This window comes from Macrotis lagotis, chromosome 7 (assembly GCF_037893015.1).
Source record: "Macrotis lagotis isolate mMagLag1 chromosome 7, bilby.v1.9.chrom.fasta, whole genome shotgun sequence".
Lineage (NCBI taxonomy): Eukaryota > Metazoa > Chordata > Mammalia > Peramelemorphia > Peramelidae > Macrotis > Macrotis lagotis.
The window spans coordinates 220,475,320-220,547,408 of NC_133664.1; the positions used below are offsets into that span (position 1 = coordinate 220,475,320).

The 72,089-nt window shown below is 38.8% G+C and overlaps 2 protein-coding genes and 1 pseudogene across 2 annotated transcripts; 2 read left to right on the forward strand and 1 right to left on the reverse strand.

Moving 5' to 3' along the window:
- Nucleotides 1-241: 241 nt before the first annotated feature.
- Nucleotides 242-1,624, reverse strand: LOC141493998 (adenosylhomocysteinase pseudogene; annotated as a pseudogene).
- Nucleotides 1,625-14,596: 12,972 nt separating this feature from the next.
- Nucleotides 14,597-38,871, forward strand: HDHD5 (haloacid dehalogenase like hydrolase domain containing 5). The gene is made up of 8 exons (XM_074194964.1): nt 14,597-14,764; nt 27,632-27,835; nt 29,325-29,437; nt 34,148-34,241; nt 35,001-35,034; nt 35,682-35,856; nt 37,631-37,819; nt 38,015-38,871. The coding sequence occupies exons 1-8, from the start codon at nt 14,636-14,638 to the stop codon at nt 38,325-38,327; spliced, it is 1,251 nt and encodes a 416-aa protein (XP_074051065.1). The 5' UTR covers nt 14,597-14,635; the 3' UTR covers nt 38,328-38,871.
- A 25,293-nt stretch (nt 38,872-64,164) lies between these two features.
- Nucleotides 64,165-68,304, forward strand: TMEM121B (transmembrane protein 121B). The gene has a single exon (XM_074195200.1). It carries the CDS (start codon nt 64,165-64,167, stop codon nt 65,902-65,904), a length of 1,740 nt encoding a protein of 579 aa, XP_074051301.1. The 3' UTR covers nt 65,905-68,304.
- The last annotated feature ends 3,785 nt before the right edge of the window (nt 68,305-72,089 follow it).

Sequence of the window (72,089 nt, forward strand, 5' to 3'; positions counted from 1 at the left end):
GCAGGTCTCCAATAATAGGGAGTTAAGAGTATTTTTTTCATATGGCTATAGTTAGCTTTGTTTACTGCATTTGAAAACTGTTAATATCTTTTGATTATTTATCAGTTGGGGAATGGCTCTTACTTTTATAAATTTGACTCAGTTCTCTATATCTTTGAAATTGAAGTCTTAAAGACTTCTGTTTAATTAGATGTCTTTTCCTCCTGAAGGATATGATTCCTTTTTTTTTTTCAAACTTGGATACCATTTATTTATTCTGTGCAGGAGAGGCTGAAGAGGCAAGAAAACATGGTTGGTCACTGGGAATCTTTGCGCCGATGCTCAGTACCCATAGTGGTCAGGTTTGAAGGGGCCCTCTCGGGGCAGGCCCAGGTACTGGGACTGTTTCTCCATCAGTTTAGTTAGCTTCACATTCAATTTGCCAAGGTGGGCTACAGCCACAGCTTCATCCAATTTCTTGGGGAGGAAGTACACTCCCACAGGATATTTGTCCGGGTGGGTCCACAGCTCAATCTGGGCCAGCACCTGGTTGCTGAAGGAATTGCTCATAACAAAACTGGGATGACCCATTGAACAGCCCAGGTTGACAAGATGACTCTCTGCCAGCAGGATGATCTGCCGTCCATTCTTCAACTTGTCATGGTCCACCTGAGGCTTCACATTCACCTTATCCACAGCATTTTGATTCAGCCACTTCACATCTATTTCCATGTCAAAGTGGCCAATGTTACGTACTATGGCATCATCCTTCATTTGCTCAAAATGCTTGCCCAAGATGATGCCTACGCATCCTGTAGTGGTGATAAAGATGTATCCCTCTTTGCTGTCCTCATCCATGGTAGTCACTTCAAAGCCCTCCATGGAGGCCTGCAGTTCATTGATGGGGTCTATCTCTGTGATGATGACTCGGGCACCAAAGCCCTGAAGGGCCCGAGTACAACCCTTGCCCACATCACCATAACCTGCCACCACAGCCACCTTGCCTGCAATCATCACATCTGTGGCTCATTTGATGCCATCAATGAGAGACTCACAGCAGCCATACAGGTTGTCAAACTTGCTCTTGGTAATAGAATCATTCACATTGATGGCTGGCACTTTCAGAACTCCATTGGCCTTTATCTTGTATAGATTGTGGATGCCTGTGGTGGTTTCCTCTGAGATTCCTCTAACACCCTTCAGGAGATCAGGGTATTTGGTGTGCATGAGGTTGGTGAGGTCCCCACCATCATCCAGGATCATGTTGAGGGGCTGCCCATTTTTGAAAAAGAGGGTCTGCTCAATGCACCAGAGATATTCCTCATCAGTCTCTCCCTTCCAAGCATACACAGGAATGCCAGTTTTGGCAATAGCAGCTGCTGCATGGTCCTGAGTAGAGAAAATGTTGCAACTGGACCACTGTACCTTGGCTCCCAGGGCCACCAGTGTCTCAATAAGAAACAGCTGTCTCCATGGTCATGTGGAGGCAGCCAGCAATCCGGGCACCCTTCAGGGGTTTGGTGGTGGAATACATCTCTCGAAGTTTCATCAGACCAGGCATCTCATTCTCTGCTATGTCCAGGGCCTTGTGTTCCCAGGTGGTTAGGCTAATGTCAGCGACTTTGTAGGGAAGTTTGTCAGCCATGTTACGGCCTCCTCTGTAATCCCTTAATGTGATCACTTAGCAAAGACCATGGCACGGGCAGAGACTTTGGGGATGGGGGTGCCAAGGCTGCAGGGAGGCCAAGGCCGGCGGCGGGCAGCAGTCGGAGGGAGATATGATTCCTTTTTGCTGGTGATTCTTGGTTATAATCCTAACTCCTTTACTCTCTGGAATATCATATTCCAAGTCCTATGATCCTTTAATATAGAAGCTGCTAAATCTTATGGCTCTTCTGTGACTCCATGATACTTGTATTATTTCTTTCTGGTTGCAATATTTTTCTCCCTGAGCTAGAATCTTTGGAATTTTGTTATAATATTCCTGGGAATTTACATTTTGGAATCTCTTTCAGGAGGTAATCGGTAGATTCTTTCAATTTTATTTTACCATTTGGTTTTTAATATCAGAGCAATTTTCCTTGATTTTCTTGAAAGATGATGTCTAGGCTCTTTTTTTTTAAAATCATGATTTTCAAGTAGTTTAATAATTTTTAAAGTTAATTCTCTTGGATCTATTTTCCAGGTCAGTTATTTTTCCAATTATTATACATTGTCTTTTTTTCATTCTTTTGTTTTTGGTTTTGTTTTATTATTTCTTGATTTCTAATAAAGTCATTAGCTCCCATTTGCTCCATTCTAATTTGGTTTTTTTTGGATTTTGCAAGGGAAATGGGGTTAAGTGGCTTGCCCAAGGCCACACAGCTAGGTAATTATTAAGTGTCTGAGGCCAGATTTGAACTCAGGTACTCCTGACTCCAGGACTGGTGCTCTACCCACTGTGCCACCTAGCCACCCCTCCATTCTAATTTTTAAGGAATTATTTTCTTCAGTGAGTTTTTGTACCTCTTTTTTTCCATTTGTCCAATTCTGTTTTTTAAGGCATTCTCTTCTCTTTTTTGGTACCTCTTTTACGATTTGGCCTAGTCTGTTTTTAAGATGTTACTTTCTTTTTTTTTCTTTTTAAAAAAAAATATTTATTGGGTGTCTAGGTGGTGCAGTGAATAGAGCACCAGCCCTGGAGTCAGGAGTACCTGAATTCAAATCCAGCTGCAAATACATAATAATTAACCTAGCTGTGTGACCTTGGGCAAGTCATTTAACCCCATTGCCTTGTAAAAAAAACCCCAAAATTAGTATTTTATTTTTCCTCAGTTACATGAACAAACAATTATTAACATTGATTTTTTTTTTGGCAAGACAATGGGGTTAAATGACTTGCCCAAGATCTTATAGCTAGGTAATTATTAAGTATCTGGAGCTGGATTTGAACTCAGGTCCTCCTGACTCTATGGCCCGTGCTCTATCCACTACACCACCTTGCTGCTGCCCCCCCCCTTTTTTACCATTCATTTTTAAAACTCTAAATTCTCTCCCTTCCTCCCCTCCAGGTGTTATATTCTTCCAACTTTTTTGTGTGTGTGTCTTCTTTACCAAGCTGTTGACTCCTTTTTAATGATTTTCTTGTATTACTTTCATTTCTCTTCCCAATTTTTCCTCCATTTCTCTTTCTTGATTTTCAAAATCCTTTGTGAGCTCTTCCATGGCCTAAGACCAATTCATATTTTTCTTGGAGTCTTTGAATGTAAGAGCCTTAATTTTCTTATCTTCTTCAGTGTGTGTTTTGATCTTCCTTGTCACCAGAATCTTTCTATAGTCAGATTTTTTTTTCTAATTTAGCTCATCTTCCCAGCCTACTTTCTTGACTTTTAACTCTTTGTTAAAGCAGAGCTTCAGGGATTTTATGCAATTATTTTCAGAGACACTTCTAAGGACCTATTAACTTTCAGTTCTTTAGAGGTGTATGATCTAAGGGGAGGTGTGTTTATTACTCTCCTGGCCTCTCAAGCATTCTTTTCTGACCTGGAACTGTGGTAAATGTCCCTGCTCTGGTGTGCTAGGTGCTCCTCCTCACCCTGGGACTGCTACCCAAGACTTCAGTCTAGATTGGATTATGGGCAACAGAGTCTTGCCTCTTTTAGCAAAGAGACCCCTGTCTTTTCCTTCTAACCAGTTGTTGGACTCTCACCGTTTGTGGGATGGGAGTTCCAGAAGTAGTAGCTGCTGCTGATTCAACTCACAAGGACTGGTTTGCTGGGGAGGGTCTCTCCTAGCCTGTGTTGGACCATGTTCCACAAGGGAGACAGACCTTTCCTGCTGACCTTCTAAGTTGTCCTTGACTGGAAAATTATTTCATGCCTTCCTTTTGTATGTTCTGCTCCAGGAATTATTTTATGGTATTCTTTAAAAGTATTTGGTGAGGTTTTGCGGGGGGAGCTCAGGTGAGTTGCTGCCTTTCCTCTGCCATCTTGCCCCACCTTTTCCAATTGAGCCTTCTTGAACAAATGCCTCATGTGTCTATTTTTTGGCTCACATCCTGATCTTTGGGAAAGAAAAGCAATAAACTGGCCTTGTCACCTCTCTGCAAATACATGAATCTATGGGATTCTTCAGAACTATGGGGCATATGGCCTCTATAGCCAGACAGTGACAAATTCCAAATTCCTTAGAAGTCTCAGGCAAACTTGTGCCAATCATCTTGAGTACTGACTGGTAACCCTTTCTCTTTTAGTTTATGCCCTTTGGGTGGGTTTTTGCCCGAATAAAGCCTGCCACTGGAAGTAGCACATAGTGTAGTAAAAAGAGTATTGGACTTGGAGTCGGGACACTTATTTATGTTTGAGAGACGATTAGCTGTGTAGCCATGGAAAATTCACTTAACCATTCTCAATGTTTGTTTTTTCAGATATAAGATGGGATAATAAATCCACACTATCTACTGCACAGGGTTATAGAAATGTGAGCTATTATCATACTTACCAGAAATTCTCTAGCAGAGACTATCAGGTGTGGGGAAGTTATTACTACTCTGAATGATAGGTTTGATTGGATGATGTCTAAGTTATCTCCAACTGAAGGATCTGGTTGCTCTCTGACTGATAACCCTTACCAATGCTCAGGACAGTATCCAAATTAATAAATAATAATTGTGGTTTTAAAAGAGTGAAAAATGGGATTTTCCCAATGGGACACAAAAAATTGCTGTGGCAGTGAATGGCAATATAACCAGTAGACTTGTTACCCTGGTAAAATGAGATAGTTGATGCTGGTGAAGTTGTAAACTGGTCCAACAAATGATTCTGGAGAATAATATGGGAACTATCCCCAAAGAGCTTTAAAACCCTTTGACCTGGCACTATTGCCACTAGGTCTGTAAGTCAGAGATTTAAAAAAAATATGACCTATAAATACAGACATATTTTAAGCCACTCTTTCTGGTTTGGCTTGAGTTGGAAATTGAGGAGCTGGCTGAACAAGTTGTGGCATATTATTGAGATGTAGAATTAAAAGATATGGCAAAGTTCATGCTTTTAGGAAAAATATGGCAGGGTCTCCATAAAATGATGCAACTTCCATTGTCTAACTCAGCCATTCTTCAGCTTATGAACAACTCAGACATTTAGCACAGTGTCTGGCAGGCAATGAGTACTTAATAAAATGTTTTATTCATTCATATTATTTTCATATATATATGTATATATATATATATATATATACACCCACCTGATATTTTCATTCTCATCACATGACCAATCCATCATTACTGTTTTACCATTTTGATGGCATCCCTTTAATAATAATAATGATTAGCATCTACTTAGAAAGAACTTTACATTCAAATCTGGCCTTGGGCAAGTCACTTAACCCCATTGCCCTGCAAAAAAACCAAACAAACCCCCAAAGCAGAACTTTACAAATATCTCATTTTATCTTCACAACAATCCTATTATTATCCCCAATTTTTCAGAGGAAGAAACTGAGGCAGACAAAGTCAATTGACTTGTCCAGGGGTCACACAGCTAGTAAATTTCTGCAATGGAATTTGAACTCACGTCTTCCTGATTCCAGGCCCAGCCCTTAATCTATGAACCACTTTACACCTGTTGTACAAAGTTCTCTGTTACGTTTGGTTAGCAGCCTGCTCACACCCATCAGGCACTTTTCCATTGCCCATTCATTTTAAGTTATTCAAATGCAGTGGTGTTCCAGGTGTGTATGCCCTACAGACCCCCTTAAAATGTTTGTATAGAAAAGATGGGACCTTGTTGCTACGCTATGCTTACATCAGCAAAGATGCTCTTTAAGTTCCCAAAGCAACCCGGACCACTCTTGTCTTTCATTTCCGTCATCCCTCTGTATCATGTCTCAGATATAAAGCTGTAGGATGTGCTCTAAATGAGTCCATTTGGATGCATGTTGAAATCTGGGCAACAGACAGGAGCCTACATCATTGAAAATGCCTCCGTGCATACATCCCTGTTGGAGAGAGAACACATAGCTTGAACAACTCACACTCTAAAGACCACATTCCCCATGAAATATTGCGGTCTCTAAAGCAGCTGCTTTCTGCCTCTGCCTCCCCCTAAGCTGCTGAAGCCTTCTCCTGGCCTTCTTCCTCTCTTACACTGCCATCTGCTGTTCCGCAGATGAACAGCTTTCTTCAGCCGTTTTTGCAGTTTCTAATTTCTCTTTTCCAGTTGGAAAAAGTCTCAACTTGTTTGTGAAATAGTCCATAACCTCAGGGATGCTTCAGTTCTTTTGTGAACCCACCCAACCAGCAAAGCCAAACCTGTTGTTTTGACTACTCTTGCTTTCACCCGCTGCCTTGGTAAGGTCATGGTAATCACTTAATACATGTTTGTTGAATGGATTGAGAGTAGGGAAGCAAAGTTTATTGGCGTATATTTTTCAACTTCCATTGTCTAACTCAGCCATTCATCAGGACAGCAATGACTGTCCATTAAAGGTAACTTGCTCCCAGGCCTATTGCCTACTTCATTCCAACAGAAACTGAGTGAAATGAGAAAAACTAGGGGAACAATTTATATAATAACAACATCGTTATTAAGAATTATTTGGGGGGGGGTGGATAGGTGGTGTAGTGGATAAAGCACCAGCCTTGGAGTCAGGAGTACCTGGGTTCAAATCTGGTCTCAGACACTTAATAATTACCTAGCTGTGTGGCCTTGGGCAAGTCACTTAACCCCATTTGCCTTGCAAAAACCTAAAAAAAAAAGAATTATTTTGAAAGATTTTCAGAACCTTGATCAATACAATACACCAATATTATGATGAAGTCCAAAGAACTGAAGCAGACACATGCTGTCTACTTCTTGTTATTGAGAAGAAAGACTGAATGTAAAATATGATTTTTGATATATATATTTTTAAAGTTTTATACTCTTTATTCTCCAGGGTAGGCTATTATTTCTGAATAGGTTTTCTTTTCCTCCTTCTCAAATGACTGCCTCAATTAAAGCTTCCTTTTTTGATTAGCACTACATAATGTGTTAAATTTCTCAAGGTCAGGGACAGACTCAGACTCATTGTACATGATATCTGACATATGTTAAGCATTTAAAAAAATATATTGAATAGAGGCATGCAGATTACCCTAGCAAAACATGAGGAGAGAGAATGAAGATGTTTGCTCTATTTTCCTACCACTATTCCCTCTTTTATTTTTTTAAGGTTTTTGCAAGGCAAATGGGGTTAAGTGGCTTGCCCAAGGCCACACAGCTAGGTAACCATTAAGTCGGATTTGAACTCAGGTACTCCTGACTCCAGGGCTGGTGCTCTATCCATTGTGCCACCTAGCTGCCCCACCTACCACTATTCCCAAGTCATCATTTTTCCTATTTTTCTTTCTATTTATTTTGATGATGAATGTCTTCAAAACGATGTTCCATGTTCCCTTCCTCATAATGCTAGCAAAAATTAGAAAGAATTTAAGTATTCCTGATTTAAGTATGAAACACAGTGAAATATAGGTTGTATGGGATGGACAGGTGAATAATTATGTGAGTAGGACTGTTCTAATCACTGTAGAATAGAAATTCTATTTGGGGTGGTTGGGTGGTTGGTACGAATTCTTGGGGTTAGTATTCTTTTTTAAATTTAATTAGATTTAATTAATTTATTTTAAAAATATATTTTTTGTTTTTCTAACACCATGCAACAATAGTTTTCAGCAATCATTTTTGCAAAGTTTCACATTTTCTCCCTGCCTCCTTTTACTCCCCCTCCCCTGACATAAAGCAATTGAATTTAGCTTCTACATGTGTTATTATGCTAAACATAGATCCATATTAATCATGTTGTAAAAGAAGAATCAAATCCAAATGGAAGAAAAAATTAGAGAAAAAATGACAATACATTAGACAACTTTTAAAAATTGAAGACAATAAGCTCTAGTCTTTATTTAAACCACAGTTCCTTATTCAGAGAAGACATTTTTCATGGCAAGCCTTTTTTGGTCTTTGATTATTGTACAGCTCAAATGAACAAGTCCATCAAAGTTGATCATCACCCAATTTTGAAGTAGTGTAAGTGACTTGGCCACAATTATATAGGTAGTAAATAGCACAATTATCGATAACATTTCCAGATTGAGAACAGGACAGGAGAAAGTTCAGTGACTGGCTAGTGCTTTTCTCCTTTGTAACAATCTAGATAATCTGGACAAAAGCCACTTCCATCACCACATAGATAATCTTGGAATGGATACTGCCATCCAGAGGGTCTTTGCAGAGCAACTGTCTAAAGCCCAGCCTAGACTAGCTGAACCTGACTCAGTTCAGATTTGCACTGCCAAGACCTTTCTCATTTTTGACTATCAGGATTCTGGGTCCAAAAGTGCTTATGGTTTGCCCAGTGTAATAGTGGCACAACCACACAATTCCCCTTTCTCTCAGTTTAGTCAACCCTCTATCACATCATTTTGCTTCCCTCCATGTTCCTATTTGTCTAAAGCATAATCTGAGGGTGATTGCATTGAAGTTGTGTGTGGGCAGGGTTATTCTCTTCACCGGCTATAGAATTCAACTCCAACCCCACAGAACTCTCAGAGGACTCTTGCACTTCCTTAGTTTCTTCTTTCACATGAATCTACCGATCTCTCTTTTTCCCTCCTGTTCTAGTATGCCTGATCTTTTGACTTTCTTCCATTGCTCATCTTTATTTAAAATGAACCCCATTCTTGGAAACAAAGGCAATTTTCCACCTTCATCAAAATTAGATTGATCAGTAGGGTCTGTTGAATTTTATTTTGGGGGGGGGGGCTAGGAACTGGGTGGCTGTGGAAATGCCCACAGCTTGTACTATGGTCTGGTAAAGCCATTCAGATGGAAAGTCCTCTCTATTACTTTCTCTACTCTCCTTAATTCTAGTCTTCAGAAATTTGCTTTCAGGGTTCAAGAGCCTTGTGCTAATGCAGCTCACTTCTTGTCCTTTTCTTCCCTCCTTCCTCCCCTTTTAGAATTAAAACAAAAACAAAAACAAAAAGAAGAATGGAAAGGAAATGGTGATTAATAAAATAGAGGTGGGACAGTGGATAAAGTCATAATCCTGAGCCTGTCTCTAGTGTCTTTGGAGGTAGTTGTTTACAGGTTGTGCCATCTTGTGCTATAAGGTAGACATGCCTCTGCTGGCCCCTCAGATTCTAAACCCTTGGGTCTTATAGGGGAAAAAGAAAGCTGACTATTTTAGTCAATTTGTTGCTCCTTTATGGTATGTCACCAAATGCTTGTATATGCTGACTAATACATCATGTTCAGAGATGTGAAGAAATATAAAAAGTGACTTAAATTATATCAGAGGAAAAAAAATAGGATCCTGATAATTGATAATAGTGGTTGTCTTCCCCTCAAGTCCAGAAGAGAAGTATACAATGAGACACTGACAGGATGACATAGGAGAAAGGGAACTGACCTAGAGTCAAAAGGGATAAAGTCAAGTCTTCAGTTCTTGAAGTCTCTTTGGCTTGGACCTGGAATGAAGTCCAGTGAGTGCAGATTTTAAACATCTAGGGAAAAAAAAATTCTAATATCATAGCTGTCCAAAAATGGAATTAACTTTGAGAGCTGATAATTAGCTAATTTGTACATGTTACTTTGTAGTTTATGATCCTATTCTTTTTTTTGGGGGGGGGGGTTAAGGCAATGTGGTTAAGTGACTTGCTAGGCAATTATTAAGTGTCTGAGGTCTGAGTTGAACTCAGGTCCTCCTTCCTGATTCCTGGTGCTGGTTCTCTATCCATTGTACCACCTAGCTGTCCCTACTTTGTAGTTTATGAAATGTTTTCTTTATAATAAAACTGTAGAACAGATAATGCATATATCCTTTCCCCATTTTACAGATAAAGAAATTGAGGTCTAGAAAATTTGAGCAAGGTCATATGATTAGTCATTTATAGAATTAGTACCGAAACTTAGATCTTCTAACTCAAAGGCCGTTGTATTTTTCACTGCATCACAATCACTAAAGGTCTTCAATTAAAGTCTTGGTAATCAATCAATCAGTTCAAAAGCATCTCTTAAGCACTCAGTTATATACCAGTCATTGTATTAAATATGAAGCATTACAGAGACAAACACAAATTCATCCCTGTCCTCAAGAAGCTTATAGTCTAATGGAGGAGACAGCATATACAGAACATATACAAGATGAAAATAAAATAGTTTTGGGAAGAAAAGAACTAGCAGCTAGAGGGAATGGGAAAAGATATAATCATTTCTCATGGGTATATTAGAAAGAATTTCCCTTCCAGATAGAAGTTGGTCTCCCCTTCCAATTTGTATGGTAGAAAGAACAGCAGACTCTGTTATTAACTCCTTGTATGATATTGGGTAAATCATTGATTTATCTCTCCTGTACGAACTGAGGGAATTGGACAAGTTAACTTCTAGATCTATGATTATAAAAATTCTAAGATTGTACACCAAAGTCTATCCTATTCTTTTTTTAATTTCTTTTTATTATATTTATTTTATTTTTGTACAAATAATGTTTTTTAAATACATTACTAAAATATTCTTGCTTAAGAGTAAACATAATACCCCCTATCCCCCCAAAATATAGACCCTCATGGGCAATAAAGAGGAAAAAATTAAAATTAAAAAAATAATAATAGGGACAGCTAGGTGGCGCAGGAGCACCCAGGTTAAAATACAGCCTCAGACACCCAACAATCACCCAGCTGTGTGGCCCTGGGCAAGCCACCCATCCCCATTTGCTCCACAAACCCCCAAATAATAATTAATAATAATAATAATAATTTTTAAATGTGCTTCAATCTGTTACAACACCTCCAGTTCTGTCACGGGTGGATCACATTCTTTAATGATAAGTCCATCACAAAAGCTACTTCCATATTTTTCTACTGTTGCCATTCTCATCGCAACTCCCTCTATTTGTACTTCCCCACCACCATACACTATATTTTCTCTCTCCTTTCACTGTCCCTCTTCTTAAATGTGCTGTAGGGTAGCTGAGTGGTGCAGCAGAGTCCTCTGGAACTCATTGATTTACCATTCACCAGGGTTAGCAAATTCCCTTTACCTGCTCTTGAGAGAATGTATTTACCAAGTATTTACACAAGTATTTACCAGAGGGGGGGCAGAGGGAGGATGGTTGGGGTACCTGGTACTGCTCCCATTCTTAGCCCTATTCTTCTGTTTCTCCTTTTAGATGCCTTCCATTGTAAAACTCATTTTTATTCTAGAGCTATTGAGTTGTTACTTCTATTTGCCTTGATTTTCGTTCCAGTGCTAATTGCTCCTCTCATATCTTTCTCTTTCTTCCTCCCAACCTACAGCAGGTTAAGATTCACTTCATCTGCCTGTATATCAACCTATCTAAATCAAAGTTCAATACCTCCCTTGTAATTTTTCTTTTCAACCCAAACCCTGCCCTCATCCTTCAGGATTTTGATGTTCATTTGTTCTAATACCCCAGTATACAGTTCATGAAACTCCATCCCATTTTAGAACTTTCCAAGATCTTGAACTCTGAAAATCTCCCTGAAAACAATCCTCTCATTCTGCCTCTCTCATTTCCTCATTCTTTAAACCTGCTTTGTTTTGGAGAGTGGAATTAGGAGCAAGGATTGAAGAGAGGTAGATTTAGGTTCAATATCAAAGGAAGCTTCCTAAAACAGAGACATAAAATGATGGAAAGAACTGTTTCAGTAGATGATGAGTTACTTCTTATGCAACAGAAGAGTGGATGATTGCTTTGAGGGAATGGTGACTGGTAGACAAAAGGCAACCATCCAGCACATGGATATATTACTAGGCTTGAGAGTCAGAATACCTGAGTTCAAATCCGGCCTTAGACAACTTAAAAGCTGTGTGATCTTGGGCAAGTCACTTTATTGCTGTCTACCTCAGTTTCCATCTCTGTAAAATGGGTCTAATAATACCTTTATTATCCAAGCTTGTTTAGAGGATCAAATAAAATAATAATTATAAATATTTAATATAATTTAATAAACAATGATTCTCTTCCATCCCCCCACATCTAAAATCTGAAACTTCTTATACTCATTCTCTTTTTTAATTAGGGTTAGTTTCCTAGGGATAGACAACATGAATAGTGGGTAGAGAGTCTACTTAAATTTACTCAATCTCTCAGTGCCTTAAGGTAAGAGCTATATATTACAAATGAGTTTGTAATCTGTATTTATTAATTTACCAAAATGTTTAATAAAAGGGCACTAAGGTAGCTACTGTTGTAGTCCCAGAAAAAGTTCCCCACAATGATGAAATCACTGGACCCAATAAAATAAACTTCCATAGAATTATCTTTTCCATCCTCACACAGGCTGTGATCCAGTGACACTTGCTTCATGGCAGTTTACCTATTGCTAGGCATTTTCTCTGGTTGTCCTCCAAGCCTGGAATGCCCTTTCTCCTCATTTTTACCACATTGTGTGAGATAAACAATACTCACAGGAATCAAGAGTCTGGAGTCTGAGTCAGGGAGCCAGAAAGGTCTTTATTTCCTCAGAAGGGCACATGCTGTTGTAAAGTAGCACCAGATAGGGAGTGTATTGAAAATAATAACTTGCAGGTCATTTTTATAGTAATTAATAATCCTGCTTCTAAATTCTGTTTTACCCCACCATTGGCTGGTAAGACAAGCTCACAATCTCTTCACTAATGTTACCCAACCAATGCAGAGTAAATTCAATCCTCATTATCCTAATTATTTATAACTAATCTCTGTCTTATAGGAAAATTGCAGTTTTCAATCCCCTATTGCCATAATTATTCATAGCTTAATCCATACCTTATAAAAATGATAATAAAAATAATACCTTATCATGCATTTCCTTTGGCTAAATTTGGAGATGTCCAATCAGAAAGAGTTAGTTCAGGAGTAGCTAGGTGGCACAGTGGGTAGAGCACCAGCCCTGGAGTCAGGAGTACCTGAGTTCAAATTCAGCCTCAGACACTTGATAATTACCTAGCTGTGTGGCCTTGGGCAAATCACAATCCCATCACCTTAATAAATGAATGAATGAATGAATATATGTATATGTATATATGACAGAGTTCTCCTTAAAGATCACCTCATGTTCCAAGAATATGGAGACCAGACAGTGTTTTTCCTCTTCCAGCAAACAGTATTGATAAGGGCTATAATAATATATTCATAGGGAAATTTCATTAAAGGTTATTCTTATCAGAATGTGCACAAGAGTGTATCCAAGGGAAAACTTCACAGAAAGGCCATTATTCTCCCTACCTGTGCATAAGAATGTTTTCTATCTATAAATAACCAAATCCAAGGACAAGAGCCAGAAAGAGAAATTCCATATACAGTAATTATAGACAACATTATGGGCTTGGGAATCTGCCTCTCAAGGCAAACCCAGAAGCTGTATGAGTAAAGTTTTTATGAGGAAACCACTAAACCCCTTCTCTCACAACATGGCTTCCAGTCCCAGCTAAAATCTCACCTTAAGGAAACTGTTCTCAATCCCATTCACTTCCAATTGTTGATTATTTCTAATTTATCCTGATTATAGTTGTTGCATGTTATTTCCCCCATTATTGCCCTTTGAGATCAGAAACTATCTTTTGCCTTCCCATGTATACTTAGTGCTTAGCAATGTCTGGCAAATAGTAGGCACTTAATAGTTATTTATTGATTATGACTTCATTGTATGTTTTCCCGCTTTTCTTTTTTTTTGCAACTTGTGAGAACTGCATGAACGGGGTACAAGACTTTGAAGGTGGTAAAAGTTTATGGTATGGAAAGAGCCCCTGATTTAGTCTTGAAAAAAAATCCTTGGGGTGGCTAGGTGGTGCAGTGGATAGAGCACACGTTCTGGAGTCAGGAGTACCTGAGTTCAAATCCGGTCTCAGACACTTAATAATTGCCTTGCTGTGTGGCCTTGGGCAAGTCACTTAACCCCATTGCCTTGCAAAAACTAAAAACAAAGAAACAAAAAAACAAAGAACAAAAAAAACCCAGAAGACAGCCCCCCAACCAAAACAAACAAATCTTTGTTAGTTACAATGTATGTGATTTTCTTGGGGGCAAGGCAGCTAAGTGGAACTGGATTTGAGTCAAGAAGGCTTGAGACCCTGGACTTGTCACTTAAGCTATCTCAGCCTCAGTTTCCTGACATATATCCTAGAACATGTGTAAAATGAATGTTTGATAGTAGAGTACTGACCTCTTTGTGTAGGGCACAAATAAGATATTATATGCTCTAGAAATCTTATTAGCTATTGATTAGCACTTGGAGCTCGTTTCCTCAATTGCAAAATGAGGGGACAGGCTTGGACCGCTGCCCCTGCCGTCTCTCGGCTCTCAGTCCTCCTAACCCTGCCACAGAAACTCCTTTCAGTCTGAGGCTAGCTTAGGCGAGGACCACGTGCCTGTCTGGTCCAATGGGACACAGCGTCCGGGCAGACGTCTTTCCAGTCCTGGCCTTTGCAGAGCGGAGGACAAAAAGAAAGGGGTGAGCGGAAAGGAAACTACCACTCCCGGGATGCTCTGCGGCATCCTCTCCGCCCTAGCAAGGTGAGTGGGCAGGCTTCTGATTGGCTGGGCGGAGAGACGGGGGGGAAGGGGGAGAGGGCCGGGGGAGGGCGAGCGCGGGCTAGTTAGTAGCACGTGCTGGCTGCCGCGGAGGTAGGCCCGAATGGGTGTGCTCGGCTGCTTCACTGCGGTCAGAGGCGCTTCGGCTCGCTGGCTGAGGCAGCATGTCCCCTGCAGGGCGTGGGGGCAGCAGGCCAGCCCCGGGAGGAGCTACGCCAGCGGCCTCCCCCAGGTGAGACCGCTCTGGGGTTCCGGAGAGCCCGGATAGGGAGGAAACTGCCGCTGTGGAGGGGGCGGAAGGGGCGGAGCCGGCGGAAGTGGCGCGCCTGGCCGGCGGGCCGTTCACCCAACGGGCGGGGCCGGCAGCCCCGGTGGCTCCGCCTCCCCTCCCTGGCGCCGCCACGCCCCCTCTCCGCCCGCCCCTGAGAAGTCCTGGGAAAGCCCAGGGAGGCGCCTGCTGGTCCCGCCGCTGCTTCTCCCCGCCGCCCCGGGAGGCAGACGCGGTGGATGCCCTCGCTCTCTACCGGCTTCTCTTTGCTTTTCTTTTCCTTCACTCGTTGCACTTTTTGTTTCGATTCTTGACATTTCTTTGAGTTTGGGAATTTGGGGAATCCATTTGTAGTTTTAAGCCCCACCCCCTCTCATACGTCCTCCCCTCCCCCCACCCGCCCTGCCGGGTGTGGAGACCCAGCCTTGGGAAAGGAGGGAAGGAAGTTGGGCGGCTCGGGAGGCCGCAGGTTGATGAGCCGGGGTGCAGATGGAGAGGCCATCTCTATTCTTGATGTCCAAAGACGCTGGCTCTTCTGTGTGAGCCCTGCTGCCATCGGGAGACCCGCACAGTGGCCCCTGGAAAGCTGGAGGGGCCTGGCGCTGGGTGGGCGCCTGCCGCGTTTGGCACGGGAGGGGGGGCTTGCCCCAGAGCAGCCGGGGACTCGGAATTTCAGTCTTTCGCCCTAAAAACAAGTACTCCTATGATCACTCGATCTCATTTCTTACTGCCACCTACAAAGTGCTCGATCCAAGCCAGTCTTTTTCCTAGTTAATAGGAGGTTGACGGTGGCATCGTGTTGCATACGTTGATTACCGGGTTTGTCTTATGTTTTTCCTCATTTTTTTTTTGTAAGTGTAAAAGAAAATAGAGCTTTATTAAAGAAGTTAGTTACAACATAAAAGAAAGTGATAGGAAAGTTAAGTAGAGATTAAGGAGACTGGAGAGGTAGAGGAGAGCCGTTTTTCTCAGTGTTGATTTGATTTAGACAGTTGAAATTCATGTGAGCGATGTTTCCTTAGTTCTTCAGTCTTCATTTCCTACAGGGCTTATGTTCTTATTGATTTTTGTCATTTCTAACAGGATAGTAATGGCTTTTACATTAATATACTATGATAGACATACTTTTTTCTGATTGACATCGTATTTCCAATGGAAATTTCTTGTTGTCAGTAACTTTCTCGGGAAAGGTAAAATAAATAAGACCTATTCTAGGCCCCCCTCAAATCTGAACCAGTCAGTCCAGGGCACATGTATACTGCAAAAAAGTGGTAGAAAAGGCAGTTAATCCCAGTCGTTTAACTTCCCTTGGAAGGTGGTAGAAATCCCTGGGTTTAATAAATAAATTTAATGTTTCCCCCATAATTTCCAAATGTTTTCCGAAGTGGTTGAATCCGTTCAAAATCAGTTCATCGGCTTATCTGCCCACAACTCCTTCAACAATGACTTTTCATGTCTTAACCATCTTTGCAAAGTTGGTGGGTCTGAGGAGATAACTCAAGATTATTTAAATTTGCATTTCACTTATCATTTGTGATCTTGGACTTTTTTCCCATCTGGTTACTGATAGTTTATATTTCTGTTAAATCTTTCAAGTCACTTGACTATTTGTCTACCAGGACTGACTTTTAACCAAATTGTGTCAGTTCTTATAGAGTTTGAATATCAGACCTATAATGAGCAACTTTTTCTTCACCCTTTCTTTTTCTATGATTCTACACATTTGTGTAAAAATCTTTTAGACTTTATATTTTCTCTCTCCTAGTCAATGTCTTGCTTTTATTTTGTATAATGCTTCTTTATGTACATAGTTTCTGATGTTTTCTCATAATATCTATATGCTGATTCCTTTCTGTCTGCCTACAACACACATGTTCTCCTTCCTGAAGGAAAAAACAAACAAAACTCTACCAGTTAAATTATTGTCCTATGTCACCCCTCTTACAGCCAGTTTCTTACATACCAAACTGTATCTCCTTTGCTTCCATTTCCTCTTTTCCTTCTTCCTTCATACTTCCTCTCTCAAGTGAAACTGCTGTATTCAGCGTTACCAGTTATCTCTTAAGTGCTTGGGCACTGGTGATTTTCTCACTTCTCATTCTTCTTGAATTTGCTACCCGTTTATTCTTCTGGTACTCTACTTTTTCTGTTTTTTTCATGACATTGTTCTCTCTTCATTCTTCTACCTGTCTGGACTCTTCAGTCTCCTTTGCTATTTTATCATTCATATCATATAACTGTGGGCATTACCCCAAGTCTCGGTTTTGGGACCCCTTTAATTATCTCTGCACTTTCATAAGCGGCTGTGGGTTTAATTAATTATCATTTGCAAATCACTTTTATATATATATATATATATTTTATATACATATTATTACAGCTTTTTTCTTGTTGTGGAACTCCTTGTTTTAAATAGTTCAAACTGCATTTTCCAAGGGCATCTCAACTTCATCAGGTTCAAAACTGAACTCATTTCCTCCCCACAAGCTACTCTTTTCCAAACTTCCTTATGCCATCTAGTCACCCAAGCTCTCAAATAGCACCTTTGTCCTTGAATTCTTACTCTCATTCACCCAACTTCTCTAATCATATGGGAGTGTAGAGAGAGCAGGTAGACTTAGAAGAATGGATTTGGAATTGAGGCAGAGTAAGAGAATAAATTATGTGGAGCCACAGCTTGTAGTGAAGAGTGCTTTGCACTGGGAGTCAGAAAATTTGGGTTCCAGTTCTCCTGCCACTAAATTGCTATATGATCCAGGTGCATTTATCTCACAACAGCTCTATAGGATGAATACTCTTAAGTAGAATTGTTCTAGTTTTTCAGAAGAGGAAAATGAGGCCAAGGGAAGTTAAATGACTACTGTAGCAAATAGTCAAATATTGAAACTGGATTAACAACCTTTTCCTGCCACTGAGGAGCTCCTCTGCCCTGGACTGATTGGTTCAGATTTGAGAGGGCCTAGAATAGGTTTTATTTATTTTATTCTTTTGTGTGTGTGTGTGTGTGTGTGTGTGTGTATGTGTGTTATGCATCATACATCTCTTTGACAATTTGGTAAAAATTCTGCTCTTGGAATTAAATAAGTGCATAAGAATCCCAAGGAAACTAATTATGCTGAAATCTAGTTATTAAAATATGTTTAAAAATTGTTCCTGGACCTCAGGTTAAGTTACCTTGACCTAGAAGACACGTCAGACTCCTATTCTCATCTTGTTTGCCTTGTTAACATTCCTCACTCTGGTGTCCTAGGGAAAATTGGCAACAAAATTGTTGGGTCATGGATCTTCCTAGGATTTATGGGAAGGGAAAGTAAAAAGGTAAATCATGTACAATATAATTGTAAAGTTAACTTGAAGATGTCTCTTCTTTTTTAATTGATGCTTCACCACACTTTTCTTCCACTGTCTTAGGGTGGGGCTGTAGGATCAAAGGACCACCTAGGGTTCGGTGACAGTTGTACAGAATTAAGTTTTATATAAAGCAAATCTGGGACAGGAGGGTGAGATCAGATCTTAATTGTGTCTTAATTGACACAAGGAGAAGATTTTTTGTTTTTTTTTTTTTTTTCCAAGGCAAATAGGGTTAAGTGATTTGCCCAAGGCCACACAGCTAGGTAATTATTAAGTGTCTAAGGCCAAATTTGAACTCTGGTATTCCTGACTCCAGGACTCTGGTGCTCTATCCACTGCACCACCTAGCCACCCCAAGGAGAAGATTTTTGAATGAAATGACCACATCTGTGCATAATGGTTAGTCTGGCTAGTTAGTCTTGTTAATCTAAAGGAAGGAAGGAGCATATATCTTTTTAGCTATGTCCAGATTCCCAGAAGGTTTAGGAAACGTGTATTCAAAGATTAGACTTGCTTGCTTGACCCAGTAGCACATGAGATGGAAGATCTTCTGACTTTCCTTTCCAATAATTCCTAAAGTCAGGCTGATAAAAGACATCACCAAACTGCTGAACCCTGGACAAGATTCTGATATCTCTGACTTTGCTGTCTGGGCAAAAGCAAATTCCAGAAAGAAGGGACAAGCTGTAGAAAAACAGGGAGATGAGAGAATACTTCTTTCAGAAGATAACTAATAAGACAATTTGGTTTGACTATATGAGAGAGGAGTTAAATATGTCTGGAAATGTGGTTGGAACTAGATTGTTGGAGGACTTTAAAAATAAAAGGTGTAATAGTTTAAACTTTAAGATAATACTGAAGTTTTTGAGCAGAAGAATGAGATCAGATCTGGTCATTAGGAAGATTTTTTTTTGAAGACCGTTTAAATTGTATTGGAGCTATTAAATTAGTTTAAGTATGAGGGCCTGATTTGGGCAGTATGAATGGTGAGCAGGAAATGAATATTAGGGATATTACAGAGATAGACTTAACTGGAACTTTGGCATCATGATTGTGTTTAGGCTGGGGAGTGAGGGAAAAGGAAGAGTTTAGATTGACTTAATTTATAAGTCTGGGTGATTTGAAGAATGATGATAGCCTTAAAAGAAATAGGGAAGTTAGAATAACTAGGTCAAGACAGGAAGATGATGAGTTTTGTTTTGGCAGTGGTGAATTTGTGATGCTTCAGTGTCAGGCAACTAAAGATGTCTAGATGGTATTAAGCACTGCAGTACTGGAGTCAGAAGAGAGGGTAAGGTTTCTATCTTCATAGTAATAATAAATGCATAATGAAATGGTTGTCTTGAAAGGGGCAGTTAGACAAACAGGAATGAGAACTGAGAAATATCATAGAGTATCTCAGAGGAAGAGTGATCTTCAATATAAATACCTGCAGAGAGATCAGGGGAAGTTGAGCACTGAAGAAAGAACATAGGATTCTATTAAGTAATCATTTGCTGTTTTCGAGAAAGAGTTTCATTAGGAGTAGTAGAGTCAGAAGTAAGTTTTCAAGGGATTGGGAAGTGAATGAATAGTGAGAAAGTAAAAACAGTGGATTAAGAGAACTTTCTAAAAGTTTTGCAGTAAAACTGAAGCAGAGCTAGAATAATTGAGTAGATTTCAGGATTGAAGAGTTTTTAAGGATGGAGGAGATGTGAGTATTTTATAGTTAGTGGAGAAGGAATCAGTAGATAGGAGGGGAGAAGAAATGATTGATGGGGTAACTTCTTTAAGCAGTTGGGAAGAAATTGGGTCGGGGGTTTTTCATGGAGAAGGATCACCTCTTATTCACTGATTAGAACCCAGGAGAAGATATAGATACTAAAGAGTTTTAGATAAGGAGTAACAGAGATGAAGTAATTTTAGGTGTTATCTCAGTGAAATCAAGATCATTTGCTTACTGAATAAAGTTCTATCAAATTACCTTTCTTTAGAGTAGTGGTTTTTTTTTTAACTGGGGGGGTCTCTGAACTGAAAAAAATTGATAATTATTTCAATATAATTGGTTTCCTTTGTAATCCTATATTTTTTTATGAATTTAAAATCTTCTTTTGAAAAGGGCTTCACCAGGCTGCTAAAGGAGTCCTTCATGCTTCTGTTTTAAAGAGAGTTGTTCTAGAGCTATTAGCATCTTGAAATTTATTAAATGGGACAGTTATATGGTTAGATCTGTGATTAAGGTGAATCACTTTGGCAGATTATGGAGGATGAGTTGGAGTAGAGAAACATGTGAGATATGTAGATCAATTAGGAGGTTTATTGCAACAGTACAGTATTTATTCTGTGTGAGTTGTGTCTTATATCTTCAATACCTAGCTTGTAGTAAGCATTTTAACAATTGCTTGTTGATTGAGGTGGGTAGAAGTGAGAAATCATTATCTGGCATAGCTGCTTGATAAAAAAAATAATCATACAGAAGTGGCTTGCTTCATAATGGTGAAAGTCAGATTGTGGTTAGCAAAATGAATTTGTAGTAAAATGACTTGACAAGTTTATGTGATTTTGTATTCTGCAGGTTTGGAATAGGAACTGAAAAAGCTTAGGGGGAAAGGGTTGATCAAAGCTGTATATTGGTTAAGATGAGACTATCAATAGAACAAGGGGGCAGGACATTTAAGGGAGGAGGACCATTGAACTGGATATTTATTAGTCAGTTGTGAAGGGAAGAAAATGAGACCAAATCAAGGAAAAAAATTGAAGCCAGGTGTATGTTGGAGCCAGCTCATAGTCCTGAGAGCCAATTTTTAAAATTTTAGTATGTGTATTTATATGTCAAAAATCATCAAATGATACAATTCAAGACTTGATTTAGTATTTTGTTTATTGTCTAGACTTAAGTTTGCAGAGAAAACGTTGAAGAGGCAGATTAAATTTATTTTATTATTATTATTTTTTTTTGCCAGGCAAATGGGGTTAAGTGGCTTGCCCAGGGCCACACGGCTAGGTAATTATTAAGTGTCTGAGTTCAGATTTGAACTCAAGTACTACTGACTCCAGGGCCGGTGCTCTATCCACTGCGCCACCTAGCTGCCCCCCACATTGTATACTTTTAAATTTAATTTGCCCAGGGGAGGCTAGGGGAACCTTGGAGTCAGGGGAACCTGAGTTCAAATATGATCTCAGACACATAATAATTACCTAGCCGTGTGACTTTGGGCAAGTCACTTAACCCCACTGCCTTGTAAAAACCTAAAAAAAAAAGAGTATATCATGTGTACTTTTTTTTTCCCCTTTAGGAGAGTCAGTTATTAAACATTTATTTTACCAACACATGCCTTGAATGGAAGTCATGGTGAGGTTGATTTGGGAGTGATGAAGAATAAGAAATTAAACAAATTAGAAATTAGAGTTAAAGATCTTGGGAAAAGAATAGCTAAAGGTGAAATTGAGGTTTAAGGTGTAACTATCTCCCTAGGTATCTGAGATAAAGAAAAGGTCATAAAGACTTTATGGAGTTGAACTGAGAGACCAGAAGATTTTAGGGAAAAATGTCTTTAAATCTTCAAATATGAGAGTAGGGGTAAGGGTGGGAAGACCAAGAGAGGAAGGTGTACTGTAAAATTGCTACAGGTCTCTGGACTAGGTAATATAATATGATGGGTAGAATGAAACTCAGAAAAGGAGATGTTGCTAAAAAAACCTTATGTAAATTGCAGTTTATATTTTGATAATTTAAAATTTTAGTATAGTGGGAAAATATTAATTTTCCTTTATTTTCATGAACTTTTTAAAGGTCTGCCCTGTAATTTGAGGTTGATATATGAACATGGTGTAGTGGATAGAAAACTAGGCTAAGGAAACCTAGACCCTTGCTCTGTCTCTTGTTTTCTTTAAATACTAGCTGTGTGATCAATAAATGAATCTCTTAAAAATTTTGTGCCTCAACAAAACCCAACAGTAGGAGATAGAAAGAAAAATTCCATTTAAAGTAACTTAAGACAACATAAAGTACTTGGGGATCTACCTTCCAAGACCAACCCAGAAACTATATGAACACAATTACAAAACTGTTTTTTTTTCTGGTTTTTGCAAGGTAGTGGGGTTAAGTGACATATACAAGGTCACACAGGTAATTATTAAGTGTCTGAGGTCAGATTTCAACTCAGGTCCTCTCGACTCCAGGGCCAGTGTTCTATCTACTTGCCAACTAGCTGCCCCTGCAAAACACTTTTCACACAAATAAAGTCAGATCTAAACAATTAAAAAGGTAGTTCTACCTTTATTAAATTACTTATTTAATGTGAGTCAATCAAATTATTCAAAAATTACTTTGTAAAATTAGAAAAATAATAACAAAATTCATCTGAAAGGATAAAAGAATATCTAGGGAATTAATAAAAAAATGCAAAGGAAGGTGGCCTAACTGTACCAGATCTAAAACTGTATTATATAGTGCAGTTATCAAATCTTGTGTGACTAATAGAGAAGTGAATTAGGTTCAAAAGAAACAGTAGTAAATGACTATAGTAACCTACTGCTTGATAAACTCAAAGACTCCTGGGATATGGACTCACTATTTGCCAAAAACTGTTGGGAAAACTGGAAAACAGAATGGCAAAATTAGTTATGGACACACCTTACACAAAGATAAGAAATATACATAGGATTTAGACAAAGGGTGATAAGCATAAGTCAATTAGGAGAACAAAGAACAGTCTTTTTCTCAGATCTATGGAGAGAAGGAAATTTATGATTACACAATAGATACAGAACATTATAAATTGAAAAATGAATAATTTTGAATTTAAAAAGTTTTTGCACAAATAAAATTAATGCAGCTAAGATTAGAAGGAATGCTGAGGGGCAGAGCTAAGATGGCACAAGAAGGGATCGAGTCTTAGGAGCTCTCTGATAAAATTCATCAGCTAAGGACTCTTAACTAAACTTTCAAGAGACAGAACCCACAAAGGGACCCAGAGAGGCAGTTCTCCTACTCAAGGTAACCTGGAAAAGAGCAGAAAGGCTCTGCTCCCCGGGTTCGGAGAGGCGGCCTGCCAGAGGGGTGGCCCACCAGAGCCAAAGAACTTAAGCCTCCTGGAGGCAGCCCCAGGGCGCTGGGAGTCTCAGCTCACAGCAGTGGGGGAGTCTCCTGAGCTGCACCCCGAGGAGCACCGGGCGCAAAGTGGGGAAACAGCGGGGGACCTCTGCCAGAGCGAGCACGTGGAGCCCAGCCCTCAGGGCACACAGCAAGCAGCATGGTCTTTCCCCAGCCCTGATCCAGAAAACAGAAGCAGGAGGAGCTGGTAAGCAGGAGCCCCCAGGGCATGAGCCCATTGAGCTGAGGGAGGGGAGTGAAGAGAGACTGCTGAGCTCTGTCCTCTGCCCCTGGAACAGGACTCTGGGGCTCTGACCACATTCAGATCCTGATCGCAGTCTAGGCCCCCCCATAGAACAGCAGGGCCCCCCCACCTCAGCCCCGTGGCAGAGGGAGGTGCTTATGGTCATTCACAGACCAGGAGGGAGGACAGAGCCTCACACACTGAGACCCTTGTGGGAGTGTCCCAGAAGCTCAGGAAGCACCCCTAAAACCAGGCCCAGGCTGGGAAAATGAGCAAGCAAAGAAACAAAAGGAAGACTATTGAGAAATATTTTGCAAATGAGCCCAAGAAGGATCAAAATAGTCTGAAGATGAGGAAGCACAAGATCCTGCATCTAAAGACTCCAAGAAAAACAGAAATTGGGCTCAGGCTATGATAGAGCTCAAAAAAGACTTTGAAAATCAAATGAGGGAGTTGGAAGAAAAACTGGGAAAAGAAAGGAGAGAGATGCATGAAAAACATGAAAATGAAGTCAGCAGCTTAGTCAAGGAAATCCAGAAAAATGCTGAAGAAAATAGCATGCTAAAAACCAGCTTAGGTCAAATGGATAAAACAGTACAAAAAGTTATAGAGGAGAAGAATGCTTTAAAAAGCAAAATTGGCCAGATGGAAAAAGAGATAAGAAAACTCTGAGGAGAACAAATCCTTCAGACAAAGAATAGAATTCAGGGAGATTGATGAATTTACCAGAAATCAGGAATCAATACTTAAACCAAAAAAATGAAAAATTAGAAGAAAATGTGAAATATCTCATTGAAAAAACAACTGATATGGAAAACAGACTTAGGAAAGATAATTTAAAAATTATTGGAATACCTGAAAGTCATGATCAGGAAAAGATCCTTGACATCATTTTCAAAGAATTACTACAGGAAAATTGCCCTGATATTCTGGAAGCAGAGGGCAAAATAGAAATGGAGGGAATCCACCGATCCCCCAGAGAAAGAGATCCCAAAAAACCAACCCCTAGGAATATTATAGCCAAGTTCCAGAACTCCCAAGTCAAAGAGAAAATATTACAAGCAGCCAGAAGGACCCAGTTCAAATATCGTGGAGCTGCAGTCAGGATCACACAGGACTTAGCAGCAGCTACATTGGAAGCTCATAGGGCTTGGAATACAATGTACCAGAAGGCAAAAGAGCTTAGAATGCAGCCAAGAATGAACTACCCAACAAGGCTGAATGTCCTCTTTCAGGGAAAAAGATGGACTTTCAATGAACCAGGGGAATTTCAAAGGTTCCTTTTGGCATGGCCAGAGCTGAACAGAAGGTTTGATCTTCAAACTCAGAACTCAGGTGAAGCATGGAGATTGGAGGAGAGGGGGGAAATATGAGGGACTTAATGAGGCTGAACTGCATGTGTAGAAAAATGGCACTGATAATACTCATATGAACCTTCTCAGTTAATAGAGCAGGTAGAGAGAGCTTTTATAGTTGAAGCACAGGAGAAAGCTGAATTCGAAGATAAAATATGGTGTAAAAATGAAGTCAATAGAAAAAAGGGAAATGGAATGGGAGAAAGAAAAAGGAGGGGGGGAATAGTGCAAGATATTTCACATAAGATTTTTTTTATTACAATGAGCTATTGCAATGATATGGAAGTGGGGAGGCAAGGGGGAATGAGGGAACCTTTGCTCTCATCAGAGATGGCTAGGAGAGGAAACAGCATATATACTCAATGGGGTATAGACATCTGGAGTAAGAAGGAGCGGGGAGCAGGGGGAAGGGGTGGGGATGTGAATAAAGGAGGAGAGGATGGACCATGGGGGGTTAGTGGTCAGATATAACACATTTTCTTTCTTACTTCTTGCAAGGGGCTGGGATTGGAAGGCCTGCCCAGGACCACAGGGCCAAGTGGATTCTGGGCCTAAGGGGTGGTATGGGGGCTCAGGGCTTCTTGGCCCCAGGACCAGGGATCTGTCTGCTGCACCACTCAGCAACCCTACAGCAGAGTCAGAGTGAAAGGAGAGAGAAAATAGAGTACATGGTAGTGGAGAAATAAGAAAGGAGGGAGTTGCGATCAGCAATGGCAATGGTGGAAAAATAAGGAAATAACTTTTGTGATGGACTTATCATAAAGAATGAGATCCACCCATGACAGAGTTGTTGGTGTTGGAACAAAGACTCAAGCACATTTTTTGTTATTATTATTTGGGGGAGGGTGCAGGGCAAGTGGGGCTGGATGGCCTGCCTGGGGCCACATAGCAGGTTGATCTTTGGGTGTCTGGGGCCAGATTTGAACCCAGGTGCTCCTGGCTCAAGGGCCAATGCTCTGCCACCCAGCCACCCCTACTATTATTACTATTTTATTTTATTTTGGGTCTTTTTTTTCTTTCTTTTTTTTGGTTTTTGCAGGGCAGTGGGGATCGGGTAGCATGCATATCACACGGCTGGGTGATTATTGGGTTTACGAGGCTGGATATGGACTTGGGTGCTCGTGGCTCCAGGGCTGGTGCCTCGTCCATTGTGCCACCTGTCCATACCTACAATTATTACTATTATTTTTTTATTTTAATTTTTTTCTCTCCCCTTTACTTTTTTGGCCCAAGCAAGTCTATCTATATTCATGGGGGAGGAGGGGTATTTTGTTTACTTGTAAACAAGAATATTTTATTAATGTAAAAAAAACATTTGTACAAAATTAGAATAAAAAATAAATTTAAAAAAAAGGAATGCAGAAAGGTTGGAAACAATGTTCACAGCTAGTAGTTCTGATAAAGGACTCATTTCTAAAATATATAGAGTCATTTCCCATTTGACAGATGGTCAAAGAACATGAACAAGCAGCTTTTCAGCTGAAGAAATTAAAGCCATCTATAGTCATATGAAAAATGCTCCAAATAATTGTTAATTAGAGAAACACAAATTAAAACAACTCTGAGGTATTACTTTACAACTATCAGATTGATCATTTTCCTTTTTCATCATTTTAGTCAGTATGGTGGAGTTGTGAACTGATCCAGTCATTCTGGAGTGCAATTTGGAATTATGCTCAAAGGGCAATAAACTTGTCCATTCCCTTTGATCCAGCAAGACCACTACTAGGTTTATAGCCCAAAGAGATCATAAAAAGTAGGGAAAGAGTAGTTCTTTTTGTAGTGGCAAAGAATTGGAATTTGAAGGGATACCCAGCAATTGGGGAATCACAGAACAAGTTATGATATAAATGTTATGGAATACTATTGTTCTATAAGAAATCATGAGGGGCAACTAGGTGGCACAGTGGGTAGAGCACCGGCCCTGGAGTCAGGAGTACCTGAGTTCAAATTTGGCCTCAGACACTTAGTAATTGCCTAGCTATGTGACCTTGGGCAAGTCACTTAACCTTGTTGCCCTGCAAAAAAAAAAAACAACCCAAAACAAAATGAAATGAGCAGCCAGACTTTAGAAAAGCCTAGAAAGACTTTCAAGAACTGATTCTGAGTGAAGTGAGTAGAACTAGAAGAATATTGTACACATAATATTGTGTGACAATCAATTGTGATGGACTTTGTTCCTCTCAGTTCAGTGATCAAGGACAATCCTGAAAGACATTTTAGGGAAAATGCCATCGACTTCTAGAGAAAAAAAACTATGAAGTCTGAAGGCAGAACAAGGCATATTATGTTCACTTTTTTTTATGTTCACTTTTTAAGACTTCCTTTATGTTGTTTTTTTTCCTCTCTCATGGTCCCCCCCACCCTTAGTTTTAATTCTTCTTTCACAACATGACTAGTATGGAAATATGTTAAGCATGACAGTGTATGTTATAATCTGTAGCAGATTGGTTGCTGCGATGGGAAGGGCAGAGGGAAGGAAGAGTGGTGGAGAAATGTGGAACTCAAAAGCTTATAAAAGGATGAATATTGAAAACTATCTTTGCATGTAATTTGAAAAAATAAAATAAAAACTTGTTGAAAAAAAATTTTGGTATCTCAGTTTCTTTATCTGTCAAATGGGAATCATATTGCTTGTTTACCTCATGGGTTTATTGTGAGGAAAACACTTTATATGCCATAAAGCACTATAGAAATGTCAGTTAATTTATTGAGCTTCTTTCTCTTGTAACTTGAATTTCCTTTTCCTTTCTCCCCTCATCCCCTTGATGCAGTGGTAATTCCCCTCTCCTGCCCTCTCTGTGCAGACCCCTCCAACCTTTGGGTTCCTCATTGACATCGATGGGGTGCTTGTCCGTGGTCACAGAGTGATCCCTGCTGCTTTGGAAGCTGCCCGGAAGCTGGCTGACTCAAATGGATGTTTCCGATTCCCAGTTGTCTTTGTCACTAATGCTGGAAATTGTGTCCCACAAGTGAAAGCTCAGGATTTGTCGGACTTACTGGGTGTGCAGGTAAGGACTGCAGAAAGAAGCAGCCCTCAGAGACTGGTCTTCCTGGCCTTTTCAAAGGCATTGCCCACAATTTGACCATTCAACTTTCCTCCAAATTATGGCAACCTCTCCATTTGTAATTTTCTCATATTTTTACCTGTTCTCTCAAAACTCATTTTTTTAGGTCAGCTCAGAGTGCCTCACTTTCCTTGTGTTCCTTGCACTCCCCAACTCAAACAATAACTTCTGCGAAGGCAAGAACTGTGTGTATTCAAATTTCTAGTACAAATTACAAACTTACTAAATAACTAATTTTTTTTTGCAAGGCAAATGGGGTTAAGTGGCTTGCCCAAGGCTACACAGCTAGGTAATTATTAAGTGTTTGAGACCGGATTTGAACCCAGGTACTCCTGACTCCAGGGCTGGTGCTGTATCCACTGTGCCACCTAGCCTCCCCCTTTTCTTTTTTTTAAGACTCACATTCTTTGTGTGACTTGGAAAATGGGGTGTGTGTGTGTGTGTGTGTGTGTGTGTGTGTGTGTGTGTGTGTTGCAAGGCAATGGGATTAAGTGATTTGTCCATTGGTCACACAGCTAGGTAATTATTAAGTGTTTGAGGCTAGATTTGAACTCAGGTCCTCCTGACTCTAGGGCCAGTGCTCAATCCACTCTGCTACCTAGCTGCCCTGGAAAGTGATCTTAAATGATATTCCAAAAAAAACTTAGAGTCAGTATGACTGTCTTGAACAATAACATTGACCTAGATGCAGAAACTTCAAAGAACCTGGGTTCAAATCCTTGCTCTGCCAATTATCTGCTCTGGGTATGTCATGGGTGGGTATCTTATTGTGTGTGTGTGTGTGTGTGTGTTCCTGTGTCTCCTTGGACCAAGTCACTTAATTTCTCTGAGTTTCTGTTTCCTCATTTGCAAAAAAGAGTAGATTAGACTAGATGATCTCTAAAGTATCTATTTCCCAACTTAAAATCCTTGTGATTTTTTCCAGTTTTCTATATATGATCTTTTTTATGTCATAATAAATCCTGATCTTACTACTTTATAGTTTTATCACATGAGTTCTTAAGGGCTCTCTTGTGAATCTAGGGGTTGAAAAACTAATCTCTCAGTGGGGATTCTGGGGGGGAAGTGAATTTTTATGAAAATGAAATGCACATATACAACTGTGATTTTTTTGAAATGGGCTTATTAAGAAATGTCTAGGCCTATCAGAGCAGAGGAGCAATTTGTTCAGTATTAATCTGAGGTTGGCTTCCTGTTTCTTTTGTCTGTGCAGGAAATGAATTGGAAAGTTTTTGTCTCAACTCTGCAAATGGTTTCAGTAATGTGTTGGTCAAGTAGGGCTTTTGCTAGGCTATTTATTGATTCTTTTTAAAAAAATATATATTAGAGGAGATAAAGTGTAAAGGATATATTACTCCCTTGCTTCCACCTGTTCTATATTTATTTTTTTTCTTATTATATTTACCTTTCCTCCCAATCCTCATCTCTACAGGTTGAACCGGAGCAAGTAATACTTTCCAGTAGCCCCTTGAAGTTCTTCTCGAAATTTCATGACAAGCAAATGCTGGTTTCGGGGCAGGGACCTGTGGTGGACCATGCCTGGAAGTATCCTTCTGGTGTTCTTCAGGGTTTGAGATAGGTTTGAATCTCTGAGCAAAGGCTAAATCAAGATATCTAATTAGAGAAATCAGTGGATCAGTAGAATGTAGTCTTAGCCTTGAAAGAGTGTCAGGGAAGACAATAAAGAATAGAAAGTTGACCTGGGTATGGGAAGAATTTTCCATGCCCTTGATGATCAGCCTTTTGTCCTTCCTTTATGGACTGTCCTGTCCTCAAGCAGTTGGTTGGTTCTGTGGGAAAGAATAAATGAAATGCTGTCTTTACATAAATTTCTTTTAAAAGTTTGATATTTATAGAAATTAGTATATATTCAAAGTTAAACTCATCAGTATGCGAAGTTTAACAATAGTAAATGCCCCCAGAGAAAGAAAGGAAGATGAGGATTGAGGATTGAGGAAAAAGTCATTGAATTTGATGGTTAGGTAATCATTGATGACTTTTGGGAGAGCACTTTTCATAGGATAGTCACAAAAGCCACTTAAAAGATTTGAATCAACAGAAGGTTAACCTTCTTATGCTTTTTTTTTTTTTTTTAGGTTTTTGCAAGGCAGTGGGGTTGAGTGGCTTGCCCAAGGTCACACAGCTAAGTGTCTGAGGCCAGATTTGAACTCAGGTACTCCTGACTCCAGGGCCGGTGCTCTATCCACTGTACCACCTAGCTGCCCCTAACCTTCTTACATTAAGCATTGTGAAGTCTTAATAGTCAACCTCAAATATTTGTTCCAACTGACTCCCCCTTAGAGGATAGGAGTAGGAGCAGTGAATTGAAGATTCAGGGATAGATTTTGACTTGTTGGAAGAAAAACCTACATATTAAAGTAGAACTACTTAAAAGTGATCTGCCTTGGCTCATGGAATAGTGAATCTGGAGCACAGTCTCCAAGTAGAGTCTGGATAATACTTGTTAGAGAATCTTTAGAATGGATTTGTTTTTAGGTCTGGATGTTCTTGATGGCCTTTGAGACTCTATGAACTGAAATTACTTAATTCTGTGCTCCCTCCAGGTTTACCATGCTTCCCATGATCCATTTCACTTTCCCTCATTCTCTCTTCACTGACTCACTCAGGATTCACACACTTTAAGGTGGGAAGATCTAAAGCAACCCTTTTCCTTTATTTTATCCATATAGTTTCATTTGAGCTCTTCTCTGTCTTAGAGGTTGGGACTGGGAAAAAAGAAATAATTGCTAATGAGGGAATGGTAGAGTTATCATGGGCCATGGGCCAGGCCATTCCAGCAGGGAATAGGAGAGGCAAAGAAGATAATGAATTGATGTTGATAGTATAATATGGTGACAGAGTAGAGTTTGGATGAAATTAAATCTAATTGTAGTCTTTTGTGAACTTCATTAGGATTTTGTTTATGTGGGGGGTGCCTAGGTGACTAGGCTGCTTTTGCTCATTGTGTAGCAGCTTAAATGTTTTGGCAGCACTGTGTGAAGCTCTGATAGTGCAATATTTTAGTTTATGAAGTTTATGCAAGAACTGGAATAGGGAGGGAGGTGAAAGATTGAACTCATTGTTCCAAATCCTGCTTTAAAGTTCCTACTTTATGACTTTCACACACACCCACTCCCCTTGGAATAACTTCATCTTCTTTTCCTCCACTTTGGCTCCTTTCTATCTAGCAGACTCCTACCTATTCATCTTGGCTTAACCCCATCTTTTTTTACAACCTTCTCTGGCTCCTGGTACCCATGATGTTCTTTCTATCCTCTAAATATCAGTAATACTTAACTGACTGTTTTACTCACTTGGCACATATAGAATCACTGTATTTAGAGTGGTGAGGGACATTAGAGACCATCTAGCTCAACACCCCTGTTTTGCAGATAGAGAAACTGAGACTCATAAAGGAGAAATAACATAGCCAGAGAAAGTAGAGGCAGGATTTGAACCATATCTCTGACATGGGTTTGTTTGTACTCCTATGCCCCCTTATTTTAGTTCTTCAATGAGATTGTGCTTTGTTGTAATCTAATTATCTTTTCTTCTGCAATGAGATTAGGTATAGTGCTTTATATGGTTGATGTTCAATGAATATTGATTATCATCATCATCATAATAATAATAATCTAAAATTAATAAACTGCTTTGTAATTTATAAAACTCTTCACTACTGCCCTGTAGGATCATAGGATTAAGGATTTAGAGCTAAAAAAAAGTAATATATTTGCCCCCTGCTTGCAGATACTCCCCAGTTATTCTCTGTCTTTTATGCTTACCCTTTCCCCCATCCTCATCTATCTACAGATTGAACTAGATCAAGTAATTTTTTTTCTATTCCCTTCCTTAGAACCAGAGATGAGTGACCTGTCCAAGGTCACATGGATAATAATTGGCAAATTATTTGAACCAAGATGGTCTGACTTAGTTCTGTGTTATTTCCACTGTACCGTAGTGAGATAGGTAGTGCAATATCATTATTCTTAGTTTATAGATGAGGAAATGTAGATTCATAGTTTATGTGCTTTACCTACAGTTTCATGACTAATGCCAGATGGATTACATGTTTAAAAATTCATTTATCTTTCCCTCTTAAATCCACTTTTCTTTCTAATTTCCCTTCTCTTTCGAGAGCTCCACTATGCCTTCAGTCATACAGGTATGCAATTAAAAAACTTCAATGTTTCTCTGATACCTCTAAGATAAATTTAGGCATTTAAAATCTTTACTGATCTGGTTCTAAACAATTTTTTTCCAGACATTTCACACTATTTCTTCTTACACATTCTCCATCAAAGCTGAGGAGACCTGGGTTCAAGTTTTCCACTGAAAAAAATCAGCTTGTGTGACCTTGATCAAATCACTTAACTTCTTGGTGCTAATGCAGCTCTCTAAGACTATATGTTTCAAAGAATGTGCTGACCTACATAAGTAAGAGGAAGTTTCCTCACTTGGGGATTCCCCATAGCAGTGAATTGTAAATCAGTCCCCATTCCTCATTCCTTTTTCATCTCACATACTGTACATTCTGGTCAAACTGGCTTCCCCAAGACCCTCTTGTCTCCTTCACACAGGTTGTCCCCTATACCTGGAATGTTCTTTTCTGATACCCTTGCTTCTTAGAAATCCTAGATCCATTTAAGGCTCAGTACCTCCTCTACTTCTTATGCAGGCCCTTTCTTAAGTCCCTAAGTTGTGTACTCCCTTGTAACTACCTTGTATTTACTTTCTATATATTTTAGGATAGGGAAACAAGTGAATAAGTTAATCTGACTTAAAGGCCCTCTTCTGACAATTGCTGGCTATATACCCCATATTCTATGCTATTCTCTACAATGTTTTAGAGGTTCCAGCCGATATTGATAGAGGGAGTTTCTCCATGAGGAAGTTCTCTATACCTGAGAAATAACAGGTTCAGTACCTATTCCCTTCCCTTCCCTTCCCTGTATTAACTTAGTTTTCTCCACTTTTTCTCTTCCAGGAAGATGTAAATTCATCAAGGGCAGGACTTTAAAAATTTGGTATTTGTATCCCTAGAGCGTAGCACAGTAACTTTGGCATACAGTTGGTACTTAATAAATAAATACTTGTTGAATTGAAGCTGCAGACCCCATCCAGGTACTGACTTCTGTGCAATATTTTTTCTTCCATATCTCACTTCCTTTCTTTATAGAATGATAGCATAGAAGCACATCCATGTATATCTGCTGGTTCTAACCTACCCAACCTAGTTCCAACTGTGTGTGTGAAGAGACTTTTCCCCATGCCTTCCTTCTTTACCAGAATCTTAGTATTTTGTAGGGAGCCATTTGCTCCCTCCTTCCCTGGGGGAAGGATAAGTCCTATTGGTACATATTCTATGAGCAGTTACTTGTTTCATTTTTTGGTAAGTTTTTTTTTTACTTTCAGAGCTGTTGTAGTAGGAAGGGATCCTTATGATTAATGTGTTTCATAAAATAGCATTCGATGATAAAAATGTTTCCTTATTCCTTGTGGCTTTTTTTTTTTTTAATAATTAAGACTTTCTTCCTTTGCTGCCCAGACTTCCTAGTTGGGACTGACCTCTTTAGTGTTACAAAGACATTCTAAAGACAAATCTAACCATAGATCTGTTGTTTTGAGATAATATGGATATAGGCCAGCCTTGGAATCAGGAAGACCTAGCTTCAAGGTGTGCTCCTGACATATACTAGTTGTTTAATCATAGAATAAGTTTGTTAACCTTTTGCTGCCTCTGGCACCTCTCTTTAAGATATTAAGTTACTGGAGTTGCTGATGGGATAGAGGATATTTGCACACACAGACTTTCCTATACCGAAACAATCTTGGTCTGTATTCCCCCCCCCTCATAAAAATAGTTACATATTAGATATTTGTTTATAGGTTATTCTCTGGTGATGTAAATAGTGGAACCAATGTAATGATTTTTGCTCACACAGTTTGCTTTGTAGTGTGTCATTTGTAATTTGATGAGAAACCTTAATAGATAAAGTCATTACTCCTCTTATTCTGACTTTCTTGTTTGTGACCTTTTTTTTGTTAACTCTTCACTTCCTCTTTTTTTTAAATAAAAGAAAGGTTTTATTAATTTTGAATATTACAGTTTTCCCCTTAATCTCGCTTCCCTCCCCCCAACCCTACAGAAGGCAGTCTGTTAGTCTTTATGTTCTTTACATAAACATGACCTTCTTGAAGGGATGGCAGCAAAATATGTATGGCTTATTGTGTTTCCTTAATTTCCTGGTCCAGCTTGGGTTTCCAGAATGTGATTACTGTTGATGAGTTGAGACAAGCATTTCCTATACTTGACATGGTTGATCTTGAACGGCGGCCAAAGGATATGGTATTGGATTGAAATCTGTCATCCTTTTGGAACCCAGTATCCCAACATTCTCTCCTTTGCTCTTCTTTATAGTAGTGTCTTCTTTATATCATTATACCCTTACAGTCCCTCTCACTAGGATTTTTGATAGTTACTCTTCATCAGTGTTGCAGTGCTTCGATTCCTCATATTTCCAAGAACTCTCCTAATAGAATTTTATTTTTTTATATCTAACACTGGGTCAGTCACTCCATCACATGTACCAGTGCTAGTTAGAGGCTCCTTCCTTCCCTTCCAGAAGCTAATATTCTTATGACATCATAACTTTTAGACCACTAAACATGAAAGGTATCCCCAAATATCTTTAATAAACACAGTATGCCTACTAAACTCTCCAAGACAAATGGAGGTCTGACCTGTTTCTAAAGTATCTATGGATTCCCCCATAATAGACTTTTCCAGTATCAATTAACCCACACCTTTAGCTCCCTTCCCATTTACTACAATTCTTTATTCATTAAAGGGAAATTGCTTCATGTGCTTCAAGGTGTTCTTTAAGTATTGCTTTTAAAAACCAGATAGCTCTGATTCTTTTTTCTATGGTCCTGTTTCTCAAGACTATCCAATCTAGTCTTTGGGTTTTTTTCCTTTTGTTACTGTTTTTGCTTGGACCAAGATGCCCCCTTTCAAAGCTACGATTTGTATTAAGAGTAAAGTTTCAGTAAGCAGCAGAGTATGACTCAGTCACATTGACAACTTCTGTTATTTATCTCTTGACAGCCTCCTTTGACAACCGACTTCCCCCCCATAGAAGGTAGGTGAAGTTGTCTGAGTTGTTGTGATTTCTGTGCCTCGGCCTCTTGATTTTGCAAGACAGCTTAGGGGGATTAAAATGATCTCTTCACTTACTCCTGCAGTGAGAACCTATCTTTTTCCAAAACAGTTATATACTCAGAGCTTAGTGATGACATAGCCTAAGGCCTTCATTTTCCAAAAGAAGAAATAGGCCCAGATAGGTTTCAGCAATATGCTGATTTTCCTATTAGTCACCGGTGGTACCTGGAACAGAATCTAGGTCTCATGATTCTTAGGCAAATATATTTTCATTGACACCATTCTATTTTCCTAGTAATATGAAGGGGAGTGGTAGGAATGGCAATAATGTAATAGATAGGCGCAAAACCAAAGCTTACTTTTGTCACAGTGGCACAAGTGAAAATTAAAACTTCCCATTTTAACTATGGACTTTAAATCAGCTTGAGTAAATAACTAAATGACTTTCTACAAGGTTGATTGAGGTCACTGTGCCAGTGACATAATAATTTAGCTGGAGCTGAAAAATTCTCACTTGAATGTCATTGCCTCAGTCTCTATTAGGGCCTCACTCCACCCTACTACAGAGAGTATATGGTAAATCTCTTTTAAAACTTTTACCTTTATGCATTTTTTTGTTGTTTAAAGGGGTACTCCTCCTTGGAGAGCCTGTTCGCTGGGAGACAAATCTCCAACTTATTATAGATGTTCTTCTTAGCAATGGCAACCCTGGCACAGGACTGGCAGTAGCCCCTTACCCCCATCTTCCTGTCCTGACCAGCAACATGGATCTCCTTTGGATGGCTGAAGCCAAGATGCCCAGGTGAAGAATCATGGTCTTTAATCTTGGATCCCTGATCTTGGCCTCTGACTGTGTCCTGATCACCTGTAGCCCCTGTCTTCTAGGTTTTATTCTGATACTATGAGACTTTAGCTCCCAAGCTAGGAAAGGCTTCTGTTTTTCCTCACAGACTGGGAACTTTGGAGTAGGTTTCACACATCCCTCAATCAATTAGCAAATACTTAATAAATGAGCAAGACACTGTGACACATGCCAGGGAGGACACAAAAAGTTATACAGTTGTTTCTTTAAAGGAAATTAGAGTTGGCTGATAGCTTAGAAGCTTTGCTCTAAAAATATACATGGAGCTTAGATATCCAGAGGAGAAACAAGAATCTGAAGAGTATAAACACCAAAAATTCAAAACACATTCTTTGTGCCTTTTCCCCAAATGTTATATATAATGCAACTTGTATGATTTCAGTGGTATATTTGTAGATTGCCACCTTCTCTGCAACTTGTCTTAGAGAGCTGACGGGGGCTTAGAGCCACTAAGTGACTTGCCTACACAAGTATATGTTAGAGGTCAAGACTGGGATCCAAGTTTTCCTGGTTCTGAGGCCAGCTTTTCAGCTAGTTTGCCAGGTGTAGTTCCATATCACAGATAGTTCCTCATTTTATTTTATTAAGGGGTGGGGTGGGGAGAACCAAAATGATGCTGCAGAGTTCTATAAATTATAGGAATAAAGTCTAGAGTCATCAAGTGGCTGTCTCTAGGTCATAGTAAATTGTGAGATAAAATTAGAGGACAGATCCACAAACTTTAGGTCAGTATTCTTTTTTTGTCAGATAATGGTATATCTTTCAGGGTTTCATAGACATCATCAGATTATTTTCTCAAGTGAAACAGGTTTGTCTCAGTAGCAGACTGTGTAATCCTTGCCTAGATTTCTCTACTCATCATCCCTTTCTCTGTAATTGACAGATAGGGAGCTTGTGGTTTTTATGGTTTTCTTATCCTGACACCAGTTTGTAGTAAGCCACTAGTTAACCCTTATTTATATTACCCCCTTTCAGCCAAATAGTCCTTGGAGTAGGACTCATGCTCTGACATTTTTGGTTATTAAATCAAAGTCATCAGACTTCGGCATTTCCTGAGTGCTAAAGAATCTGGCATTCAAGAGGCTGTTTATTTGCTGTGAACTAAGATATGCTCTTACTGGTTATATGGGCTGTGGGTCAGAATCAAGGAATGAACTTTATTCTGAGACTCTATGTCAGATTTGTTAACTTTCTATACTTTTTAGTAAAGTTAAAAACATCTTTTTTTCATATAGCTTTATGCCAGAATACTTTTATTTTAAAAATATAAAAAACACTTTTTAAATATATATTTTTATTTATATTACTATAATTTCTAATATTTTCTTCCTCCATCTCTTCCACAGAAAGCCATCCCTTAGAGAACTTTTTAAAGACAGAAAAAAAAGCATTTCTATAAAACTAACCAATACATCAACTGAATCTGACAGGAATTGCAGAGTTCCTCACCATAGTCCTTCACCTCTCTAGTTAAGCTATGGTACCATACTGCTTTCCTAGTAATATAAAATGAGAATGCAGGACTAGTGCAGAAATGTTTAAGTTATTTAAATAAATTCATAATAAGACTTTTTAAGTGAAAGTTTTGAAAGGACTGTTGTTGCTTAACCACAGCTGGTGGGGGAAGTTCTGATGATGTTGAAATGGGAATTTAATTGAGAGGAAGCAATGGCTAGGTATTGAATGTGAACTGATAAATTGTCTTCTTGGTCAGATTTGGTCATGGTACCTTTCTTCTCTGCCTGGAGAGCATCTATCGAAAAATAACAGGAAAGGAATTGAAATATGAAGCCTTGGTGGGCAAACCCACCATCACCACCTACCAATATGCAGAGTTTCTGATCAGGAAGCAAGCAGAGAGATGTACCCGGGGAGGCCCCATCCGCAGACTCTACGCTATTGGGTAATGCTTTGTGCCTTCTCCTTTTCTAAACCTCTTAACCCTCTCTTGTCTTTCCCCTTCCACCTTTCCTATCTTTGTCCATACACATTTCAAGTCTTACCCGATCTACCTCCCTTTTTTCTTCTGAACTTCTGTCTTTGAGTTACTCAATTTACATTGATTTGCTCTTCTCCTTTGCTGATTGCCTTTGCTCAGTGATAATCCAGTGACCGATGTATATGGTGCCAACCTGTACAACCACTACCTGCAGAAGAATGGAAAGGGTGAAGTACAGGAATGCTATGAAGAGATCAAGAAAAAGCAGGGACCACCAATGGCAGAGAGGTGTTTTTCCATTCTAGTACGTAGTGGGGTCTTTGATCCTTCCATGAAACAAAAAGAGACCACATTTCATGGACACCGAGATTTCATCTTTGACCCCAGCCTGTTAGAAGCCTCATTTGTGGTGGCTGATGTACATGAGGCAATACAGCTGGTTTTCTGCAAGGAGGGCTGGGACCATGTCTAGGAGCAATGGAAGTTGGGAAGCAAAAGAGATGTAGCTAAGGGGAGGGAGGAAATAGGTTGAGGAAATGGTGAATATTAATTACTGGGGAGTCCATGCAGGATAACTAGCAGGGAATTCTTAGGGTTCACTTACCCATTCTCTTCTAATTGGACCCCTTAGAAATAATGATGATGTTGACCACAATACTTTTAGTGTTCTCAGGTATAGGTCATAGGAAAATAGGTTAGATAGCCCCTTGGGTGGAAAATCAGAATTTCTGACTCTGGTTTAAAGTGACTGTACATTATCGTGACTGATCCTTTCACTTCCTTGCTTCATTTTCATCACAAGTTAAGTGGGATTAGATATATCTTCAAAAGAAGAAAGTGAAAAGAAAAGTGATGGTTTGTGAAGGACTTTTGCCACCCTCACTGAAGAATACTGTTGCATGTATCTAAAGTGTAACTAATATTACATAGTGTGTTTTGAATGATATCCAGAGGTTCTTGCACTGATTTTTAAAAATACTTAAATGAAAATAAATTTCCATTATACTATCTAGTAAGATGTTCTCTATCTGGATGACAAAATAATTATTTAGAAGGAGGTTGTTGGTGAACTCAGGAGAAAGACTTATGGCATTTTCCTTCCCAGATATGGTATGACCTAATTTGCCAAAGAAGGTGTGTGTGTGTGTGTGTGTGTGTGTGTGTGTGTGTGTGTGTATGCATACATGCATGTGCACACATCTGTGTGACAGCCTTTATATTACTTCTGTTCTTTGCCCTCCTGCAGTGATTATTTTGGGTGATTCAACCTATCTCTAAATAGTAATGAATTATCACCATTGCTTTATTTAGTGACTGCTTTGGTTATTTATGTATCCCAGACTAGGGACTTTTCAGTTCATTTATTTCTAGTTATCTTCAAGTAAAGGCCCCTTCCCATAATAGGTGGAGTCCTAAAATATGAGTATTTTCTCTTTTTTTTCTTGCTACCATTCATAAAAGTATAACTCCTAATTCTCTTGACTCAGAGAGTCTCAAAAATGTGATTTTTAAGCTTTATTATTAACCCTTCCTGCCTAAAGCAAATCCTTTATTGTCTTGACCAAGAAAGTCTAATCTCCCTATTTACAATTTTTCTTTAGAGCCCCAGAGTTCTTCTTCTAAGGATCATACATAGACCCTTAGAATTTGGGTTTTCTTACAGAAGGCCCTGGCCTTATATAATTCATCACCAGAATTTCTTGATGAGGTAATAACAACAACAACAACAACAACAACAACAACAGTAATATTTGTATGGTGCTTTATACTTTCAAAGTAGATTCACATGTGATATCTTGTTGGAATTTCACAATAATTCTCCAGAGTAGTAACTTCATTTTTGAAGATGAAGAAACTTATGAGGTAGGGAAATTTCTTGTCCAAAATCCTAGAGTGGTAGAGTTGAACCTAGATTATGAATTCTTCTTCCTCCCACTATGGACAGCTTTCTGTCTTTACTTTACTCCCTGCCGAAATTCCTTTGTGTGAGCTTTGGTGAGGAAAATTCTAAAGGATGCCACAATACTAGACCAAATAAGCTAAGTTGATCGGTCTAGAATCTATTCATTTATTCAGTCATCCTTTCAATATATGTATCAGCTACCACATATAATTGAAGCACTGTACTTTGTTCTGGAAGAGATGGCAAAAAATAAGATCCAAGTTCTCATGAAGTAAGATCAACTCTAAGAATAAAACTACAGGGATAAGGAATGTAGTCTTAACTTGAAGAATGTCTAATAATGATAATTTAAGCGTTTAACTTTTCAGGATTTATGAAACACTTTCAACAGATACATCTAGGCATAATCTTGACTTTATTTGGCATCTAGACTAAATTTCCCTTTTCAGTGACAAAAGGGGAAGATGACTGTGTGTATATCTTTCTCCTGCTTACTTTTTTTTTTGGTTGAAATGTGAAGCAAGAACCACAATGAACAGAATTCATTTGCTGAATCCTGAAATGAAATATTCATGTTTCTTTCTGAGCCAAATTAAAGTTATTTGAACCAATCTGAGCTAAAATATACAGAATTTGATCGTATATTTTCTAAAATTATTGAACTGGAACTTCAAACTGTTCAAACAACATGCTGATATTTTGTTTGGATCAGGTATTTTTTTAAATCACTTCCTGGTAATTAGAATAACCAAATTTGACTTTGGAAAGGAGCTGTTACTGTCCTAGCATAACCTTTTTTTAGGAGAAGCATCTTGTGGTATTCATGGCTGCCTTCTGGTGTATATGCAGCCAGCATGAAGGGGGGAGCAACCACATTAGTTGTTGGGTTTCCTTGGAGAGCTGGTGTTGTCATAGCAACTAGATGCTGCCTTGGGACCAAAATTTTAAAATAGCTATAATTGTTTTTAAAAGCTTGCTCTATCACTCCCCCAGAGCCATGTGACTGCTGTTGTCACAGGGACTTAGAGTAGGCACTAGTTCTTCCACATCTTGAGATCCAGGTAACTACTTCTTGTTGTAGGGGTGCTAACTGCCAGGGAAACTAGGAAAGCTACAGTTTAGTTTTCTATGGTACTCTGGCCCACAGGTTTAAAAAGCTTTATCCATTCCTTTTGAAGAGTTGTATAAAGAAACTTTATTTTGAGACTTTACTCTTACAGCCTAAAACCTTTCAATTTATAGACTTGTTTCTAGGATCTTAGATTTGCCTAGACTTGTCCTTTCTCTGGTGAGGGTGTTTAAATCTTTGTACCCTATACCTTCCTCATTAACTTACGTTTCCTTATAGTCCTATTACTAACTTGGTCCAGCTTCTAGTAACTTTTGCAGTACCAGTGGAGGGAGCTTAGACTCCAAAAATATAATCCTAAATTGTAATGGATCTTCACGTAGGTGAAATGGTGTTATTTGATTTAGCCAATTCAAAATATTCCACTATTCCTAATCATGATTCCTAACATTCTTAGCATCCCTCTGACTCCTTGATGGCTTTCTTAAAGTACATAATTAGATGAAGGGAGCAGTTAGCTGGGTGGGGATTGGATTGTGTTAGCAGTGTCAAGTTAAAATTTTAGCAGGGATTAATTTATAGGTTTAACTCTTGATCTTCATTGCCATATACCTGAAATCAGATCTTGAAGGAACTGGGAAACAGAATGTCAAATTATGATGAAGAAGGGAATAGAGCTTTGCTTACCTGATAAAGTACCATAGTAGAAAGTTCTGGGCATTCAAGGTAGATAAACATGTGCTAGAAAGGGAGGAAACCAAAGGATAGATATGTGTTTAAAGGAGGACTAGGGAAAAACTAAAGACAAACTTTGCTTTGGGAGGAAAGGTCCTTGGAGAATGGTAACAACTGCTATTGTTAAACTGCAAGGTTTCCCCAGAAACTGCCTTTCTTTTCACTTTTCCACCTGAGGATAACTGAGAAAATTTGATCCTTGTTCCCTGACTTTTGAGCTTGAGAATGTCCAGAGGACAGACAGAATGGTGAAGGGCTCCAGTAGCATAGCAGAAGTATTGATTGAGGCCCTGGGGATGGTTAACTTGGAGAAAAGATGATTTAGGAGGAGAGGACATAATAGCCTTCCTGAATTAGAGGGGTTATTATTTTAAGGAAGGATTATGTTAGTTCTGCTTGTACCCAGAGGGCAGAATTACAAGTAACTTGTCTAAGTTGTATAGAGAAAATTTAGATTTGATATCAAGGAAACCTTCCTAACAATTAGGACTATCCAACAGGAGTGGCCTGACTTACCTCAGGGTGTTTGTGTTTGTGTGTGTGTGTGTGTGTGTGTTTGTGTGTGTGTGTGTGTGAGAGAGAGAGAGAGAGAGAGAGAGAGAGAGTAAGTGAACGTTTATCTTAAGAGCTTTGGTCAAGAAATTCAAGATCTTTCAAAGAATGAATGTTGAAAATATCTTTACATGTAATTGAAAAAAATAAAAAAGATCTTTGAGCAGAAGCTGGATGACTCCTTTGGGTATTATTAAGGGGGATGCTTATTCAGATAAAGTTCAACTAGATAGTTTTTGAAGTTTCTACCTACTCTGGGATTCTGTACTGGTGAGGACTTTTTTTTTAATTCTTCTGAACTACTGGCCAGAACTATGTTTTATTTATAATCTTTGCTAATGGGATTTTGTCCCCTGGAGTGCTGTGTGTGTGTGTGTGTGTGTGTGTGTGTGTGTGTGTGTGTCCACATTGCCATTGTAGGGTGGGTGTAATGAGCTTTTCATAAATCTCTCTAGTTTAAATTCCTAACTAAGGAAACCCTGGTAATGTCAATTTATGGTTCTTGTCTCTCCCCAAATGCCCAAAGCAAAACTACACATTCCCAATATTACCAAAACACCTTCTAGGTATGTCTTCATGGGGGAAATTCTGAGCCCAAGGACAATATCTGAGCCTAAGGACGGTATAAGAAGACCCTCCAACCCTTCCCACAGGGAACCATACAGGCTTTGTAACATAGAGTGAGACCCTGTTTTTGGTCAAGGTTGCTAGTAAATTCATCAGATCTCCCTAGTAGGCTCCAACTGACCTAAGGGGAAAGATCTCACTGTCTCCAGAGACTTGACTGATCTTTCCATTTGCCTTTATTCCAATGTGACTTGTAGTGCCGAACAAGAGTAAAATTTAGACTTTTGCTCCTGCACATTGGCTTTGCACTTCTTAGCTCCTTCCTCAGTTAATATAGTTCATAGTCCCTAATTCAACAGTTTCCTTTCAATCTAGTATCCTGCCCTTTGAGACTCTGGTCTCCTTTGCTGTCTCTTTTGCCATTTTCATGTGCCATCCAGAGAGTGGCAGCCAGAATGCTTGTCACTGATGCCAACCTTGGACACAGCCCCGCTACCTTCCAATCTGCATGATTCACTCTTATCTAAAATGTCACCATTTTAGCAACTTTGGTGATTACTGCTTGGTGCATATGATCTCCTCTAGGCAGTGTGAGTGTGTGGGCCTCTCTTCAGGTTCCTTGCATGTGTGTGTTCCTTCATTGCCTTAGTCACATATCTCTTCTTATACATGCAAGGGCTCCCAGAGATGCCCCTGTCAACAAGAGGAGAAGCTTCTCTGTATCTCCTCTATATGTCCAAACTTTTCATTACTCCTCAACCTGTAAAAATGACTTGAACATGGTACATGCTTAGTAGATATTTATTAAGTTGAATTGGGAAGCTACATTGAGAAAGTTTACTTAAGAATTAAAGAAGCAAACTGAAGAAGTTAGCACTTGGTGTCATGGGGTCTGAGTTTGAATTCAGGGTCTGATAATTAAAACCTACTTGGTCAAGGTGCTTAACCTTTCAAAATTTCAGCTTCTTTATCAGTAAAGTTTGTGTGTGTGTGTGTGTTTGTCTGGTTCTGTGCATCTGTGTGGCCTTGATTAGTGATGTCAGACAAATAGAAACAGATCCCTTGTGGACTATGGGTTGAATCAGAAAATACAGATTGACATCTTCTCTGTTGTATATGTACTTTGTTAAACATTTTCCAGTTACATGTTAATCCGGTTCAGGTTGCTGGGGAGTTTGCTGCCAGTTTACCTAAGTTTGACACCTCTTCACCAGATGGATTCTGCAGACACACAGACTGGGATTGATCCTTGAGATCTGACTCCATTGGGTCATGCCCTGACCTGGCTTTTTCCAGGAAAATCTCTTGGGGGTGGAAAAAAACTTTGGTATGGTTTGTGTCTAAGGACACAAGTGAGGGTTCCCTCTTACAGATGGACTCAGTGTACTATATAGATTTGGGGATGGAACAGCTTTTTATTTTGTCCACCTCAGAAAACACATAAGATGCAAAGAAATACAGGGAACAAAACACTCAACTCATTTTACTTTCTTTTACTACCCTGGACAGTATGTTTCCCTCTCATTTTGGACCTGCACCCAAGTGTCAGTCATCAAACTCTCCTTTTTCCTCCAGGTTATAGTCCTTAAACTCAACCGCTAGGTATCCTGTAAGCAGAGGGAAATGACATCTCCAACATGTTTATCTCTCAGCCTAGTAGGGCTTTGCCCTAGGAACTCTTCATCATGGGGCTGCCCTCTGTGGCTAAGACCTCTTTTATTTCCTGCCCCCTAGACTGTTTTCCAAAATAAGTAAGACTAGGCTTACCTCTACCTGTTTCTTCTACCTGGTGTGGTACCATCTTCTTCCTTTTTTTTGCAAGACAGTGGGGTTAAGTGGCTTGCTCAAGGCCACACGGCTAGGTTATTAAGTGTCTGAGGTCAGATTTGAACCCAGGTACTCCTGACTCCAAGGCCAATGCTCTATCCACTATGCCACCTAGCTGCCACCTGTGGTGCCATTTTCTATAGATCTCATGGGTCACAAAAATCACTATCTGATAGAAGGCTGAACCTTATGGAAAGATTTTGAACAGTATAATCCTATAGTTCCCTCAATGAAGTTCTCTCCTGCCATTTATATTCTGTTTGGATTCAGTGCTAAATATTTTTTCCCATCCCAGTGATTTTGAATGACTAACTGCCAGTATACAAACTGTTTCCTGTCCTCATCTCTCAATTCACTCAACTCAATCCACTTCACACCCATTCATCCCCACTGTGTCCCACTTAAGATCTAATTGCCCTTTCTAATGTGCTCTCTGCAATGTCTATTCTATTATACACACAGTTCCTTATATCTTAAACCTATTTTTCCTTCCATCTTCTAACCCTCACCAAGATGTGGCTCCCAAACAAAGACACCTGCTGTTCCAGTATATATTCCTGACTCATTTCACAGAGGGGAGAGTCTGAATACTCTGTTGCTCATTGTCAGTTCCAAACCCTCCCTTTAGCACTCTGTTGCCTCTTCTTAAAAGATTTAGTCTGAGATATCGTTCCTCCTCATTGACTTCAGTGCCTGCTTCACCAATTTTCTCCTTCCTGTATTTTCCCCTCATATTAGTAGACTTCAACATATATATTGATATTCCTTAAGATAATTTAGCTTTCCATTTCCTCAGTCTAATAAATTTCATGACCTATTCTCCCATTCCACAGCTATACAATGAGATGGCCACAACTGTGACTTTGCCATCATCCATAAATATTCAAGTTCCATTTTCATGACCTCTGGAATACCTTTATTTCATGAGTCTTTTGTCATTCCATGTTTCTCTGAATATTACAACCCCCTGTATCTACTGGAAATAAAAAATTCTATTCAATAATATAATTAAAAATTACATTCAATGAAAGGCCATGAAAGAAAGAAATTTATATTCTTTAGCATTAATTGGGGACTAAATAGATTAATGCTAAAAGAATTGGTGTTCAAAGAACAAATAAAAGCAATGGATAATTTTTGTTTAAGCTAATAAGTTAAAGAAGCCCTTATGAGGGTAACTAGGTGGTGCAATGGAAAGAGCACTGACCCTGGAGTCAAGAGGACCTGAGTTCAAATCCAGACTCAGATACTTCATAATTACCTAGCTGTGTGAATTTGGGCAAGTCACTTAACCCCACTGCCTTGCAAAAACAAAAAACAAAAAGTCCTTATTTAAAACTCCAAATTTTGATCAGCAAAAGACAGAAAGCACAGACCAGTGAGTTGGTATTGCAATTAACAAAAATCCCAAACAGATGAAAAATGTTATCCATCTGCAGAGAAGGAACTGCTGGAGTCTGAATGAAGATTGAAGCATACTTTTTAATCTTTCTTTTTTCTTTCACAACACAACTAATAAGAAACATATTTTGCATGACTACACATATAATCTATATCAAATACTTGTCAATTAAGGGAGGAGGAGGGAGAAGGAAGGAAAAATTTAGAAGCCCAAATTTTTAAGAATGAAAGTTAAAAATTGTTTTTGCATGTAATTGGGGAAAATATTAAATAAGGAGAAAAATTTCTCAAACCAAACCAAATCTAGGAAATAAAATTATAAAAATCCACACCAAAACTGAATGTTTGAAACTCAAACAAGACTAAAAAAATTGAAAGCAAAAGCAACATTGACTTAATAAATATGAGAGCTAGATTTAAAAGTAAATAAACCATTACCTAGTTTGATTTTTAAAAGAAAGGAAAACAAACTTATTTCAAAAATGAAAAAGAATTCACAGCAAATGAAGAAATAAAGGAAATTAGATACTATTTTACCAAATTATATGACAATAAAATGCATAACCTAAGTGAAATGGATAATTATTTTCAAATATGTTAAATGCCCAGATTGACAAAACAAAAAAAGTAATTTAAATCTCAGAAAAAAATTGAATGAGCCACAAATTAAGTTATTAAAGAAAACCTCTCTTGGACCAGATTGATTAGCAAGTCAATTCTATCAACTGTTTAGATAACTGTATGAAATAGGAAAAAGAAAAACGAGTTCCTCCTAAATTCCTTCCATATTACAAATATGTTCTCAATAGCTAAACCAGAGAAAAGTAAAACAAATTTAAAAATGAGACCAATATCTCTAATGAACACTGATGCAACATTTTTATATCAAATTAGCAAGGAGGCTTTAGTGGCATATTACAAAGATTATTAACAAATCTGAAATATACCAAGAATTCAGTGTCAGGACAATATTAAAAAAATACTAATATATACCAGTATATAAAATTTTTAGAGGACTCTACTTACCAAAACACATACACAGAAACTATGTGAATACAACTGTAAAACACCTAACAGAAACAGGATAGACTTAAATAATGAGAGAAATATTAATTGCTCATGGTTAGGTAGAGCTAATAAAATCAATATTATAATAGTATCTCAAGTCAATAAACAATTATATTCTTACACAGCACTTAACATTGGAGGTACAAAGAAAGACAAAAATTTCACATTTTAATGGGGAGATGACATGCAAATATGTATAATATGTACATACATGATATTGTTAGTAGGAGGTGATTGAAAAGGGAATGACCTCTTACAGATTTTAGTGGAAACATGAAAGACTAGAAAGCTGGAAGCAGAGTTGAGGAGGAAGAGCATTCCAGATACAGGACAACTGTCAGATAAAAGGCATGGAGTTTGGAAATTAAATAATAACAAACAACAAGAAAGTTTTTGTTCATCTGGATTGTAGACTGTCTCATGAGAAGTAAAGTATAAGTAGATTGGACACTTAGGAAGAGGCCAAGTTGTAAAGGGTTTTAAAAAACAGAATATTTTATATTTGATCCTGGGGGTTATTGGTGTGGTCTGTGTGTGTGTGTGTGTGTGTGTGTGTGTGTGTGTGTGTGTGTGTGTGTGTGTGTGTGTCTGTGTGTGTCTGTGTGTCTGTGTGTGGTGCTTTAAGATTAGTTGGCTGTTAATACCACTACTGGGTCTATGCCCTGAAGAGATGATGAAAAAGGGTAAAAACATCACTTGTACAAAAATATTCATAGCAACCCTGTTTGTGGTGGCAAAGAATAAGAAATCAAGTAAATGTCTTTCTATTGGAGAATGGCTTAGCAAACTGTGGTATATGTATATCATGGAACACTATTGTTCTATTAAAACCCAGGAGGGAATGGGAATTCAGGGAAGCCTGGAGGGATTTGCATTAACTGAGATGAACAGAACCAGAAAAACACTGTACACCCTAACAGCAACATGGGGGCAATGATCAACCTTGATGGACTCGCTCATTTTATCAGTGCAAAAACCAGGGACAATTTGGGGTTGTCTGCAATGGTGAATACCATCTGTACCCCAGAGAAAGAATTGTGGAGTTTGAACAAAGACCAAGGACTATTACCTTTAATTTAGGAAAAAACAAAACCCTGATATCTTATTGTCTGATCTTGCTATCTCTTATACTTTATGTTTCTTCCTTAAGGATATGATTTCTCTTACATCACATTCAATTTGTGTATTACATGGAAACAATGTAAAGACTAACAAATTGCCTTCTGTGGGGGTGGGGGGGAGGGAAGTAAGATTAGGGAAAAATTGTAAAACTCAAAATAAAAAAATCTTTTAAAAAAGATTAGTTGGCTGTATAAGTGGAGAATCAATTTGTTAAAGAATTATTTTACAGAGCTAAAAAACAAAAAAATCTAAAAACAAAAGGTCAAGAATCTCAAGGGAAATAGGAAGAGAGGGACAGTCTAGCAGATTTCAAAGTATACTACAAATGGTGACTATCAAAATTATTTTATATTGATTGAAAAATGGAAAGCTTGACCAATGAAACAGATTAAATATATAAAACAAAGAGACAAACCAGAGTAAATATTTGATAAATCTAAAAGTTTTAGTTACTTGGGTAAGAATGTACTATCTGGTAAAAATTGCTTGAAAAGCTAGGAAAGTATTTTGAAAAATTTGGCAGAAACTAGGTGTAACCTATATTTTACATCATGGAGCAAGATAAGTTTCAAATAGGTATATAACTTAAACATAAAGGGTGAAATAATAAATTACTCAAAAGAGAGTAAAGAAGACCTTATCTTTCAGGTCTTTAGACAGGAACAATTCATAATAAAACAGGGAATAGAGGAAACCAAGGAAGATAAAATGAATACTTTTAAAAATTTTTATTTATTTTTCTAACTACATGTAAAGATACTTTTCAACAATAATTTTTTTGGTAAGGTTTTGAGTTTCACACTTTTCTCCCCCTCTCTCTCTCTATCCTGCAGAGAGCAATCTAATATAGTTTATACATGTATAACTATGTTAAACATATTTCCATATTAATCAATAAAGAAGTATCAGAACAAAAAGAAAAGTCATAAAAATAAAACAAATTTTAAAAATTGAAAATAGTAAGCTTTAATCTGCATTCAGACTCCAGTTTCTTCTCTTGATGTGGATGATATTTTTCATCACAAATCCTTTAGAATTGTCTTTGATTTTTATATTGCTATGATGAACAAGGCCATCATAGGTGATTATCACGCAATGTTGCTCTTAAAGTGTACAATATTGTTCTGGTTCTGCTCATTTCACTCAGCGTCAGTTCATGTAAGTCTTTCCAGGTCTTTTCTGAAGTATGTTCATGATTTCTTACAGAACAACAGTACTCCATCAGCCAAATACCACAATTTGTTTAGCCATTCCCCAATTAATGGAATATTCCCTCAAAAAGGGCTGCTATAAATACTTATGGTTACATGAGGTTAAAAGTTTTCCCACAAACAAAATGCAACAAAAATTAAAAGGGAAACAAGTAATAGGGGAAAATATTTACAGCATTTCTCTAATATAGATCTCTTTTCCAAAATATTTAAGGAATAAATTTATTTAATAATAAGAGCCTTTTCCGAACTCATATTCAAAGGATATGAACAGGCAATTTTCTAAGGAAGAAATCCAACCTATCAATAACAATATGAAAAAATATTCTGAATCGTTAATAATTTGAGAAATGCAAATGAAAGAAATTGAGGTTGCACTACATATTTATTAGATTGGGAAAATTGAGAAAAAAAAGAAAATAACAGATGTTAGAGAGGCTACGATAAAACAGGCACATTAATGCACTATTGATAGAGCTGTGAATTGGTCCACTCATTCTAGAAAGCAATTTGGAACTATGCCCCCAAAGTTACTAAACTGTGCATTCCCAGAAATCTCAGTATTAGGCTTCTACTCCCCAGGATATTTAAAAAAGAGGAAAATGATCTATATGTGCAAAAATATTTATAGAAGCTCTTTATGTGGTGGCAAAGAACTGAAAACTAAAATCAATTTTTAAATGAATGAATTCTGTTGTATGAATGTAGTAGAATACTATTTTACTGTGAGAAATTATGAAATGGACAATTTCAGAAAAACTTAGAAAGACTTATATGAAGTGATACAGAATGAAGTGAGCAGAACCTGGAGAACAAGAGTACAATAAAGGCAACATTGTAAAAATAAACCTGAAAGATTTAAAATCAATGCAATGATAACCCTAATTCTAGTGGTTAGAAGAGTAATTGACTCAGGGTGCAGAATAAGGCTTTTTTTTTTTTTAATATGACCATTGAGGGAATTTGGTTTGTTTGACTATGCATATTTCTTATAAGGGTTTTATTTTTATAATCCTTTTCAATAGGGAATAGAGGGAGATTAAAAGAGTGAAAAGAAATTTTGTTAATTGAAAAAACTGATTAAAAAATTAGTTACTTGCAAATCAATTCCTTCTGAATTTCTTAAACTGTTTTTGATGATGATGATGTTTGTCCTTTGTTCTGGAAGATCATGACATCAGGGAAGTGATGTTATGATAAGCAATTGAATTGGGTTTGAGTGAGGGGGTTCTATGCTAAGTCAACAGCCTCATTTTCTCCTCTGGAGTCATCTGAATCCAGTGATCAGATATGAATAGGTCAACTGGAGATAGTCTTGGATGGGAGGCAAGCAGGTTGCCCAAAGTCACACAGCTAGTAAGTATTAAGTGTCTGAGGCTGGATTCAAGTTTCTGTCCTCCTGATGTTAAGGCCAGTGCTCTATCTAATGCAGGACCTAAAGTGCCCTTTTTTGTATATTAAATTCTTACAACATATTAAAAAAAGAAAAATACTTGATGCTATCATTTCCTCTATTGTCCTATAGTCTCTTCTCTTCTTCATGACTAAACTCTTTTTTAAATGTTATTCTATGCAAAAGCAGTTTTCAGCATTCATCTTTTTGCAAGCTTTTGAGTTCCGCATTTTTCTACCTCCCTTTCTTCTCTTCCCCTTCCCCCAAGTGAGTAATTTGATATAGGTTGTACATGTATAATCGTATTTAACATATTTCCATATTAATCATGTTGTAAAAGAAGAATCAGAACTAAAGGGGGGGTGGCTAAGTGACTCAGTGGTTAGAGCACTGGCCCTGGAGTCAGGAGTACCTGAGTTCAAATCCTGCCTTAGACACTTAATAATTGCCTAGCTCTGTAGCTTTGGGCAAGCCACTTAACCCCATTTGCCTTGCAAAATCCTAAAAAACAAAAAAACAAAAAAACGCAAAACTGAACATGGAACAGCCTATTGGTTTAATATTGGAGAAAGAGTTTGACAAAAATGTATATTGTCACCTTATTTATTTAACTTATATGCAGAGTACATCATGTGAAATTCCTGGCTAGATGAATGAAAAGTCAGAATTAAGATTAATGGGAGAAATATTAATAATCTTGGATATGCAGATGATATCATTCTGATAGTAGAAAGTGAATAGGACTTAAGAAACCTCTTGATGTGGTTGAAAGAGGAGACTATAAAAACTCTCTTGAATCTTAACATAAAAAAAATCACAACTAAGATCTTGGCAGCTGGTCCCATCACTTTCTGGCAAATAGAAAAGAAATAGAAGTAGTGTCAGATTTTATATTCTTGTGCTTAAAGGTCACTGCAGATGGTGACTGCAACCATATAATTAAAAAACTCTCCTTGGAGGAGCTTTGGCAAATCTGGAAATCATACTAAAAGGAAGAAACATCACCTTACCAACAAAGGTCTATATAGTCAAAGCTACAATTTTTCCAGTAGCAATGTATGACTGTGAGAGTGGCACTAAAAGGAAAGTTGAGCACAAAGAATTGATTCTTTCCAATTGTAGTGTTGGAGAAAACTTTTGAGAATTCCCTGGATAGGAAGGAGATCAAATGAGATAATACTTAAAGAAATTAATTCAGGTTATTCTTTGGAATGTCAAATACTGAAGTTGAAGCTTCAGTACTCATTGGAGAAAACCCTAATGTTGGAAAAGATTGAAGGCAAAAGGAGAAGGCAGAGGATGAAATGGAGAGATAGTGTCATGGAAAAAATGAACATGAACTTGGACAAACTTTGAGAGTAGAGGATAGAAAGGTCTGGCATGCTGTAAAACGTTGAACATGACTGAATGAGTGAATCACAAACTATAAACTACAAAAATCAATGGTTATTTAGAGCATTTTTTTCAATATGACTATAGATGGTTTTGATTTCTTCTTGGAAACACATTTTAGAAAGCTCATTGGCAAACTGGAATATATTCAGAGGTAGCCAATCAAGATACTGAGAAGACTAGAAATCATGCCATATGGAGACAGATTGAAAAAGCTGGAAATATTTTATTTGAGGAATAAAAAAACTTAGTGAGAGAAAGAATAGTTTTCGAAAGAAACATTCAAGTTTTTGAAAGGGCAAGGAAAAGTGTTTAGATTTGGTCTGCTTAGACCTAGATGGTAGAACTGAGAGCAGAAGTTACAGTGACACAGTTCTGTTTAATATGAGGGAAACAACTTCCTAACAATTACATTGATCCAAAAGTGACAGGTAGTGAAGGTTTTTAAGTACAGGTTAGATGGCCACTTATGAAGAGAGAATTACTATAGTAAATAAAGCTAAATAATGGGGGGGCTGGGGAGGGAGAGAGAGGAAAGGGAACAAACATTTGTTTACAAGGAGCTAAGCATCTAATAAATGCTTTCCTGTCCAATTTACAATTTGGGGCACCAATGTCTCAAAATTATCTTAAAAAACAAAACCAAGCCTAGAGCTAAGCAAAAAATAATATCTAAATTGGCTGCACAGATTCCAGAGTAAGCCTTTAAAATAAACATAGTCAATAGATCTTCCAGGTCTTCAGGGCTAGAACCTCAGAGCTTGCCTCTAAGGTTCCTGCCAGTTCAACTCTAGCAAACGGTTTTCAATCTTTTCCAACATCAGAGTCTTCTTACAATTTAAGAATAGTAGTACCTCTTATTGCTTCCTTTGCTTTTTTAAAAAAAGTTAAATATTCATTAAGGCAAATTACACTTTTATCAGCTGTTTTGTTTTTGTTAGACAAGGCTGTGCAGTTGAGTTTTCCCTTCACATCATATTAAGCTTCTGTATCAGGTTTGTTTTCTAAACTCTTCAATTAAATTCTTCCTTCTGACCTGATGATCTATAGCCCCCCCACTATATAATTTATCTTTTCCATTCATTCTTTTTTTAAATCTATGAAAACGTCCCTTTTATTTTATTTTTATTTATTTAAGACAATGGGGTTAAGTGACTTGCCTAAGGTCATACAGCTAGGTAATTAATAAGTGCCTGAGGCTGGATTTGAACTCAGGTCCTCCTGACTCCAGGGCTGGTGCTCTATCCATTGTGCCGCCTAGCTGCCCCCTTCTCCATTCATTCTTACCCATATGTTCACTATTATCTTTCTCCTCAGATTCTAGACTTCCTCATATTAGGATATCGTCTTAATACACAATGCTACTCTATCTGCTGAGCTCTAGTTTTTATTTATCCTATTCCTTTAGAAGAAGGCATATCCCTTGGGAGTCATATTCACAAATCCCATCCCATCCAATTTCTTTAAACTTTATGCAGTCAAATTTGTTTCTTTATATTCATTAGGAAGTCTTTTTTTAAAACCATGTATTTCTCCTAATTTTGTTGATTTGTATATAGACATCTGAGATCTTGGAGTTTGTTGATGGTTCACTTTTTGTTTATTGTGTCCCATGGACTAGCCCATTACTGATATTCTTGTTATGTTGTACCTGCTACTTTCTACGTTAGTGGGTATATTTTTAATCTGGTGTGAACATGAGGGTTATAGGGGATCTTTAGTCTTGGAAAGAAGGAAGGAAACAATTACTTATTAAATGCCTGCTTTATGTCAGACCCTGTACTGAATGCTTTACAAATATCTCATTCAGTTATTTTTATGAACACTGCTATTACTATTGTTGTTGGATTCAGGGTCTGGGTGACTCTAGATTCTGAAGGGACATGTTGATCAATAATGTGGTGGTAGGGTTCTGACTTGTGCAGCACATGCTGCCTTTTATTTCTCTTTTTTGGTATCTTGTTAATTCAACTCTGAATGAGTTCCAAGTGCTTCACTTCATCTTGTTCCTTCCATGCTTCTTCCTTCATGCTAAGTTCTCTATTTTAACTTAGGTGATAAAGCAGAAGCAGAAAAGATACAAGCATATAAAATACTAGAACAGAAAGTGACATCCAGTTATCTCATGAGTCCTTGCATTTGCTATCCAAGTTCTTCACTATACTTCTCTGAAAGCTGAGATCCATTTCTTCCTCAATAGAACTCAGCCTTTGATGATGTTATCAAAATTTTATTTTTTAGAGCTTCCTTTCTGTCTTTGGACAATTCCCAACACTCCACCCCCCAAATTTGGAGCCATAGGATCTATTTATTGTTGTTGTTGAATTGTATCTGACTCTTTGTGATGCTGTGGATTATACTATCCATGGGGTTTGCTTGACAAAGATACCATTTCCTTCCTTGGATTTGAATTCAGATTTTCCAGACTTCAGGTCCAGCACACTGGGCTTGTCCATTGTTCACTGTCTTCTATTGGATCCTACTTCTCCGTTTTCTGAACTTAATTGAAATCTTGCTATTTCTGTTTACAGATAGAGAAATGAAGACTCAGAGAGGCTACAAATTATCTAAGGGCATATAGCTAGTAAACAGTGGGGCTACAACTTTGGTTATGGAGAAAATGTTTTGTACTAACTGTTCTTATTAAACCTGTTAGTAAATATTCCTTTTTAAAAACCAGTTGTTTAGGGGTGGATAGGTGGAGTAGTGGATAAAGCACCAGCCTTGGAGTCAAGAGTACCTGGGTTCAAATCCGGTCTCAGACACTTAATAATTACCTAGCCGTGTGGCCTTGGGCAAGCCACTTAACCCCATTTGCCTTGCAAAAACCTAAAAAAAAAAGCCAGTTGTTTGTTGACTATTTGATGTCTACTATTGGCTAACATTGGAGAAGGACGAAGAATAATGTTTATGCATGTAAGCAATAGACAGAAAACCACCTCAACTCGAGGGAGTGACATAGTAGGTGCCACTTGGAGACCCATGTGAGTAGGGATTGCAGGGTATCTCCAGAACTTGTTCTAATATTACAAAAGCAAAGCTGATCTTTGTTGTAATCCATCAAGGGTTCTTATGAAGTAGAGATAGACTAGAGAGGAAAGCAACCTTTGGTCCAGAAATCTCAGAGAAACGAAAAGTTAGGATTGGAAGGAGCTCCACAAGACAAATAAACATGGAGGAAACTAGGATCTACTTACAAAAGTTTATGTTTGGAGAGAAGGAAAGAGTAATCAGGGTGGCTAAAATTGGAGGTTTTGCTGCAACCAAGAGTGGACTGTGGAGAAAGATGTATTTCTCATTAATGTTTGAATCTGAGGAACACATTCTGTTTGCCTTAATTTCTTCCCTTTCACTAGGTATTCACATACATAATTTAGTTACTTTTGCTAAAATTCTTGTTTTGAAAATGAAAATTTATTCCAGCATAATAGATATATTAGGAAACAATTTGAGCTACCCCAAGTTTGCTTGTGTATGATATTGTTAACACAGACAACTCTACCATTTCACAACTCATGAACCGCAACCTTTCTCCGACACTCACTTCTGCGAGAAAACTTCAGGTCTTTTTCAAGCTAAAGTGCTATTTTCAATATATTGCTTCTAGCAGAAACTCTCTGCAGAAGAGAGCTGAACTGAGCCCTGGAATTCCACGACCTCCTTGGCTGCCATGACTTTTGAACTTGGGAATTGAAGTTGCACTTCACCAAGGCCCATGATCGTACTTTCAGACTGAACAGCAGCCCAAGCATGGATAACACCACTATTTATGATAATATTTATGTATTTCTTAGCCAATTGACACGTATTTTAAGAATGTGCAACCATTTTTACTAGGTATCTATATTTCTTTATGTCACTGATGAAGTTTTAAGTGTTAGTTCCTAACCTCATTTTTCTTATAAGCCCTGTGGTTTTTATAGTTTTATACACTGTAGTGATTTTTTAGGAACATAGATTATGTTATAGCAGAACTTACAACTGACTATGTATTTTAAACATTTAATTTTTATTTTTCTCAATTGCATATAAACAAAACTTCAGTATTTATGATTTAAAATTTTGAGTTTCAAATTCTCTCTGTCCTTCCCTCCCTGAGAAGTCAAGCAATTTGATATAGATTATATTCTTTTTTTTTAATTTTTCAAGGCAATGGGGTTAAGTGGCTTGCCCAAGGCCACATGGCTAGGTAATTATTAAGTGTCTAAGGTTGTATTTGAACCCAGGTACTCCTGATTCCAAGGCCAGTGCTCTATTCACTGCACTACCTAGCTGCCCCCAATATAGATTATACTCTATATGCATTTATGGTCTTTTGTTTTTACATCAAATAATACAAGAAATGTACTTCTTTCTATTATTCCACTACCCCTTAAAAAGATTTAAAAAATTAAATAAAACAAGTCAGTTATAATTGAGGATATATTCAATAATCTATATACCTATTGCCCTATATCAACAATGTTACAAGAGAGGTGTGAGGGCCATGCCAAATTTGTGCTCTCTTGACATTTGGTCTCCTCTTGTAAGTAGTAATAAAATTTTGTTAATGTCTGTCTCCAGGTAACCAGCACAATTTTATATTTTTTCTTTAATATTATTGTTGTCATAAAATGTAAAATTTCATTTTGCATCAGTTCACATGAATCTTTCTATGTTTCTCTGAATTCTTCATATTTGTTTTTTTCTTTGTTGTTATTGTTCAGTCACTTCAATCATGCCTAACTCTTTGTGACTCCATTTGCAGTTTTCTTGGCAAAGATACTAGAGTAGCTTATGATCTCATTTTCCAGTTCATTTTAGATAAGGAATCTGAGGCAAAGAGGGTTAAGTGACTTACATAGAGTCACAAAGTAAGTGTCTGAGGCCAAATTTGAACTCAGAATAGTCCTCCTGACTCCAGGTCCACTATACGTCTATCTACCTATCCTTGTTTTGTTTTGTTTTCTTAGACCATAGTAATATTCCATTACATTTATATATTACAATTTGGTTAACTGTCCTCCAGTTGATGGGCACCTGCCTTGTTCTCAGTTCTTTGTTAACACACAAAAAAAATGCTGCAATGACATCTCTTTCTGTTTTTAACCTCCTCGCGGTATTTGTTTGACAGTAGAATATATGGATCTAAAGATACAAAACAGTTTAGAACTTTATAGTCCTTTTCCTGCATAATTCCTAATTGGCACTCAGAACTGTTGACTTAATTTATAATTCCACCACTAATATATTGGTAGACCTGCCTTTTCACACCTTCTCCAATTCCTGTTTTTGGTCACATTTTGTAATTTATAAGAAGTGAGATAAAAGATCATTCTTATTTTCATTTATATTTTCTTATTTATTTGAAGCTGTCTTTCATATTGATATTGGTACACATGTATACACATATTGCACATATGTATAGCTGTATACATGTATCATAAAAAGACGATGTAAATGAAAACAACAAACATATGCATCTACAAATATACATCTGGGTTTCTGAACAATGTTAACTACTTTTATGTCTAAGGGAATGTAACACTGCTCTCCCCTAAGGGTTCTCTCTTAAGTGAGATTGGCTTCTAATATGGTAGATTAGACTCCCTTTCTCATACTTTTTGGCTCTTTACCTACCTGTCCCAATTACTTAAAGCTTAGATTTGGCTTATTTCTAAGGTTTCTCCAAATGTAGTAGTAGAAAGTTATTAATGTATAATTTGAAACAGGTATGGGATAGCTATTTATTTCCTCTTCATAAAAGAAATAGTTAACACATGCAACACCCACAAACACATTTATAGAAAGATTTAAAACAGGATATAACAACTTAAAAGTGCTGATATGCTTAACTGGGAGACCAAGATTTTAAAATATCAAAGAGTAAAGCATTTTAGCAGGACTGGTAAATAGACATTTCATATTTTATCTTGTGTCCAATGCCCAAACAGTTCCATTCATTCTCTATCTTCTGGAAACCTCAGCCAGAGGATGAGCCCTTTCTTCTGCCAGTGCTTTCTTCTGCCAATGCTTTCTTTTCTGATGCAGATTTTCTTTCTGACTTTTGATCAAGGAACTCAGGACCTACATACTTGTTAAATTCACAAGGTTTCTTCCAAGACTGGACATGGTCATCTCCAGATCATAGTTTCTGTCACCTATGCTCAGACAAGAAAATAAAAATAGAAAATATATCTGGAGTCCCCTAGACCCAACTCATTTTTGCTAGCAATGGAGAACCACTTAAGACTGAGAACCAGATGCATACTCCATGGTTAAGATATCATCTAGTCTTCTCCATTGTTTTTGATATTGTCATCCACTCCCCTCTTCTGGGTCCTTCTTCTTTTCTTGGCTTTTGTGACACTGCTGTTTTTTTGGTTCTTTCCCAACCTATATATGATAGCTCCTTCTCAATCTCATATGCTAGACCATTATACAGTTCCTGCTCCCTAAGTATCTTCAAGTGATCTTCCCTGGAGAGGAAAGTTGGACATAGTCTTCCATGCATACAGATTTGGGGGAAACAGAGTTCAAAGAACGTCTCCATTCTCTCTATATCCCCTAACAAAATTATTTCATAGGTTCCTATAGTTCTTTTTTGTGGATGATGCTCTCTACTCAGTCCCAGTCCCACAGAATGTTGCATTGGTATCTCAAACTCAACATGCAAAACAGAATTCAGTATCCATGTTTCACTCTGCTGACCTTCCTCTGAACTTTCCTCTTTTTGTTGAGGGTACTATTATCTTTCTAGTCAACCTGGAATGCAATCTTGGAATCATCCTCTTTTCACTCTTCCTCATCATTCAAATCCAATCAGTTTGATTGATCTGTTATACCTCCACAACATCTCTCCTATCTGCTCCCTTCTCTCCACTCACAAGATACTACTATCATGTTAAGGTCACACTAAGTAAGCTAAGTAAGTATTAAGTGTCTGAAGCTAGATTTGAACTCAAGTCCTCCTGACTCCAGGGCTGTGTTCTATCCAATGTGCCACCTATCTGCCCCTTCTAATTGGTTTCTAATCCATTTTCTATATAGCTGTCATATAAATCTCTCTAAAGTACTAATCTGATTCACATTTCCCAGCTCTTGGATTTTTAGGGGCTTCCTATTCCCTTCAGGATAAAGTACAAATCCCTCAGGTTGAGTTTTAAGACTGGATTTTCACAAATCTGGTTCTAGTCTCCCTTTCAATACTAATTTCTCATTGCTGCCCTTTGCATTTAGAATTATCAAATTGGTCTGTTTTTGCTCCCTGAACTTAGCAACTTGACTCCAACTTGCTTTTAAACTGCCACTCAGAATTGAACACAGTACTCTAAATCGAGTCTCATCAATGCACCCACCACTAATAATTTGCAGATTCAATTCTCTGCCATTTGAGGGGAGGAGATTCTGATATTGCTTTTTTTCTAGTCCTGAAGTACATTGTTCATTCCCCATGAACTTTCATATGTCATTTACAGCTGTCCAGCAATTTACATCTCTCATTTCTTTTTCTAGTATCCAGGGATGAAGTTTCATCTGGGCCAAGATACTTGAATTCCTTAAGGACAAATAGGTACTTTCTTACAATCTCCTAATTTGTCCTGGACTTTAGCTCCCCCACCCCGCCTGTTATTTCCAATACAAAGGTCAATTTCCTTGACAGAAAAAATGAACAAAATAAGAATTGGATACTTTTTTATTTTCTGTGTTGTGATTTGTCACCAAACACAAACCTTTTTCTAATTTTCCTTGATAGTCTTGGTTTATTCTGAACTTTCAAATTCTTTAAGCTGTTCTTGTTAATATTATATCTCATTTTTGTATTCATCCTGTCACCTACCCTGGTTTCTATTTTTTGAATACATATATATATATATATGCATATATATATAGTTAATCTTTTAAAATTGCAAGTTAATTGGTTACCTATCCTGTGTGTCTACATCAGTTTTTTTTCAGAGAATTCCTCCTTTGCCTACTCATCTGAATTGTTTTACTTTATCTTTTTTTAGAATTTTACTCTTGAGCATTTCCCATCATTCTAGGACTACCTATACCTATACCTATACCCATATACCATGTGATCTTGACTATCTTTTGAACTCTGAACTCTTTGAAAGTTGTTTTTCCCAAATCTGGAACTCTTGTCAGACTATGTCCAACTTTCTTTTCCTTTTTATCAAAAATTTTAGGAAAGAGTGCTCCTTTTTTTTCTAGGTTCCAATCATTGACACCTTAAGGCTACATAAAGCAATTAATCAACATTTATATACCAGGCACTGTGCTGGCCATCAAATTCAGGACAGATTTTCTTCTGTTGATTCCTCAACTTTTTTTTTTTTTTTTTTTTAGTTTTTGCTAGGCAATGGGGTTAAGTGGCTTACCCAAGGCCACACAGCTAGGTAATTATTAAGTGTCTGAGGCTGGATTTGAACTCAGGTACTCCTGACTCCAGGGCCGATGCTATATCCACTGTGCCACCTAGCTGCCCCTTGATTCCTCAACTTTTTGCAAGATGAAGTTATAATTAGGCCAAATGAGAAAGTTATTAGCATTTTTATTTTTAGTAGAAAGAGGGAACATTTCAGGAGATATCTGGATATTTGAAATCTCCTATCAGCATTATACTATGACTCTACTCTGTGCTAGTCTTTTAATGTTTCTTGAAGACCTCATCTGTTTTCCAGAGGTCTGAAGTAAAATCCAATGATAAAATCTCTTCTTTTTCTCTCCATTGATCTTCACCCAAATGTTTTCCGCAATGCTTCAATTATCTGGATCCTAGATCCAGAGCATATGAGCATAATTCCTTAATAAGAAAGGTTCCCCCCCCAAAGAACAATGAAAATGTGCATATTCTTTGATCTAGTAATGCTATTACTAGGTCTATATCCCAAAATGTTCATAAAAAGGGGAAAAGTGACATGTACAAAAGTATAAAAGTATAAAAGCTCTTTTTGTGATGGCAAAGAACTGGAAATTGAAGGGATATTGGGGAAAAGACTGAACAAGTTGTGGTACATAAATAAAATGGAATAACATTGTTCTGTAAGAAATCATAAGTAGGCAGATTTCAGGAAAAACCTGAAAAGACTTGTATGAACTGATGGTGGGTGAAGTGAGCAGAACCATGAAAACATTGTTAACATTAACAGCAACATTGTGTGATGATCAGTTACGATGGATGAAGCTCCTCTCAGAAGTTCAGTGATCAAGAATAATCTTGAGACAACTGCTATGAAAAATGCCATCCACAGTCAGAAAAAAAGGTATGGAGTCTAAATGCAGAACATACTGTGTTCACTTTTTAAAACTTCTTTTTTGCTTTTTCTTTCTTTCCATTGGTATTTTCCCCTTGGTTCTAATTCTTCTTTCACAACATGAGTGATGTGGAAATATGTTAAACACAACTATACATGTACAATCTAAATCAGATTGTTCACTGCCATGAGAAGGGGTAAGGAAAAGGAGGGTGGTAAGAAAATGTGTAACTCAAAAAGTTTGCAAAAGGATTGAAAACTATCTTTGCTTGGAGCAGGGAAAAAAGTAATGTTCCTCTCCTTCCTCTGCCTTCTTTTAAATTCAACATACTCATCCACAGTCATAATTCTGTAATGTGTTTCATATCTCCATGACTTGGTATTTATGAAGTTAGTATTTGCTTTTTCTACCTTGCATTAGAACCCTTAGTACTTCTTGCTTTAATTTTGGGTTTTTATTTATAACCATGGATTCTACTATTAGCTCCTTTCTTGAATTTTGTCTTTTATGAACTTCTGGTCTCTCAGCTACCATTCTTCATTCATTATTGCTACTATCTATAGTATTTACTTGAACCCCCCCCCTTTTTAAAAATCTTAAAACCCTTTTGATTAGATTTGCAAATCTCTAGGAAAATACATTCTACCCCAGCCAGAAGTATCATCTTAACTTTTTAACTGTAGTCCAAAAATCCAAATGTCATTCTTAGACATAGTCTTCTTAGCTATTCCTTCCCAAGTAAATTTTCCTCTTTTGCAAATAATGCCTTAAAAGAAAATAAAACCTGTAACCCTGTGGTCTTCAGTGTCTTTCCCAAGACTTCATAATATTTAGAAGCTTTATTTATAGTTCCTTCTGGTAGTATCATTTCTTTCCATAGGTATTGAGATTTTTAAGTCTGGGAAGGTTCTCTGCTATCCCTTGAATAAATGCTCTGTGAAAATGATAGAACTCTCTGTTGTATGAACTCATCTAACAGCTACCTTAGTACCATCAAATAGGAAGTTACCAACCTCTATATCTCTTTTTCCTCTGACACTCATTAGAAACTATTTGGCTTCTGTGACTCTACTTTTTTTTGGAGGACAAAAATAGGTGCTTCTTCATCAGAGCATCAAATTCCCCACTCTTCTCCAATAGTTCCAAATTTGTTTTTAAACTTCTAGTGTACTCTTATCTTTCCCCCTCCCTTTCTCCTCCAGGGACATACTTTCAATCTCCAATTTAGTTCTAAGGGTCTTTTCCCTTCCATTACTTCATAATTTCCTCCATTAGGGGCAGCTAGGTGGCACAGTGCATAGAGCACTGGCCCTGAAGTCAGAAGGACCTGAGTTCAAATGTGACCTCAGACACTTTATAATTACATAGCTGTGTGACCTTGCACAAGTCACTTAACCCCACTGTCTTGCAAAAAAAGAGAGCTCTGCTCATAATTTCATCCATTGAAAACTTTTTAAAAAAAATAACCTTTCATTATCCTTGATAATCTGGAAATATCATTCCAACTTTACTAAGAGGTAGACCTGCCTATTTTTGGAAAATAGTTGGTAGTCGATTGGCCTTGGTCACTTACAATGCAAAATTTTCTACTTTCCAAATCATTGAGAATTTTTTTGATTTGTGTTTATTCCTCACCTCCTAAACACCTGATAAGACCTTTACAATCTTTGAGTGCCTCATAATAACTTGATCACACTTAATTTCTTTTCCTTTCTTGCCCAATCACATACTGCATACTACATACTACTTTCCTTCTTGTTTCAACAACTTTTTATGTACCAGATAATTTATTTATTTGTTTGTTTGTTTTGCAAATTTGTTTTCTTTGTCTTATCTAGTTGGCCACTGACTGCTCCCTTTCCTTTTTACCTTCTTTTCAGGTCATTTCCCTTTACCCTTGTTCCTTTTCCTGCAGCTTTCTCCCAGAAGCCAGAAGTAGAATCTGAACCTAGAGGTTTCTGTTCAATATTTTCTTAGTTTCTTCCAAATTAATTGTCGTTATTGTTTTGAGATTTTTGCAAGGCAATGGGGTTAAGTGACTTGCCCAAGGTCACACAGGCAATTATTAAGTGTCTGAGGTTGAACTTGAACTCAGGTCCTCCTAACTATAGGGCTGTTGCTCTATCCACTGTGCCGCCTAACTGCCCTCTTCCAAATTTCTTAAAAAATTTCTTCTCCGAATTTAAGCTCTGACTGCCTCAGGTTCCTCAACTGTAAAATAGGGATTCTAGCATCTATCTCAGAGTTGTGAGGAAAGAATGAGATAATGTTTGTAAAACTGGGAGCACACAGTAGTTCTTAAGAAAATGTTTGTTCCCTTCCTCCTTTCCAGTAGAGAGAGTCACACCAGGTTTGCCAAGGGTTTTGGGTCTCCATGCCAGCTGGTCCAGTTCACATCTTCACGGCCTTTTTCTTCTCCAAGACAAATCCAGCAAACCAGATTTGTTTCGATCCTCTTTCTTCCCTTGTGATTTTCCTTTCTCGCTGAATCCAGTCCTGGTTTCCTTGCCGCCTAGCTTTCTTCTTCCCTTCCTCCTTTTCTCCCTCCCTTCCTGGGCTCTCTCTTCGAAACACCTCCTCCACCATCACCCCCGCCCATCACCGTCTGTCTCCTCACTCCCCACTCTCTCCCACTGTCGGGCTCAGCTTGCCAGTCCGGCAGCTCTAGTTCGGATGTCTTAGCCACCTGATCCGGTTGCAAGACCCGGCAGGCGAGGGGGAGGAAGCGGAGAAGGTGGCCGGGGCTTCCCACAGCCACCTCGCCACCCCCAGGGGTTGGCGAGGAAGGAGCAGCTGGGGAGCCCCCCAGAAGCACTTCCTCGGAAGACAATGCACTCGGCGCTCCGAAACCACAGCCCAGTCTCCTCTTCCTCCGGCTCCTTCCCACTGCCCCCCACCGCCTCCCAGCTACAGCCTTTCTTGATTCGGGGGGGCTCCTACCGCAGCTGCCGGAGGGGCTCTAAGGACAGCAGCCCCAGCCCCAGCCCCAGCCCCAGCAGGGGAGGAGGAGGGAGGCCGGGCCGGGGGGGCGGCAGCTCGGGCTGCTCCCCTAGCAGCAGCAGCGGAGTGGAGCGGGAAGACGAAGAGGAGGAGAGCGTCAGTATCAGCAGACCCCTGGTGCGCGCCCCAGCTTCTGGCCCCCTGGAGACCCCGGCCCAGCCGGTCCGCCACACCGGCTCCTCCTCAGTGCCCACGTCCAGCTCCTCTTGTAGTATGACCGCAGTGGATTTCTCCGGTGGGGGTGTCGGGGGTCCCATCGGAGGGCCGGGGGGGCGTTCATCCGGGGGCACCGGTGGGCCCAGCGGGGGCAGCGGCTCCTCCGGCTGCTACTGCTGCTGCTGCTGCTGCGGCCCCTCGTCCAGGCCCCCCGCCAGGGCCCGGCGAGGCTGCTGCTCCCCTGCCTCCCAGTGCAAGTGGGGCTACCAAGCGCTGTCCGTGGTGCTGCTGCTGGCTCAAGGGGGGCTGCTGGACCTGTATCTCATCACCGTCACCGACCTCTACTGGTGCTCCTGGATTGCCACAGACCTGGTGGTCGTGGTGGGCTGGGCCATCTTTTTCGCGAAGAACAGCCGTGGCCGGAGAGGAGCAGGCGCGGCGGGCTCGCACGGCCACTACCATCACCACTCGGCGCCCCCTCCCCTCCACCTGCCCGCCCCCTCGGGCGCAGCCGTGGGAGCCGGGGCTGGAGGCAAAGGGCGGGGCCGCGGGGCCGGGGGCGGCCCGGGAGAGGGTCTGGACCCTGTCGGGTCCGGCGGAGAATTTGCCTTTGCCTACTTGGCCTGGCTGATCTACTCCATCGCCTTCACGCCCAAGGTGATTCTGATACTCGGCACGTCCATCCTGGACCTCATTGAACTCAGAGCGCCATTCGGGACCACGGGCTTTCGTCTCACCATGGCGCTGTCTGCGCCCCTGCTCTACGGGTTGGTACGGGCCATCAGCGAGGCGGGAGCCCCTCTGGGGTCCGCAGGTCCCCTGCTCTTGCAGCCCCAGCAACACCGCGCGGCTGGCTGCTTCCTGGGCACTTGCCTGGACTTACTGGACAGCTTCACCCTGGTGGAGCTAATGCTGGAAGGCCGGGTCCCGCTGCCTCCCCACCTGCGCTATCTGCTCATCGCTGTCTATTTCCTGACCCTCACTTCTCCAGTGCTCTGGCTCTATGAACTCAACACCGCCACCCCCTCCAATGCCCCTTCCTGGGGCTCTGGGGCTGGGGGCTGTAGCAGGCTCCTGAGACTGCTGGCCGGCTGCCTGGTGGACGTGCCTTTGTTGGCCTTGCGCTGCCTTCTGGTGGTGAGGTACCAGCAGCCCCTCTCAGTTTTCATGCTCAAGAACCTCCTTTTCCTTGGCTGCCGGGGACTGGAAGCCCTGGAGGGCTGTTGGAGCCAAGCGAGTCTGGGTTCCCCTAACAGGAGCCGAGGAGGTTATGGAGCTCCGCCCCCAGCTCTGCCCCCAACGCCACCGCCGCCCACACCTCAGGGAGGGTCTCAGTTGGGCCACTGCATCCCAGAGAATGACACGGGACCCCATGGCTACGTCAATACCCTGGTTGTTTCCTCTCAGAATTAAGGAAGAAGAATGTTTTCGTATCTCCCTCCTACCTTGGCTTCTCATACTTGGTACTTCTCCATCCATGTTCCCATTTGTTCTTTCTACTTTTCCTTCACCTAGATCTGGATTAGGTTTTTCTTAGGAAGGGATAACCGCTATACAAGGAAGACTGTGGAGGTTGACTTTCCCACTACCATCTTAGTTTTCTCCTGTTAAGATTTGTTTTTTGGGGGAGAGGAGCAGTAGATGATGAGGAAAGTGGGTTCTTTTAATCCATTGCAAATTCATCTTTTCTTTTCCAGACTCAAGACTCCAAAGGGAACAGCTAACAAGCTGAAGACATTCCTATTCTTGCTCCTCATCTTCTCCAGCTCCCCCAGTAGACCTGATTTCTCACACTAACCATGTACATGTACAGTCATTCTAGGAGAAGGTGGAACAGAAGGTAGAAGAAGCTGAGCTTTGGCCAACTCAGTGCCTGGTCTTGATCTCTGAAATGCCAGTCCTCCCTGGATGAGGCTCTTCATGCTATGGTTGGTGATAACCTATGTCCAAGCTGTGGTATTGGATCCAACCATATTTCTGTCTTCCCTTTCCCTAATGAAACTTTTTTAAGTAGAGATAGAGTTGTATAGTGCAAAGAACACTGATGAATCCTGGCACTGCCATTTACTATCTGTTATACCTTGGGCAAGCTACTTAATCTTTTAGGTCTGTGGATGATCTCAAAAGTCCCTTCCAGCTCTTGATTTTTTTAAGTGATGACTGAGGTATATGCTATTGAATGAATGTATATATGTATGCATATGTGCTATTTGTCACTAACCAGTTGATCCTGGTAAAAGACAAGAAAGAATGAGCTTAACTCACCCTTCTTCCCCCCCACCCCCAACTTTCCACTCTTACTACCTTTGTGACCTTAGGCAAATCACTTTGCCTCTTCAGGCCTCAGTTTCCTAATCTATACCTGAAGGGATTGGTAATGCAGTGAAAAGGATGCTTTGGACCTGGGTTCAAATCCCAGTTCTGCTACTTACTACCTGTGTGATCTTGGGCAAGATACTTAAATGCTGTAAGCCTCAGTTTCCTCATCTGTAAAATGAGGGGGTTGGACTAGATGGCCTTTAAGGTACCTTCCAGCTCTAAATGATGATTTTATGATCCCTAAATTCCCTTTCAACTCTAAATCCTATGATTCTACGAACTCATGGTTATACATATCCCTGAGTGAACTGAGTGCTTGGGGGCATCCAGATGTTTTCAGGCAGGGTAAATGTTTTCTTCTTTCCCTTCCCAGTTCTGCTCTCCTCTTTGGCTCTGAGTGTGGTTTTTTAATATTTCAAGGACCAAACTACCCTTTCTTGGGTGAGTTAGAATTACTACCTCTGTGATTTGAATTTAGGTTTGTATTGTGTATTGATATTACTTAAAAACACACACATAAAAAAAGGATAATTTTTCTCTAGGTCCTGCTGGTTTGGTGCCAGTGATAACAGGATCTGTGGAATATTAGCTACCATTCCCACTATTCCCCTCTTTGCTACCAGAACTCTTATTTTCCCTGTGGCAAGAATGTGTTTTATACTAGGTTATAGCTTAGAATGAATTGTCTTGGGTTCTTGGGAAGGAGTGGATATTTGAGGTAGGGTTAATTTTCCTCAGGGGAGTAGTAGGGGAGACTGCCCCCTTGACAATGTCCTTTCCAGGAGTTTTTAGTGAATCCGAAAAGATTTTGCTGCTTGGGCCAAGAATGGAGTGAGGTCAAGAGGATGGGGTTGAGGAATGAGAGTGGATAGGTTGGGGGTAAGGGTGGGTAACAATGCTATCAGTATTTCTCTGGGTCAGCATTCTTGGTTTTCTATCTATGCTGATTGATAAAAAAAAGGGATTTGTTACAACTAGGACTTACCTTGCTTGGTGGGTTTATTGGTTTTTCACAGCTGTTACTTTGAGGGATTTTGTTGTTATTTTGGTGGGTAGAGGTAGGAGAATGTAGGGAGCCAGGCAAGGTTAAGACTCCCTTCCTCCAACAGTTAGCTGCCAATGAAACAGGAAAGGAGAGAGAACTTTATATGAACTCTCCTTTCCCTTCCTTTTTTTGACTTATAATGTATAGACTAATTAAAGCCCTGGTTCTCACATTCTTTGGAAAGGTGACCTAGCATAAGAAAGTAACTAGGATATATGAATATAGGTGATAAGCATTGGAAAGCTGAAATGTATTCACAACAGGTACTTCTGAGGTGGTGGGTGGATGCACAAGATACATTTCTCTGAGGAGTTTAAAATGACTACTGCTTATAAGGATTTAGACCCTTCCTTTCTATTCCCTCCTCAGTTTGTGTGGAGGGGAAAACAGGAACCAAGAAATTTATCACTAGCTCAAAGAAATTGTGCTGGTGGGCCTGATTTTTCAGGAAGCCTCTACTAAACATTCCCAGATCAAAGGGATATATATATATATATATATATATATATATATATATATATATATGCAATGTTTCTAATCCTTTTGGAATTTGATAAAGAATAGATGAGAAAGATATGGCAGAGGGAGTATGAAAAGTGAAAGTTCTGTCATTATCTTCCTATTTGCTTTCCCTGTTCTTCCTATCACTGACTCTAATGTAAGACTAATGAATTTTGGAACTGAGTGTTATTTTCTTCTTTTGCATTTATGATTCCTTCTTGTAATTTTATTTGCTAAAGGGCTGGGGACCTTGGTCCCAGATTTACCATAGAAAAGCACAAGATGCATTCCCCAATTCTTCTTCATCTCTTCATACTTTTCCATCTCATGGTCTTCCAGAGAAAACTAATTCTCTGATACATAAAGAAACTATAAAAGGATCACTGCATTGGAACCATGGTCTGCTTCCCTACTGGTATCTATTCCTGGCCCTTTTCTATCATTGGACAATCTTGGTGCTGTGAGTGATTGTGATTAAAACCTTGGAATACTATTGACATTTCTTATTTGATGCTAGAAGGGATGTGAAGGAAGTGCCACTTCCCTGGCTATGGGTAAAGGATGTTTATATCAAAGAAACAGCAGCCAAAAACAGACTAGTGTATGTCCAAGTTGTAAAAATTCTTTGAATTATTTTGACATCCTCACCTTTATTACAGTTGTAACCCATGTAAAATCTGAGGTACCCTTATCTCAATTCCCATTCCCATTGAAAAGGTGGGTCCCCAGAATTTGTCTAGCTATATCTCCTATCTCCTCCTCAGGGTTCTAGGTGTATCTCTGGGAGTCAAGGATGATTCTTTAATGTCATTGTCTCAAATCCCCACTGTTGTTCTCTGCTCTGTTTCCCCTACTCCAATTATAAGTTGAGAATCAATTTAGTCAGGCACCCTTAGGCAACTTTTAGAAAGCAGTGTTTGGGGTGGCTAGGTGGTGCAGTGGATAGAGCACTGGCCTTGGAGTCAGGAGTACCTGAGTTCAAATCTGGCCTCAGACACTTAATTACCTAGCTGTGTGGCCTTGGGCAAGTAACCTAACCCCATTGCCTTGCAAAAACTAGAAAGCAGTGTTTACTAAGGTGGTAGAACAGTTGGCCTGAAAAAATACTCAAAGTCTGTAGAAAATCTCTTACAATCACAGGGTTCAGGGGAAAGTGGGCTCAAGCTTAGGGAACACATGACAAAGGGGTAACTCACATGATTACTGTAATCTTTTTTTTCCAGTTTAGGGGATGCTCAAGAAGATCCTTTTAAGTAGGATGAATATGAATTCATCTGTCCTTGGATTCTAGTTACAATAGTGTTACCAGGTGATCCAGGGAGTCCACCAACACTCCAATGGGAAGTCCAACCAATGGTGGAAACTACAAAATTTTCCAAACCCTTTGAAACTTACACCCTTCTCCCCATTGCCTACCACCAATAAAGCTAATTTCTTTTCAATGGTATTCTGGTAAGCTATATTAGCTCCAGTTTCTGGAAAACCTCTCATCCCAGATAGTTTGATGCTTCTATACAGGACCCAGGGGGGTTTAATAGAAGAATAGAGTAGATATCAGAACAGATTTCTTGTTTAGCATGATATTTATTTTATCAAATGGCTTTTAAAGTCTTTCCCAATTAGTTCAGTGTCTAAACTCGGGCAATGATTTTATTACCTATGTGAAGTGGGGGTGGAATTGAGTAAGGCCATCAACCCACCCTTATACAGTAAAGTGCTTTCTTTCATCTTCTTCCTTCCAGAAAAACAGACCTGGGCATCTTGCACAAGCAAATTATTTGATCAAGTTTTCCAGATGAGCTGATCATAAACATTTGATTATTAGACTCACATATTCAAGTTATTTACATACTTAGGAAGTTTGTGTGTTCATTAAAAATTCATAATGGAGTCATTCCTACCAAGAGTGATCCTATGACAGATTTTAGTAAGTGACAATAACAATACAACTGTTCACTTACATCCTAGAGATGCTAGTATTTATGCAGTGAGACAACTCAGAAATATATCTCTTGTATCTCTGATGAAATCCTTGGGATTTTTCACAGGGTACTTGACAACACTTGAAGCTACTGAACTTCACATCTAGTCAGCAAGAAAAAAATGTTAAAATAAGAAACTAACAGATAGAGGGATTCCTCCCCTAACCTTTACTCTAGGTTATCTCCTCTCAGGGATGGAATTCCTGCATTTGGAGGGTATATCCTCTTGCTCAAATCTGAATATCATTTTATATTGCTTCGGGTTTTTAAAAAAAGTATTACTTATTTCTAGCAGGGTAGAATCAGAGATTTTTCCTTTCATTCTTCCTATTATATTTTATAGATGGCAAATTATTCTACCCTCAGGCAAGCCTGTCCTTGCCTAATGATCAATTAATCAATAAATATTTATTAAGTATCTATAATGTACAAGGCCTTATGGATAGAGAAGTAAAAGGTAACCGAAAGAGAGAGAGAAGGAAGAAAGGATTATTAAATATTAGAGGGCTATTCACCTTTTAGGGCTTCCCAAAACAAGTGGGATGTAAGGATGGATGAGGGAAAAGGTGTAGTAAAAGATGGTTCCCAGTTAGGATGATTGGGAAGGTAGTATTGCCATTGGTAAAACAGGAGGGTCAGGTGAAGGAGCCAATTTTTAGGCCTGGAAAGTGAGTTGAATTTTGCATATGCCGAATTTGAGATGTCAAGTGAAAACATGTTGGATGAAAGTATGATGGATACTATTGGAAATGTGATTCTGATGTTCAGGACAGAGACTGGAACTATAACAGTTAATACTAATTAATAATGCATACCTACCAGTGTTGTTGTAAGGATAAGTTTGTAATACGTTTGTAATAAGTTTGTAAAACATTTTGCAAATCTTTAAACACTACCTATTATCATTATTCTAAGTGGTTCAGGGGATAGCTTTTTGGACATGGAGACTAGAAGTCCTGGGTTCAAATCCATCCTCAGATGCTTACTAATTGTAGAACCCTGGGCAATTTGCTTAAACCCTGTCCTGTCTCATTTTTCTTGACTATAAAATGAGGATAATAGTAGCACCTACCTGCCAAGTATGAGGATAAAAATGAGGTAATATTTGAAAAGTGTTTTATAAACTTTAATATAGAATAGAAATGGTTAACAATTTGATAATACTTTAAAGTCTGCAAAACACTCCACACATTGTTATTTGACCAGAGGTAAAAATGTAGGCAACATCTTCATGGAAATGTGACAGAAGAATATCAGTAAGAGAGACAGAAAAAAATCCAAGGGAAGAAAGTATTATGAAAAACCTTCCTAAATTCTCTTGGAGAATTTTTTTTAGATATTAATAACTTTTAAGTCTTTGCTTTTCCTTCCTTGACATTCAATTTTTTTTCTCGAAGTTCAAGTCTTATCTTTCCTTTTTTCTCTATTAATCTTATATAAAACCAGAGAATAAAAAAAGTCTGAGTAATTCATGCACCTACAACATTTATTAAATTATCTGTGCTAGGTCCTGAGGGCAGTGAGGGATGGTAATGGAGATCAAAAATGAATATAATACAGTCCTTTCCATCATGGAGCTTATAGTCAATAGAATAATAACATAACAAAGTCATGAAAGTATAATAAGTTATAGAAAATACTATAGGGGTTTTAGAGAAAACATTAATTTGAATTAGAAGGATCAGGGGCTTCTTTAAGGGAAAGAAATTGGCATTTTTAAACTGATACTTGAAGAAATTGGACAGGTAATT

Bases quoted from the DNA above. Each gene is read 5' to 3' on its own strand.
- HDHD5 (XM_074194964.1), top strand. From the start codon at position 14,636: ATGGGTGTGCTCGGCTGCTTCACTGCGGTCAGAGGCGCTTCGGCTCGC. The intron at 35,035-35,681 runs GTAGGTGAAGTT...TGTTGTTTAAAG, and splicing joins CGACTTCCCCCCCATAGAAG to GGGTACTCCTCCTTGGAGAG. The intron at 35,857-37,630 runs GTGAAGAATCAT...CTTCTTGGTCAG, and splicing joins GCTGAAGCCAAGATGCCCAG to ATTTGGTCATGGTACCTTTC.
- TMEM121B (XM_074195200.1), top strand. From the start codon at position 64,165: ATGCACTCGGCGCTCCGAAACCACAGCCCAGTCTCCTCTTCCTCCGGC.